Consider the following 68,095-nt stretch of genomic DNA (forward strand, 5'->3'; position numbering starts at 1 on the left):
CTCCAATATCCTTGGACCAACACAGCTACAACAACACTGCAAACAAGCAAGAAAAGTTTTTTTTAACAACCTAGAAAGACAAATATCTTTATTTAGGCTTCAGGAATATTGGGGGCGGGGGGGAGGGGGGAGGGAGTCTCCAAAAGTATAAGATCTGCTTAGCTTTGGTTCCTGTCTACAGTAAGTGGATGTGATGTTCATGAGCCTAATTTTCTTCTGACATACTCTGGTGTAAATCAGTAAAACCTGGAAGTCTAGGGAGTTACACCAGTTTAAAAGGGATGGTTTAAAAAAAAAAAAAACACACAATAACCAAGCATCCTGAGTGCAATTGCAGCCCCTTTAAAGTTAATGGGAGTTTTGCCCCTGATTTCAACTGGACCAGCATTTCCCGCTAACAGTTCAAGGTGAACTCAGTTATTATATACATAACTATCAGTTGTCCTGTTTTCTAGCTTGTAGGGGTAGAAGAATAAATGGAAAAAAAATTTAATTAAAGCATTTTTTAAGTGATTCCAGATTCCCAAATGTGATATTGTTGAAGAATGACTCACCTGCAGCACATCCCCTTGTGGCTGGGCTCTGCATCACATGCTCTCCTCATCTGGCACCCACTACCAACAGCCACTCCAGCTCTGTGGCCTGCCTCTGTAAGTGACTCAGCCCTCTGGCTAGATCACATTCAGTCCCACCCCCTAACACTGAGTGCGACAAGTCTAAAAGCCTCATGCTGAATTCTTGATCCAAGTCCAGACTCAATAGTCCGTCCATGCCCGGTCTCAGGGCCTTCACATAACTTTCCCAGTGGTTGGAGAAGAATCTAGGCTTCCTCGCCTCTGGATTCCAGCACAGGGACCCTGTAATAAGCAGGCAAGAGAAGCCTATTCAAACCCTCACCATAGGGTGACCAGATAGCAAGCATGAAAAATCAGGACAGGCGATGGGGGTAATAGGCAGCTACGCAAGACAAAGCCCCAAATACTAGGACTGTCCCTATAAAATCAGGGCATCTGGTCACGCTATCTCACCACCTCCCCACAGTTTATCCCCTAGTCTTCTTCCTAGATCACCCTATCTGCAAGACTTTCACACACCCCCAACCAGGGTCCATTGTGCACCTGTATTCTCACACTCCACAGCCTCAAGTTGCACTTTTCCTTCAGGCCAGAGATTCCCACCTGAAGCCCCCCAACAAATCCCAAATGAAAATATAGACTTAAACCACTTCTTCCCTCCTCAGGCAAGAACTTCAGTCCCTCTTAAGTTTCCCTTGTGCTCTGTGCCTCAACAGAACATCTCCCAAAAGCTTCAGATGCTGCTCTTTTATCAAGGTTTATCACACTCCAGCAGCTTCTCCATAGCTCTTCTGACCTTTTACCAGAGTTCCTCATGCAAGAGAAGACACCCCCTCACCCACGCCTCCTTCTTCCCTGAAGCCCTTCCTTTGTAATAGCCACCTAGCTCCTCGCCACCTGGGCCTCATCCTTAATTGGTACCGTCAGTTCCAGCAGTTCCCAGAAGGTGCCCTTTCCAGCTCCCTTCACCTTTCCAGTGTCACTGTGGAGCATTCACTTCTTCCTTTGACCATCATAACATGTTATTGACAAAAATGTGTGCAAAGATAGAGAGAGGTGGCTTCCCCTGGAATAGAACAGCTCTCCAACTCTGGAAAGAAATCCATAGTATAAAAGCTCAGTTTTATCCCATGAGCTAGGCTGATTATCAGCCTTTTCTGAGAAAAAAAACCTGTGAAAGGGGATGAATTTTGGTGGAAAATCTGCTAGGCCTGCCTTGCAAAGTTTCTTCTGAAACACCCCACTGGCGAGTAGAGTTTGCACCGCCTTAGGAGCAGGTAGGGGTTTTGGCCTACAGAGCCCTGAGATTTACATGGATCTTAGGCCACCCACAGTGCCAGGCTCCTCATTCAGGTGCTGCAACTGCCTTTTAGAGTTATTTCAAGGGGCTCACAGAGCGAGGGATCACTATGAAACATGATGATGATGGGATCAGTATTATTTTGTGCTGGGATATCCTTCTTGAGTATAATGCTGTAGAGCAGTGTTTTTCAACTACTTGTCCGTGGACCGGTGCCAGTCCCTAAGATCCTCCTGACACAGTTTCGGAAGGCATAGAAAGGCAGAAAGCTAGTCCTTGGTATCAAAAAGACTGAGAAACTCTGCTGTAGAGAACAGCCATTCCCATGAGTCAAACCCTTCATGTTTAGGGGCTGGTCAAAAAAATTGTATTTTCCGTTTAAAAGCAAGGAAACTTTGAACAGCATGAATTAATTTTTTTTAGTTGTTGACAAAACAAATAGACTCATTTCTCCCTCCCTCTTTGCCCCTCCCAGGTTTGATTGCCCTCCACTCTCTTTATTATGACATTGATCTGTTTGATACAAACACAACACCAATGCAAAAGTCACTTAGGGCCCCTCATGCTCGGGCAAAGCAGGAGTAGCTCCACTTAAATCAATGGAGTTACACTAGCAATTATCTGGAATGAGAAGAGAATCTTGTTCTTCATATTTACCAGAAATGTAAAATATCTCACATTGAGCAATCATAGAAAGAATTAAGTTCCCTGGTGTGAGTTTTAATAATGTGATTATTTTTTGCTCTCTGAAACTACTTCTTAGTAAAGTTATGTATAATTATAAAGTTAAAATGCAAACAAATTATCATTCTGAGTTGCCCTTCTTTCAGTTCCTTTGCACCTGATTTGGAAATGTTGAATGATAATTAATGCAGGAGTTACCTTCTGATCTTGTACAAGCATCAGCGGAATGATTTGTTGTTAATAAGTTGAACCTCTTGCTTTGCTAGCACTAATAATTCACGATCACAGCTCTCCCCTCCAGATGTCCCTTGACTCATCTGATGTTTTATTCCTCACATTTTTTAGATGTGTGATTTTATTACTGTTTGACTTTCACAGTTTATCCCTTAATTAGTGGTTTTTGCTAAATTGGTTATTAAATTCTAAAAGACAGATCACCCTTTGGATGTTAATTTGTAAAAATGGACTTAAAACTTTCTCACAGTTACAGAGTCATGGATTCCAAGGCAAGAAGGGATGACAGAGATCATCTAATCTGACCTCCCACATTAAACAGAATTTCCTCATAATAATTCCTAGAGCATATCTTTTAGAAAAACATCCAATCTCGATTTTAAAATGATCAATAATGGAGAATCAACCATGAACCTTGGTAAATTTTTCCAATGGTTAATTACCCTCAATGTTTAAAATGTACACCTTATTTCCAATCTGAATTTGTCTGGTTTCAACTTCCAGTCATTGGATTGTGGTTGGATTGGATTGTGTTATGCCTTTCTTTTTCTCATATTATATCTTTCAGTCATGGGATTGGTACAGTGTTCAGCCATTTCTAAATCATATTTGTTGTTCCAACTACACTCTTGTTCCAATTAAAGGATAAGAGATCATGTGGGCATAGTTTACACTAAGTCAGGTTGGGAAGAGGTTAATTCCCTTCAAAAGGTTACTGGAAAACAGGAATTATTTTTAGGTGAAATCCTGGCCTCTCTGAAGCCAATGGGAGTTTTGCTATTGGTGTCAATGGGGCCAAGATTTCACCCTCTGTTTTCATCCAGTCTAGAGAGGTAATACTGCCAAGAGGAAACTAGAGCAGCCCATGATACGGTCGCATGAAACCTGAGGGAAACTGATTGATTAGTCACTCCAAAGGGGTGTTCTTCTTCTCCAATTCCAGGAATGTAAAGAAAACCAAGCGACTCCCAGACCATGCGTTGGCCATAGGGCATGGAGAATCTGGCGTGCTGACTATATCGTTCCCACCAAAGCCTGTGCATCTTGGCAGAGACACTGAGGGTCCACACTGCAATAAAAAACCCACAGTTGGCCCCTGGCAGCTGGTGCAGGCTGCAAGGCTATAAAACTGCAGTGTAGATGTCCAGAATTGGGCTGGAACCTGGGATGTAGAAGCCTCCTCCCCTGTAAGGTCCCAGAGCCTGGGCTCCAGCCCAAGCCCAGACATCTACACTAAAATTGTATAGCCCTGCAGCCCAAAGCCAAGTCAGCTGACTGGGGCCAGCTGCAGGTGTTTCACTGCAGTGTAGATGTACTCTGAGATAAAGTTGTTTATTTTTGCCCTCTGTTTTGATTGAAGCAGGCCTGCCTCAGTCCAGCAATGGATTCTTCCAACTGAATCACACCAAGGGAAGCCTTGGTCCCACCACTCTGTAAACTGACCACAGCAAAGAGATTCCAAATCAGAAGGTATATTTTCTTTCCCTTTTGTTGTGTTTTCCTTTCTTTGATGGCTCCCTTTCGGTGATGCTCCTGGGGTCAGATTTTCAAAACCAGGGTGCAGCTTGCTAGCATACATTGTATGTGCCTAACTTCTGAGTACAAACACTGAGTGTGTGGGTACAAATCAGGTATTTGTGCATGTACATGGACAAATAAATAGCAACTGGCAAAGTGAGTGTGCTTTTCACTTGTATTGGGTAACTGCATGCATAAATTAGGAATGTGCAAATGTATGCGGGAAACTGAACATATCTTACTTTGAAACTCTGGACGCTAGAGTTAACATAGACACTAGAGGGCACTGTGATCCAGAAGGTACCATCTTTCAGATGAGAAGTAAAATCAAGGCAGAGAATAATTATAGTCATTAAAATTCCCCAGGGAATTTTTCATAAACATAATAAGTGGGTCAATTACAACAAAAACACAATAAAACTCCAAGTTATTTTGTGCTTGGGGCTTCCCAGAACATCAAGTCTTCTCAGTGTCTGACGTGTTGGATTCTAAGAATTCGAAGTATGTAATTACTGTATCTTATATTTTGCACAGTTCTGAAGACATTGTTAGCACTTAACAAATAGTACAGAAAGTAATAAAGTAATAATAATGGTGTTGACCTTGTCATACTGGCCAAAATCCAATTTGGGTATTGATATTCTACTTACGTATAATTTCCCCTCTGGTTTAAATTAGATAAATTATTCTTCACTTCACTTCCCAAAACAAATGTGTTGTGTAGTTTTTCCTGTGCAGAATGTGCTTTAGAATCCCTCAGGATGGAGATGGCATAGAAATGGGAAGTTATTATTATTTAAATTCACTGCTTTCCTCACTGCCATTTAGAACACCTTGTATGCTTGCAACTTATGTCTGGGGCCTCAGTGACATATTTTCCAAAAGACAAATCAACTCTGAAGCATTTGTAGGAACAAACCCATACATATAAAAATTACATGGACTCTATAAGCAAAAGGCAGCCTTTCCATTGACTCCAGTGGGAAAAAGACAGCCCACATATAAGAAGATAAAAGAAACGAGGCACCGTTAGAATAAAAATAGGTATGCAACAGAGTTCTATTAAATACTGTATTTCTGGGACTGTAGTTCTGCCCTGTTATTGTGCAGGCTATGCCTCTCCCCTCTCTGCAGCAGCAGAAAGGCCCAGCAGAATTTCACCTCATATAAATACATAGTATTAATTATTATTAGTGATGATGATTGATGATGCAACCATCGAGTGCTATGCTTACTCAGAAAAGACCACATCAAGTAACTGTTTTACAGTTGCATTTAGTGCCTGGAAGCTGCCATGTTTAGCAAATTGTCTTAAATACACTGTTGGCTTCATACATGAAAAAGCATGTTTGCCCATGATGAGTGTAAGGACAAATCTTATATTCGAGAATAAATCACTGTATTGCATTCAGCCACAGAAAAGCCAGTTAAAAATCTGCTGCAATGAATGATTACACTATGAAGATTTTGCCCTACTTGCCTTCCCTCAGAACAGTTATTAGATGATTGACTCACTGAAGTGAGTTGGAGTTTTATTATTCATTTTAATGGAAGTAGGATAAGACCCTTAGAAAGGAATGCACATAGGCCACATGCCTTGACTATAATGATTGATGCTTATGGTATTGAATAACAGGCTGCAAATCCAAATAGCAGAGTTAGAGGATAACTTGGGCCAGAAGATTTTGGCATTGATACTATTTTAATCGTAGCATTGTTGCATTGTCTGGGATAACTCCCACCTGATGCCTGCTGATTTTAAATATAATATTTATTGTGCAATGACTTGGCATAATGTGAATCATTGCCTGGGCCACTGGACCTAACATGCTAGGGGAATCTCTTCACTTGATGACTGATCCCATAGCCACAAGCTCATTCTGAGATTGAGCAAGCATTTTTGAGTCTATGGGATAATCATCTGTAAAAACTAAAAACAGTGCCCCTGCCATATAACAGCAGGCCAGGTTAGTTCATATGTTTATCAATTAATAGACTTTAAGTCCAGAAGGGACCATTATGACTTCTTGCATAACACAGGCCAAAGAACCTCACACAGTAATTAGAACCTTAGGCAATAGTTGTGAATATATATTTTTTAAATCTATCACCATCATCAAAAACATGGAAGAATGTTTGTCGCTCCCTTGGATGACTTTGCAGTAATTATTAACCCACAAACTCCATTTCCAGAGCTGTGGTGACATTATTAACTATGCTGTTGTATGAACAGAGACAATATAACATGGAAAAAAATCACATGAAAACCAAAGTTTGATTTAAATAAAGCAGTTTAATAGAAACACAGGGGAAAACATAGTTGTGACCGGTCCATGCCTATGGTAGCCCACCTGAAAATAACAAGGTCAGGGCAGGCTGCAAAAGGAGGACAGATTCTCCCAAAATGATGGCTAACACTGATGTTAGATTCACCAATCAATCACAAACAGTGCTTCTGATCTCCCACACTCCCACATCAAAAAGCTACAACAAGAAATTCACAGACCTTTTTATTGCATTTCAGTCTCTGACTCCCAATCAGCAACTGGGTCCACTAAAGAGATAAGTTATCAAAACTCAATTCCCTTTACCAAGAATGTTCTCCTGGTCCCCAAAGGGCCAGCCACAGTACCAAATCAATATGAGTTTGGATCTTATCCAAAATACCATGCTGCCATCCAGTCCTTAAGTAACTAAAACTAAAGGTTTATTATAAAAGGAAAGAAACAAATGAGAAGAGAAATGTTAAATGGTCAAAGCAATCAGATACATACAAATGACTGTAAAGTCAATCTGTATCAGATTCTCAGTAGAATTGTGGAGTTTGCAGGCTTCTATAGTTCCACTGGTGTGCATCTGCTACCTGGATGATTCTCAGACTTTTGTTTCACAGCTTCAGTTGCAGATGAGTTGATCCAGAGGTACGAAGCAGGAATAAAGATAAGATGGGGATGATGCGGCTGCCTTTTATGTCCCTTTGTCATATGGCTTGTCCCAAGCACAGCCATACAGCACAATGCATGGAAAAGTCAGAGTTCCCATTCCCTAACCATGTTCTTACATGTCCTGGTGACTCACAAAGTGTTGGCCTTGGGTTCTTTCACTGGGATTCCTTGTACTTTTGAGTTCCCTTGATGGGCCATTTTATCGCATCCTGTCTGGGGTGGCAGAAACACAGCACAAGTTGAAATACAAATATACCATTCATATTTAGAATATATAATACAAAATTGATACCTACATATAAACATGCTTATCAACCTTAGCAAATTATAACCTTTCCACTGTACCTGACATGATATATCTCATACAAATTATTGTAATTTTGCAATACTGATATCAATAATATTATAAATGGTCACCCCAATCCAGACAGCTTCACAATAGTATTTTCCAAGGAAAAGGTGTGATGAGGAGAAAGTATTTCCAGCGAATAGTAATAATAAAATGAAAATGTAAAAAATGTCTCAATGGTCTCCTCTGACATAAATTTTACATATATTGTACACAAAAATGGAGACAATTCTCTGTGAAAAAAAGAAAATCTCTCTTAGTAATAGTGTCTTATAATAACATAGTATTCAGAAACTATTTTCCCTGCAGAAATGCAGTCACCATTACAAAGCATTCTTGGATATAAACTTGTTCTAGTTCAGGCCTCTCTAATTAGGAAAAGGCATCGTGAATGGTGTTTTGGAGATTTGATATGAAATAGGAAACTAAACAGATTGCATTATGAAATACATATAGCAGTATCCATTTTAAATCCAAAAAACAATGTTAATATAATTTTAAGATTGAACTGCAAAATTTTTATTGTCAATAAATGCAAATTCCTACAGTGATGATGTTTTGACTATGTTGTATATAAATAGTGTTTCACTACTATCTTTTGTGTGTGTGTGTGTGTACTTCAATATATATTTGTGTTTGTTGTTTAATGTGAACCATAAAATACAGGGGATTGTGTAAAATGGATAAACTTGTATCCTTCCAGACATATTGTTTTTCCATTTTGTTAAAGTTTAACTGTGGAACTTAATAAATGCAAAAACTATGTTCACAAAAGGATAATCTTATTTTAAAGAAAATGTTTTTGCTTACTAATGTGTAACCCTTCTACCAGACAGAGTCGGCAGCAGAAAGGGCCAGGTTCTATATCTAGGGGTTTCTGACAATGATACAACACTAAACTGTCTTGAGCCCCCACCCAGTCACCTTGGGAAAATCACACACTATCCTCTGCGTGTCCCCAAAGGCAATACTTCCCCTCTCACAAACACAGAGTCTGGGTGTAGAAAGTAAACCTTTTAATAAAAGGAAGGAAGTAACACAGCACTGGTTTGGAAATTCAGTGCAAACAAAATTTATGAACACAATGAGCAGAACCCACACCACTCCAGAGTACGTGGAACGTATCCTTCGCCTTTCCCTTCTTGCTTTTCCCCTGCCCTCCTGACTGTCGAAGTTGCACTGTCTACCTCTCGGTTGTGGGGCTCAGCCAGTCTCCTCTGCTGGCTCCCTTCACCTGCAGACCCCCTCTGCTGTCTCCTGCCACCTGTGGGTCCCTTCTGCTGTCAGTCCCTTGATATTTCCCAGTTCACTAGTGACTTCAGTTCAAGTGAGTTTCAGATGTCAGTGATTTCAGCTCTCAGTCCATGGGAACCCCCCACCTGTCCCTGCTAAGACTCCTAGGGGTCCTGTCAGACAGATGGATCCAGCTGCCAGCAGAGCAGAGTCCCTGCAAAACAAAAAGACTTCAAGAGGAATCATTAGTTCTTCCTTTTAACACTGGGAGGAGATGATCAATCCATGCCTAAGGGCAGTTCTTAATTAGTGGTGGGTGCAGCCTTAGCAGAAATACCCCCCAGCCTCTCCCTGCTGCCTTTCCAGCGCTCTGGCATCTGAACGCCTCCTTTGTTCAGTTCTGTTCAGATGTGAGTGAATCTTTCATCAGAACAGGCTAAGCACAGTTCTGCTGCCTTTTGTTCATACAACAGGGGGACAACATTTCATTGTCCCTGCAAGTAACACTAAAGTGTTTTGTAACCCAATACCAGCCGGACTGACCATTTCCCGTCATGCTCAGCACATAGGTGTGCTTATGCAGATACCCTGCAATCATGCTGAGCACCTAGTTGTACTCATGGGAATACAGAACACTTGCATATAAAGTGCCCTGTCCCTTTCAGCTGGGTGAGCAGGGGAGGGCCACTCAGAACTTGCTGACAAATGTTAGCATTTAAATTATCTCAATTAGACTTATTATTTCACAAATCATTAAGGTTAAGGATGGGGGAAGTGCACTGTTGCTGTTTAGCTTGTGACAACAAAGATTGGTTAGCTAAACAGCAGAATAACTATAATGGCTATAACTTCACAATGGAAAAAGACAGACTTTACTATTAAGTGACAATTTTAGAATTTGCAGAATATTACAGGATGAAGCAAAAACTGCAAATGTAAACTAAAATGATAGGACCTGCATTCCCTCCAGCCCCATCTATGATTTTCCCTTGCTTTAGATACCAAGGAAGCCAGGGTTTAGTTTTTATTCCTGCTAATTCGTGTGTGTGTGTGTGATTCAAGAGAACATTTCCATTCTCCCTCTCACAAATTGCCCCAGGAACAGCCCGAAAGTAGCAGCCCCTGTGTGATGGCACAGAGAGCCGAGCTTAATCAGATTCTGCTAAAAGAAATTTTAGCAGATGTCATCTGCACATACTCAGAACTGATGTTTCAGCTACTTATCAGTTTTTGTTATTAAAATTCCATCCACCCACCTTCCCCCATCAAATCTCAAAGACTAGATTGTGGATAGTCCTATCAAGGTACACAAGGATCTGTCCCTCCAATATGCACTTTTTAACATTACTATAAAGTACTAGAAATATGAAGAATGGTGGATAATTTGAGAATTTTTCTTCAAGGATAGCAGTTGAAATAAAAAATTAATACTTGTAATACTTTGGCTTGCAAATAGAATACCCGAAGCTATGTAAATCCATACTTTCAGTGAAAAATATATTTTTAAGACCACTATATAAACAAATGAGTTTGGACAGCATATGCATCCCCATGATCTATTTATGAATCTGCTTTTCCTTCACATTCTTGTAATAAATGTTCTACTGACCTGCCAGCTAATTATAGAATATTGCTATGCAAGCTAGATAGCAAAGACTTCAACCATGGTCTGTTGGCTGGCTCATGTGATATTACATGGCTCTTTCATTTCTTGGAAATAGGAGGTTATGTGTGATTAACTCTTCCTCCTAAACTGAAAGAACTGTATCTAAGAAAACCAAAATAAGCAATGTTCTCTACAGGCCACTCCTCCACAAAAGAGGGAAATGGAAATGAGGCTGAGTGGTGGCTGGGGTTTGGATGGAAAAGTAAAGCAATCCAAAGTTAGGAAATGCCTGTGCAACAGTAGTTTCCAAAAATAAATTCAGCACAAGACAGACAATGGACATGGAAAATTTCAGCCCAAACTGTTATTGCATGATAAAGTTACAAGGAACTGAAAACAAGGTCTTATAATGGAAAGTGTGGGGCAACCTTAATTATAGCTACCAGCTCTGCCTATAAAAAGAATAGGAGAATCAGGCCTCACAGGGTTTGTCTACCCTGCAGCTGGAAGTGAGTCTCCCAGCCAAGTGGAAAAACTCACACTACTGGAGTCTGAGCTAAAAACAACAGTGTAGACACCCAAGCTTCAGGCTCCCCAAATTGCTCTGTGGACCCTCAAGTGGACTTCATTTCCTAAGAGGCACTGCACCCATGGGTCTGTGGGGGGCTGATGCATTCAAAACAGAAAGTGCAGCCTATCAAGGAGAACAAGAACATGAGGTACCCAAATTAAAACTTCCATTAAGTGCTGCAGTTGCATATCCAAATTGAAATATTTCAGTTTTCAATTTTTCTCTGAAAAGTCAAAATTTTCCTTGGGGGGCAAAAAACCAACATCTTCCATCCAGCTCTACCCACTATTCTGTGCAGATGATAGATCTTTTTAATCTGATTGCCACCCATGACAATTGTCTAAATACAAATGTTACCTAGGATATGCTCAGTGAAGTCTCTCTGTGGTTCTAAATGTAGGCTTGGAATCTTCTTTGGGAAACTGGCAGGTCTGTTTCTAACACAAGTCAGGAAAAAATATCTGTCCTGAAGAAGTACTTATCCTATTCCATAGCTCTGAGGAATACTTCCTGCCTCTGAGCCTTTCCATGGATGCAGAAGGGCCAGAAAGTAAAGGAATCTGTGTAATTCTGCTGTGTGGAGGAGGACAAGACATGGCAAGGTAGGAGAGTAGTTCTGTGTCACCTATATATAGAGGAGCTAAAGAGATTCCAGTTAATATTCTGTGGGCAACCAGAATGTGACTAGGTACAGGGAAGAGGGAGTTCATTGATACAATCTCTCTGCCTCCCAACTGAATCCACATCTTAAGGTGCTTGGAAGCCCTATCCAAAATAAATTAGCTGTCTAAGCGTAGAGGATATTGTGACAAATATTGCAACCTCAGGCAGTACTTCTGAGGACCCTATTGTCTGTCTAAAACCCTGGTCTGGAGAGAGAAGGGACACTGGTCTTTGTCCACAGAAAAGCCTGAGATCTTTACAAGCCTTCCTGGAGCAGACCACAGGAGGGCTCAAATGTGCAGTTATGCTGCCCATTTAGCTTCTGTGACTTTCTTCTGTTGAAGCCACTATTTTTTATGGAGTCAAGACCCTAGGTAATAGGGAGTGGGGACAACAACTGAGCCTTTGTTTCATTTTTCTGTACTGAAACCACCATAATAAATTGATCAGAATTCTTTATGAACAGCAGTCTTTACTCCAGCGGAGCTCAAGATGTGGCAATGGAATTGCCATTCAGTCTTACACCCATTAAATTAACTTTCAGTTTTTGGACTAAGTTAAACGGTAGAAATCAGTGCTAATGGTAAACACACAGGTTATAAAATACAACATACCATATAGAGTTAAAGCCATCTTACAGTTGCCCGCAAATTTTGGTCAAGGACACTAAAGCAACCCCCCTACTCTTACTAAAAGTGCCAGGGTGTCTTTAATACCTATGCAGAGGGGAGATGGCTACCACTTTAAATGAGAGAGATCGACACACAGTAATATAATGCATGACAACATTATTATTTGCGTACGGTAGCACTCAGGATTCCCACTGTTGGTAGGTGCTGTAAGAACACAAAATTAGTGACAGTCCTTGCGCCAGAGAGTTACACTCTAATTAAATTTATCTCAGAAGGCTGATCTGACCATCCTAGGAGTTGAAGCTATAGTCCCAAGATGTCTAGGTATTTAAAACCGGATTTTAAACCACAAAACCGTCTCCTTCCAATACCACTGATGCTAAATGCACTATATAGCAATAGATAAACAGAGAACAAATAGCTCCTCTACCAAATACATTAATAAGGATGACAGAAAATGAATGGAGAATAATAGTTATGACAACTGAGACAAATAAGTAGAGAAAGTAATAATCTACTGTGTAAACTCAAAAGCTTGCCTCACTCACCAACAGAAGTTGGTCCAATAAAAAATATCCACATTTCACCTGGGTCTTTTTTAGATAAATTCCATGTGAAATATGAAGCAACTATAAAAAATGTTTATAAAAAGAACATAATGAGAAAAGACTTTATTTTTGTGGGCAGGCATTTTATTTTGATGGAGTACAAAGGGGTTGCCAAATATAATTTATATTTAGTCTGACTTGTATGTTCAAAATTTCAGTTGAACTGCTATGATTGTAGCAAGATTGCATAGCTAACTATTAGACCTCCAGAAACAGAGCCAGTTAGTTGTAATTCAAATAGTAATTTGAGATTTCACATACACTTAAATGTATTACAGATATGAACTGAAGTCAAGCTAGCATTAAATTAACCTGATTCAAATATAATGGAACAATACCTCTTTACAGGTACCTACTTCACTGGATATTCTGCCATTAAAATTACTCTTTCATTTCTCTGCGTTTATAAAACACTGAATCATTTGCAATTACAGTAATGTAATTCAAAAGTTTTAAACAAGATAGATTACATCTGCCAGCCAGCCCAATGGCCTAACGGAGACACCTGTGGTAGCAGTGAGCTACACAGCAAAAAAAAAAGTGTGTTCTTAACTCAGGTTAGCTCTCTCAAGTTAGCTAAATTTGGTTAAAAAGTAGCAGTGAAGACACAACTCAGTGTTTAATTTGGGTTAGGAACTCAAGTTAAAGCCTAAAGGGGAGCTTGGGTTCACTAACCTGAATTAAATATGCACCTTCTTCTCACACCAAGTGTAGGTGTACCTTGTGAGTAGAGTGAAGATTGTCTTGGAAGAAGCTCTTACAGTTTTGGGAGCAGCATTGAAGGTCTCTGGAAGGAGCTGCATAGAATCCTTTGTGTTGTGAGGTCCAATGTGATGAAGAGAGTTCAATAGTGTAAAATTAAATGTATTTATTTAGATGCCTCTTGGATGCCTCTTTTTTTATGGTCATGATAAAAACATATCCATAGCATTATTTCATTATACAGCTGGAGGTGCAAGATTTTTAAATCCTACCATTGAGCGAAGAGTGCTGCTGACAAGAATTTATCATTTTAGAGTCCAAGATTAAGCCTTTCCTCCATTTTTGTGATTCAAGTTGCAACATTACAACCTGCAGTTATTTTTGCCTGCAGCTTAGGTCACTTGGCTATTTACATATCTGATTTGTCACTCAGCTGTCCAAGTGATCTAAACTGCAGGTGTAAATATAGAGATCAGATGCTGAAAAACAAGTTTTTAGTTTTAGCCCATAGTAGCAAAAAGGGTTAGTAAAGCACTGATTTGTATAGTGCGCCTACATGCTTTAAAAATGTGTGCACTAACAATAAATGCCATACCCGAGCAGAGCATTCTTACTGTCATCTTTAAGCTCAACAATTAACTATACTGCTGTTGCTGTTAGAAAATCATCCATGGGATAACACAACTCCCATTGAAATCAACATAAAGACTCCCATTGGATCAGGCTCTAAAATCTCTTATTTGCATTGCAGGACTCAACAGGTTCTTGATTAACCTCTTGACCACTGTTCGAAGATTACCATCCACACATAACATGCTGCAAAAGGGATCAGATACATTCTAACTTTCTATTGGTTTCAGTTGCAGCAAAGGACACGCAGAGGAAGTTTTAGTAACTATTCAAATTATTTCTAGCTCCTGCACATCTCTCCCAAATGCCATGACCCACTCTTTTTGCCACCACACAGACTATAAATCTTCAGGCCATCTTTGTGTAGTCTGCAGCTCATACTGTACACTAGCAGACAAAGATTATTCCTTTACAACTGACATTACCAGCAGGCAGAGCCATAGGGGGACATTCTGGTCTCAGTTATACACGTATAGAAAAGGAGTCGTTCTGCCCAAGCCCATTGAGTTACTCTGGATTTATACTTGTGTGCAGTAGTTGGCATCAAAATCTTACCCAGATGCTTAGAGGAGGGAAAGAGCAAATGTATTTTCCCCAGTATCTGTCAGAGACAAAGCGTTTATAAAAACATTTGTTCCACCACCTTTCCCAATATTCTGACCTGATTCCCACCCTTGTTGCTAATAGCTTCCTCCTATTGCACTGGCATATCTTCCTGTGATTTTTAAGCAGTATATTTCAGATCTGCTACTGCGGGAGCAGTCTAAAACAGTGGTATGACAAAGCATATGAAATTGGATATCTGACAGAGTGCTCCTATCACTCAAGGGTAAGCCAGGACACTGGACATTAACTTGGTCAGACTTTTCAGTGGACAGCTGCCAAACTCAATGTGAGAAACATTTTCCAAGCAATGTTAATCCCGGTGCAAATAACTGAAGAGCAATGAACCAGATTTTCATTTTCAGAGCCGTGAGAATACTAGACACATCTTGCTTCCCCAGAGAGAAGATACTCAATTAGCTATGTCCTTAATGCCCTTTTATAAAGGTTATATAAGGAAGCAGAAGGGATTGTGTAAATTAAGACAGGAGCTATTCTATCTTGTAACATCACAATTCTGTACTGTCATCACAAACAGAAAAATAAGTTACTAATTAAATATATTGTTCTAATAAAATCAAGTAGGGTTTTCCATGTTGTTGTTCTGAAGAAGGTATGAAAGACCAATAAAACAAACATCAATAGTGAGAGAGTGAAATTCTTTCTGCAGATGGTAGAAAATACATACTTGTTCTCCCATGTTAAACTTCTTTTTGTTGTGCAAATTTGTTATTCAGAAAGATTTTGTCAAAGCTTTGCATCAAGTGTATGAGGGAGACATAAGCAATATGTTCATATAACTTGTGCAAAAATAATCCATACATGGAAACAATAGTGTAATAACTATTGATTCTCAAAAAAAACAACACCTGTATAAAACTGCCAGTGCTAGTGAAGACCAAAGTAAGACTCCACATAAGTGTCTGTTGTGTATATTACAGCATCCTAAAGCTAATCTATCCAAGGCTTAGGATTTGTTGAAGCTTTACTTAGTTTAGAGTTCAAGGGAGCTACTAAAATGGCTAGCTTTTATAGTTCTTTTTCTTTTGGGGTTTGTGCATTCTCAACTATTTACTGACTAACTCATTAAACAATGCAGAATACATACTGATGAATACTGTCGCTCTATACCGTAATCAGAATACAGAGGTGGCACAGTCCTTCTAGGAAAGCTACAAATAAGTCCTGATGTCAAATGTTATTTGTTTCAGAGTTCTTATGACTGCACATGTGCAGAAAAGGATACGCTTATTTCAAATACCTTACACTAGCTCCCTTTGCAGTTTGCTACTGCATTTTCTTTTCTTTTTTTTTTAATTTTATTTAACATTCTCTCTTCTGTAGAGAATTGTACTTTGGAAACTCCCAAAATTATCTCATGGTAGTGGATTTCCCCCTCTAAACTCTTTTTCTTTTACATATAATATTCAATAACATTACTACAAATACTTTTCGAAATTCTGTTTAACAGGCATTTAGATCTTGGAGGGGGGGAAATGCTGTTAGTAACACATTTCTTCCAAATTCTAGCTGCCTATATATTCTGTTAAATAGAACTTGTTTACAGCTATCTGCTGACTCTCAATAGGATTACAAAATGTTTCACAAAACTTATAAAATGTTTGTAGCACTGGAGTTCACACTTCTAAATGCATTAAAACAGTGTATTCCCTACTTAACCAAGAACAACGTAAAATTGCTAAACACTCTGCCATTATAATTAACACAGTAATATATTTCACCCCAAAAAAACCTTATTAACATCTCTGCAGATTTCCAGGTCTAACAGGCACAGACCAGAATCTCACCCCTTGTTTGAAGAGGGGGAAAAAATATCAAATGTAGGCAAGCAGTGAGACTATTATGTCATGTAGGAGTCAGTCAAGTAACCAGATATTAATCTGAAGAACATGGAGAATCGCATGGCCTTGATACATGATCTGGGAAACATTATCAGGGTTATGAATTTAGCTGCTCAAAACTAGCATAGCTCAAATGCACTAATAGGGCCTGATCCTTCTCCTGTTGAAGCAAATGGTACTTTTTCCTCTGACTTCTGTGGTAGCAGGACCTGTTTATAAGTATAAGTGCCAAAAGGGGACATTACACGGCTCTACTAACTATGCTTTGGCTATTGCTTTTGGGAGGAATTCTTATATACCATTGGTACTGGAATGCTGGAACAAAATCAAGTCCTTCAGTTGCCAACCTGCTTGTCCACTGAATAAGATTTAACTTAATAGCAACATGCTAACATAAGTTGCATTGCCTAGAGAATTTCTCTGCTCTTTGTTAACTGTTTCTATGTGAGTGGCCATAAATGTGTTTCATATATTTGATCAAGTTAGGTGTGCTGTTCTATCAATACTTGGGGAAAGTACATGAATTACTTCAAATCATCAATAGATACCCTGGGCTGTGCTGCATTGTATCATAAAGTGGATATAAACTGGAATAGCCTAAAACTGGAATAGCCAGCCCACAGAGGATCACCTTAGTATAGGAGGCTTTACTAATGCCATAAAGCATCTTTAGACTCACAGACTTTAAGAACAGAAGACACCAGCATGATCATGTAGTATAGACATTACAAGCCACAGAACCTCACCTTCCCCCCACTCCTGGTATAGACCTGTAATCTCTGGCAGAGTTACTGAAGTCTTCAAATCTTGATTTAAAGACTTCAAGTTTACAGAAAATCCACCATTTACTCTGGTTTAAATGTGGAATATTGTAATGGACTTATAGAAAGTCTTTGACAAGTTTCTTCCCCAAAAGCTCTAAAGCAAAGTAGTAGTCCTCTCACGCATCAGTAACTTGTTTCCTGTCTTTTAACCAATGTAGGAATAAATTGCCAGTTTTCAGAATGGAAAGAGGTACATAGTGATGGCTTCCTGGGACCTGTGCTGTTCAACAGATTCATAAATGACTGGGATAAAGGGGTAAACAGTGAGGTGGCAAAATTTGCAGATGCAGTATTACTCAAAGTAGGTCCAAAGCAGATAGTGAAGAGTTACAAAGGGATCTCACAAAACTGAGTGTCTGGGCAACAAAGTGGCAAATGAAATTCAGTGTTGATAAATGCAAAGCAATGCACCTTAGAAAACAATCCCTGCTATACATACAAAATGATGGGGTCTAAATTAGCTGTTACCACTCAAGAGATCTTAGAGTCACTGTGGATAGTTCTCTAAAAGCATCTACTCCATATGTGGCAGCAGTCAGAAAAACTAATAATGTTAGGAGCTATTAGGAAAGGGATAAATAAGACAGAAAATATCATAGTGCCACTATATAAATCCATGGTAGATCCCACAGCTGGAACACCACATGCAGTTCTGGTCTCCCCTTCTAAAATATTAGAAAAGGAAAAGGTACAGAATGCCAGCATAAATGATTAAGGGTACAGAACAGCTTCCATGGGACTTTTCAGCTGGGGAGAGATTACTAACAGGGGATGTGATAGAAGTCTACAAAATCATGAATGGTGTGGAGAAAGAGTGTTATGTGAAGGGATACATAGCATAAGCACCCGGGATCACCCAATGAAATCAATAGGCTGCACTTTAAAAGAAACAAAAAAGGAAGTACTTCCTCACACAGCACACAGTCAGTCAATTTGTGGAACTCATTGCCAGGGGGATGTGGTGAAGACCAAAACTATAGGTGGCTTTTAATAAAAATAATAATAATAATAAAAAAAAAAAAAAAAAAAAAGAGAGGAAATTCAGAGGATAGATCCATCAATAGCGACTGGCCAACACAGTCAGGGATGCAACCCCATGCTTTGGTTGCCCCTAGCCTCTGATTACCAGAAGCTAAGGCTGAACAGAGGATGGATCATTCAATAATTGCCGTTCTATTCTTTCCCTCTGAAGCACCTGGCATTGTTGGAAGACAGGATACTGGGTTAGAATGATGGTTCATCCAATCCAGTATGGGGCTGTTTTTATGTTGAGCAAGTGACCTGTGCCCCATTCTGCAGAGGAAGGTGAAATTCCCCTCCCAGGGTCTCTGCTAATCTCACCTCAGAGAATATTCCTTCCTGACCCCACGTATGATGATCAGTTGAATCTTGCTGACATGCTCAGAGTCTACCAACCAGATACCTGGGAAAGAATTCACTGAAGTAACTCAGAGCCCTCCCCATCTAGTGTCCCATCTCCAGCTATTAGGGATATTTGCTACTAGCAGTCGCAGATGAGCCACATGCCATTGAAGGCAATCTCATCATACCATCCTCTCAAACTTCCTCTTCCTACTCCTGCACACATTTTGAGAAGAGATTAGAGTCCTCAAAACTTCTAGTTACAAGACAATATTTTTACTATGTTTTCACTGACATATTAAACCAATTTCCCCCCCAGTTTCTCTTTGCTAATTTAAATGCCTCCTTTCCTTTCACATTCTTGTTATGATTTTTTTTTTTTTTGGGGGGGGGGGGGAGAAGGGGGGGAAAAACACTTACTTTGAAAGATGACCTCTAACTTCTGTTCATGGTCATTTTGTAGACTTGCCACAAATTCACATGCAGTGACTTTCATTTTGTATCAAAGAAGAAACATCTCAGACCACATAATAATTAAACTTTATTAATATAAAAATTTTAGTATAAAAATATAGTAGTTTAGAACATATATTTAAAGATAATTCTAAGATCAAAAAGGTACAATTATTTTAAACAGGTAAAGAGATAATTGCTTTTTTATATTTCATTTAAAAAGTTCCAGCACACTATTTCTTGTAACAGTTGTCTTCATCCTTGTTCTCTCATATCCTGTGTATACTGTCTCAACCTAGATCATAAACTTTCTGGAGCTGGAACTACTTCTCTTCATTATTTTCTGAAGTGCCATACTACTATTTGTATGTCATGATAACATTTACATTAAAAGGATACATTGTTACTTAATACTTGAAGTGCTTAAAAATGTACCAGATGAATTCAGTAAGTGACTTGAACAGCTCTCATACATCATAAAGTTGCATAGACAAATAGTGCTGAAATTTATGGAAATGAAGTGCTCAAGTCAAATGTATACAATATCCTCCATCTAAGCAATTTTACTCATCCCACCTCCCAAAATATAATTGCTGTGCTGTGGAACTGTATACTTTTAAGCTATCACACTTCACATCAGAGGGGATTGCATTTCATCAATCATCGAGTTAAGTGATTATATTAATAATTAGTTTAAGCAGCTTGGGATATGTTAAGAAAGGAAACCATAAATCATGTAAAAATATATTTAATGGACAGGGGTACTTGTTAATACAAGGACTGTGGTTATTTAAGGAGTTAGAATTGTCAAAGAGTTCACAATAAGGCTAAGTTTACAGACAGCAGTTAATAGAAAACAAGAGACTCTTTAATTGACAGCAGAAAGGTAAGAGTAGTCTAAAAAAAGAGTAAAGTATGGCTGCAAATCAAAGTAAAAAAAAAAAAAAAAATCCATGAAAGTTAGACTATTTACCATCTTCATATTCTGCCCTCAGATACCTAGGTCATGCATGTGAATGAGAATTACACCCATGTATTTAAGGTCAGAATCCATATTCAACCATAACAAGGAATCGGTGCTAATCATGGTTGTTTAATAGAACTTTCCACAAATAAAGCTGTTAACTTCCTTCTTTATACTATGTAACTGCTATACTTGGCACTTGGGAAAGATATTGCAGATCTATTATATAAACGGAATCTGTTTATGTCAATTTGATGTCGGCATAGCTAATATAGTAAAGCTTAAACCTATGGAAGAATAATACTTACTGAATAGACATTTCAAAAACCACAAACTTTTCTGTTTTAAGTCACAGCACCCTTGAAAAATTTTGCCATGCCACAGAAGCTTTTCAACTTAAAGAATAAAACCTAGATGATTAGTGGCCACTTTATGCTGACCTTATTTTTTTACTGTTATTTCTTCCTGTGAGCTGAGCTAGTCATTAGGATAGTCAATCCATTTAATGTCCATTTAAAAACGACATTTCTCAAACAGTAACTCAGTAGCGGACAGGGTAGGTAGAAACTATGCCTTCTTTAAGCAAAGCCATTTAAGCTATGACAAATCTTCGTGAAATTCTAAGTTTCATTCAAGCAATAGGTTTTCTTCACACAGCTGAATGCAACCGTCTGGAAGACCCTGAGCTTTAGAGAAATGAGTCTATATATGTAACATCACTGCAGGTAAAGTCAACTTGCAACACTGTAAACAGATAAAGACAAGTTATGAACAGGATTATAATGATATCCAGTGTAAACAAAGAGTTATGGAATATGTATTTAAGTCAACTGATTAAGTTAGAGTGAAGAGGAAATGTATATTTAGGTAGCCAAGCTTATACTGTTTTAGGGACTGATTTTAAAAGTGTAACTGATACAGGGGAATGGCCAACCTTAAGTTCTCATCTTTTGTATTTTTAAAATTTGTATTAAAATCTGTGCAGCTCAATAAAATTAACATTTGTGTTTATTGTATTATGCTCTATGGCATCTAGCTAAGACACTATATCAGTACATTTACTAAGCCTTTCTAGGCAGCCAAACAAGCCAATAAACAAAATATTGCTTTATAACTTCAAGGAATCAGAAAAGTTAAGGTCACTATTCTCTGCTTGTATGACTTGACTAACTTCACTAACAAGAAACAACTGGAAATTTCCAGAGGCATTCAGCTGTGACCTTGCACTTCCACTACATTTCACTTAAATCAGCATCAAGATATTGTATCCCTACAGTCGGTGTGGAGGGAGGGGGGAAGAGAGAGGGAAATTCCAATTAGTAAGTATGTATCCTCACTAAGAAGAAAAATAAACCAAGTAAATTATCTCCATCATTCAAGAAGGAAGACTTACTTGCTGGCTGATAAGGTCTTTCCACTCACGTTTGAAGAAGTGGATGGTTCACAGTGGAAAAAGTTTTTTATCCACCAACATTTATCAAATAATTCAGGTAACCCTACAAAAAGAAACATAATGACAGTGACTGATTAAATGACAAAGTGCCAAAAACCAGAAGAATGTATGTTTGAAACAAAAAAGCAATACCATGCTGAGCTTTTTCCTGCTCTGAGAAGTTCACAGGATCAGGACAGAAGGATGAACCGCCTGATGAAATACTGGATTCAGAATTCAATCGAGCTGTGCATAGAAAACAAAGCAATGGTCTCTAGTTACAGAATATACATTAATTCCATAATAAATTTTTTTTCAAGACTTTATAGACCCCCTAATATCTCATAGAAGACACTGTATAGATACAGATAAGCTTATTTTAAAAAAAGACTAAATTTGCAGTATTTTTATACCCCTCTTTTGCTAAGGATATTTGCATGAAAACAGGATAATTGTTTTATGAGTTCACCTACTGCTACTGCTTATTCTTCACTAGAAGCAGCATGCTGGAATGTAATCTGCTTGCGGAACTTTCACTGAAGCTAAATGAAAGTTAAGTGCACGAGATATTTTAGGATCAGGCATATATATTGCTATTAAAACAAGAGATTCAGTTCTAGAATAGTGGCATGTGATAGAATAAATAGGAGAGATAGGTGGATGAGGTAGTACCTTTTATTGGACCAAATTCTGTTGGTGAGAGAGAAGCTTCCAAAGACCTGAAGCAGAGTTCTGTGTAAACATAAAAGCTTCTCACCAACAGAAGTTGGTCCATAAACAATATTACCTCATCCACATTAGTTCTAATATCCTGGGACTAACAGAGCTACAACAACTCTGCATATAAGAAATAGGATACATTATACTAGAATTCTTTTTCTCCCTATGCTTTTATCATAAGATTTATATTAACAATGCTTTACATCATAGTTCCTCAACCTGTGGTATGCGAGACACAGGCAGGGGGCATCTGGGGAAAAACAGAGTGAAGGGGAGGCAGGCAACAGGGGCCAACTTATGGGGAAGGCGGGCGGCGGCCCCCTGCTTCCCACCCAGTCACAGCTCCCAGCTGGAAGCAGGCAGCAGTTGCTACAGTCCCAGGAAGCCTGGTTGCAGCTGCCCACTTCCCACCCGGTCCCAGCTGGGAGGCAGGCGGCAGTCGCTCGCTTTTGGGGAAGGTGCATGACAGCTGCCCACTTCCCACCCAGTCGCAGCTCCCAGCTAGGAGGCAGGTGGCAGCCGCTAGCTTCTGGGGGAGGCAGGCGGCAGCTGCCCGCATCCCTCCAGGTCCCAGCTGGGAGCCCAGTGGCAGCCTCCTGCGTCTCACAAGCTGGGTTCACAGCTAGGTGGCAGCCACCTGCGCCCCAGCTCCGAGCCAAGGGACAGCCTCCCATGCCCCAGCCTGAAGACCGGCAGCAGCCGCCTGCCCACATCCCTGGATCCCAGCCGGCATGGAAGCCTCCTCTGCCCCAGCTTGGACTGGGTGGCAGTCACCTACCTCCCAGGCTGGCAGCCAGGCAGTAGCTCCCCTCCCTGGCTCAAAGCCCAGTGCCCAGAAAACTGTCAATGTCACTGCTCAGTTAGAGCAGTGAAATTGACAACTACGACAGCCCCAGATTTTACCAGTTACCCTCCTTCCCTGTCTCTCTCTCACCCCTTCCTCTTCTCAAATCTATGGCAAAAAAATTTGGCACAGCGCTTTATATTCCCCAGCATTGGCATGCCACTCAAAGCTCCTAGCTTTGGACAACATCACCTCTAGCCCAGGTATATACTTGGAGTTGTGCACCCCTGGTGTAAAGGTGGTAACCCTACCCACACTAGATCAGACATCTATCATCTCACAGCCTTATATACTCAACCCTTCTTCCAACATATGGCTCACATTAGTCTGTAAATATAAAATCCTGTGGAAAATTTGGTGTTGGGGCACTTCTGAAAATTTTCAGAAGTTAGGGGGTACTTGCTACTCAAAAGGTTGAGAAACATTGCTTTACATTATAGTATGTCATCCAAGGATCTGAAAGCATCACAACATTTAGTCTCACAACTATCAGTCAGAGGCAGGCAAGTAGCATCTCCCCATTTTACAGATTAGAAAGAAAGGCACAAACAGCCTTTATGTAAACGGGGGAATGGTCCCACTATTGTGGAGACCTTTCCTGGCTCATATACTACCCAGATGGTATGGGTTAGCAAAAGGATCTGAGTCTTTGCCTCCAATCCAGCCTGCCTGATCTCAAGGGCTCCCCTTCCACTCTCCTGTGTGGTGGGGTCCCCGTAATCCCGACAAGGCTGGGCCCAGAATTCCTGGGAGGCTTGACCCCCAATCTTGTTGTGGTCACTTAGGGCAGGGGCTTGGGTGTCCCCACTCTGGGGGGCTCTCTCCGCACTGGATGCTTCCCTGACCCACTAATGGATGCATACAGTTCAAAGCAGATACAATTTACTAAAACAACAAACAAACAAAAAATAAAGAAAAGAGGAGAAATGTGAAAGGAAAACACCTAAGGCCAGCCCCTTGCCTGGGGGCACAACACAGCATCTCTGGGATGTGAGGGACATTCACAGTCTGTGTCTCACACATCACAGGCCTCCTGCCTGGCTGCGCCGCAAGGACGCAGAGAGTCAGACAACATGCTCTGGCAGTGGCCACATGCCCCCAGGTGCTAGGTCCCTTCTCCCCAGCATCTGCCACCACAGTGTCTGGGTCATGATTCCCTCCAAGGCTTTGTGACTGGTAGCGTCTCCCTGCAGCGAGGCCCCCCCCACTCACTCTCTCTCTCCAGCTGCTCACCGCACCCAGCTCCAGCCCCGGCCCCACTCTGCTTCAGTGCAGCTCGGCTCTGCTCAGCTCCCTGGGACGCTCCTCAGGCCCCTCTGGTTCTGGTGCTGTGGGTCAGCTTAGCTCGGCTGTCTGAGCTTCTCTGGCCCCTGCACCCAGCTCCAGATGGCTCCAGCCCTGGCCCCAGCTCCATTCAGCTCTCCGGCTGCTCCTCTGGTTCTGCTGATGTGGTCCTGTTCAGCTCAGCTCCCTGGCCTGGGCTTCTTCTCATCTCCCAGCTGCTGGTTGCTCTGTCCTTAGCTCAGCCCCACTCTCTGCCCAGGCAGGCAGCTGCAGCTCACACAGGACCCCCATCGCCCTCCTAGCTCCCTCATTGACCTGCCCACCCTGTCAATCAGGCTGACCTGTGGCCCTGGGCACTGTGTCTGTTTTAGGGTCCTGCTTCTTCAAGAGATGGCCAATCAAAAAGACCCATTAAGTTTCAGTAAGGGGCTAATAGACCCCTTACATTTAAATGACCTGCCCAAGCCCACATGGAAGCTCTGGACCAGAGACAAAAGCCAAGTCACTCAACTCGATTCCTAGTCCTGTACTTTAGCCATAGGACTTTATGTAATGGCTGTCATCTTGGCAGACACACCAGTGACCGCCAGAGTTTAAGGCATGAGTTGCTTCTCTAGCTCAAGCAGTCACAAAGCTCTACAGTTGGCTGAAGTAAAAATTCATATCCACTATGGCAAAGAGGAGAGGACCTGCAAGATATTCAGCTGTGGGCTACACAGCCTACCTTTCAATGTTTATTAATGTCAAATACAAGTTACACACATGAGAGAAAAAAGTCCCTTTTCGGATGAAGGCATAGTAGGGAAATAAATCACAGAAATAGAGGAGCCCCCTTAAAAATTATGACCCCCCCCCCCAACATACATTATAAAGATGAAAATGATTAGAACCGTTTGTAGGCAGAATACTTTTCCCAACCATTTGCACAAGAGGCAAACACCCTCAAACCTCCAACTCCCTCAGTAGCTGGAAACACTAACAACCTGGTGTTGAAACCTTTTCACAATCAGCAAGTTTTGAGACAATTCCTATCCAAAGAGATGGAGAGTCTTCAGCCGTACAACTCTCTCCTTCATAAACAATTCCCATGAAATCTGAAATACAACAGGTTTTTTTGTTTAAAGGTTGTTTTTAAAACCCTTACCTCTGTAGTACTGATTCTTGGCCAGTAGGCAGCCAGCTGAAGGCACAGATGCCATAGCAAAGGCACTAACCAGGGGCAGGCAGATTAGCTGCGAGTAATCTGCAGGAGACCAACAGAAAATAGAAAGACTTTAGCGACAGTGGTAAAGCATCTTTCAAACCACGGTGCAACACAAACATCTTTATTGGGGCCCTTTTGATCTTTGGGCTAAGGTCTGGCCTTGATTGAACGCAGCTGATTTTAATTAAATAACTTCCGCTTTACACCAGTGTAAGGGGAGAGCAAACTACAAGCCCAAAGGAACCTTAAATGCACAAGTCAGAAAACACATGCAATTTGCAACACGACATACTTTTAATGAGCAAGAGCAGCGGCAGCATCCACTGGGCAACCCCCACTGAACGCCCCTGCATGCAATTTTGGCGGCTTTTGCAAAGCACCCTGGAGCCCCCAGCAGCACTCCCCGCTGTCCTCAGAAGAAACCCGGCTCCCCTTACCCGAACAGGCGCTCCGAATAGCACCGGCCTCTCCCGGGACTGGGCTCTGCCTGCAAGCACGCGCTAGCCAGCGCGCCGCAGCAGCAGCAGCAAGGGACAGGCAGTAGGCGCTGAGAGCGATTGAAAGCGCTGCACGGGGGAGGCGAGCGGGGGGCGGCTGTATATAGAGGACAGAGCGCTCTGGCGCGCGGGGCGCGGTCGCCCCTCCCCGCCCCCTCGTGGTGACCACTGGTCCCGGGCCAGGAGGGCTGGGCGGGCAGACAGAGTGAAATCCCGGCGGGCGGGCACGTGCTGCAGCTGGGCTGACGATGGGCCAGGACGGAGCGCGCGCTGCTGCAGCACTGCGCTGTCCTGCCTGGGACTGCCCCGAGAAGGGCACCCTGGGGACATTCACTTCCCCGCCCTGTGGGAGCGCAGGGTGCAGCGGGCACACCCCTAGCAGGGGAAAAGGCTGGTGAGGTACAGCCTCCTCCTCCCGGTCCCTGCAGCTGTGGAAGTGCTGTAAGAAGTGGGGTTGCACAGCAGGAGGTTCCCTGCGCACAGGGAGGGAGAAGGCAGTGGAGCCGCCCCTTCTTTCCTTCCTTTCCCCCTCTCTGGTTGGGAGAGCAGAGCTCTGCTGCAGAATCACTCCACTGCTGATGATCCCACACCCTGGAGACAGGCTTTCAGCTCACCTCCACCGTTTCCCTAACAGTAGTCCTTTTATTGTGGTTGGGAGGGGAGGAGGAGGAGAGTTTTGGCCTAAAAGTGCTATTCAAAGATCTTTGTTATAAGCAGTTGATTGGAAGAGGCTTTGGAGAAGGTAATTTCCACCAGACCAGCTCTCACAATTTTGTTGTGAGTCTTCGGTTATGCGGTGTGTTTCTCAAAGCCCCAACTTCAGAAATCCTGGGATTAGCTGAAACTCTCAGCTTTCATTTACAAAATTAGTTTCCAGCCCTCCTGGCTGCTGAGAAAATGTGCCTTGAGTGCACCCTAAAGCAGTGGTTCTCAACCAGGGGTACATTAACTCATCTAGATATTTGCCTGGTTTTACAAAAGGGTACATAAAAAGCATTAGCGAAGTTAGTACAAAATACAGACAATATCTTATTTATTCTGCTCTATATATTATTATATGGTAAGTATCACACTGAAATGTATGTACAATATTTATATTACAATTGATTTATTGCATCATTTTCTGGTAAAAATGAGAACGTAAGGAATTTTTCAGTAATAATGTGCTGGCACACTTGTATTTTTATGTCTGATTTTGTAAGCAAGTAGTTTTTAAGTGAGGTGAAACTTGGGGTACTCAAGACATATCACACTCCTGAAAGGGGTACAGTAGTTTGGAAAGTTGAGAACTACTGCCCTAATGGTTCAGAAACTGTATGGAAAATAAAAACCACCCAATTTTTTTTAAAAAAACATCATTTTAAGTTATTTATTTTGGGGCCTGGCCTCATGGTGGCTTTTTTTATTTTTAAACGTGAGGTTGGCAATGCTGCATGTCTGTCTCTGTACTTATACTGTGTTCAATCATCACCATGGCATCTGAACGTTTTAAATAAGAACCATCATAAATCTTGAGTGGTTTGGTGTTTGCCATCAAAGCTGTGCAGACTTAGAAAAGTTAGAAGCTATTTGGTCAAGTTTTTCTCATGGATATTTATACATTACTCCCTTCACACTCTAAAATGTATCTGAGGGCAGAATGTCACATCACTTTTCAGAATTGCCAACAGCAATAGAGCTAGTCAAAGTTTTAATGAAAACAGTTTTCATTTGGAAAACGCCATTTTAGAAACAGTTATTTTGCAAATTTGTATCAATTTCAACAAAATGTCAAAGTTTTTCTAAACAATTTTTCATATCAAAATTTGTTATATTAAAAAATAAGCCTCAAAATCTAAACAAAGCATTTTGATTTAAAAAAAAATCATTTCATGTCATTTTGTTTCACAATATTTTTTTAAAAGGGCTTTTTAATCTTGATTTGGGACAAAAATTCAAAATCTAAAAAAAAATTGTGGAGTGGAAATTCTGTTTTCCAATATGGTCTAAACAGAAATGTCAGAAGCTTTCATTATTGAATTGCACATATTCCATGAAGGAGGAACACTTTTAGCCATGCGTTTTCTTCATCTCATAGGAGGATTGGCAGAAATGAAAACACACAACTCATGTTGCAGTTGTCACATGACTCTATATCACTTAACCACCTTGTGTGGCACATCCTGTCCCAAAAGAGTGGGACCAGAATTGTTGATGTCTCCTTCTAGTGTCTTTAGTAAAAGTGCAATGATACTAATAAGAAACATATATTTGTGTACAAAAGTGTTCAACAGCAGAACTTCTGTCCCACAATCATCCTCTAATGACACTGTATAGTATATTTTACTGGGCCATTGCACTGACCTTTTGTCAGAGATTTAAATGGCAGCTTTGACTAACTATTCTGAGTGAAACTTGGAGGCTTGCCTTAGTTAAAACAGTAAGACTAACTAGGAAAAGTAATTGGCAATTGGTTTGGTACTGACTGTACTTAAATCAATTACTTCTTGTTTTTCCCTTGTAGTGTTAGTAAATAGATCTACCGAGTAATAACTCATTACATTAGTTTTGAAAAAATTAATAATACACTATTGTGTTTTAAAAGCATATGTCCTACATGATGTTGTTTGCAGAACTTTGTTTCTAAGTAGCTAAACAGAACTCTGAACTAATTTTATCTCTATTATTGGCTCAGCATATCTACCACCTGTTAGATCATATTTACTGACTCAGTGGAGAATTTTCCCTCTTGGGGCCTTTGCATTGGCAGACATTAGAGAGCACTGTTTTCTCTCATTTAGTTCATGCCATCAATGCCACAAAGGCTCTTTAATGATTAACACCACTAAATTTTCAATGTAACTCCTGACAGAAAACGCTGTATCTGGATCATAGATGCAGAAAGGCATTTATCATGTTCACCACAGTCTTATAGGAGGAGCTGGTAGCACCACTTCTGATTAAAGGTGCTTCACAATATAAGAACCTGTTTTCAGTTGCTTATTTACCAAACCTTAACTGTTTGTGATTAAATTTTCCATTCTGGGTGCTTGCCTCAAGATGATTTTTTTCCTATTAAATATTAGCCAATTCAGCCATTTCCAATAATGAGATTAGTGAAAATTATTTTGTTTTCCCCTGTAAAAAAAAATAAATAAATAAATCCTGGTGATCCGTTCTTTGAAAAGTTTTCATACCGTCCTGCTTTGAAATGGGGACTTGAACTTTGTCAGGGGCATGGTCTTTGTATCAGGAATATTCCTTTTGTCAGTCCCTGTGAAAATCCACCCCAGTTTGGCACTCAGAAGTTTGAAAATGCCCAAAATAAGGTTGCCTGTGTAATCTTATGTCAGCTCCATTGTGCTTCTGCACTATGATATAATCTTTCATTGCATAATCACCTACTATTTTTCCCCCACAGGACTCCTGCTTCATTCTGTGATGAATGAATGGATGATGCTCACTTGCTGAGAAGCTTTTCACTATTTTGTTTTCTCCTCATACTTCAGTGTGTGGCCCCAGCCCTTATGCACATTATTCAAACCCGGCTTGAAGACAGAACTACTAATTTCCTCATGGGGTTTTCTGTGGTGCTAATCACTATAGTATCTGAGTCCTTCACCAATATTAATCAATTTATTTTCACAATACCTCTGTACAATTAGGAGTATTATTATTCCATTTTGCAGGAATTGGGGAGCTGAAGCACAGAAAGTTTAAAGTCAAAAGTATCCATTAATTTGGGGTGCCCTATTGAGGTGCCCAGTGTCATGCGGGCTGGCTAGAGAGGGGGGCAGCTAATATATTGTGTGACATCAGCATGGCAGAATCATAATAATCCATGTGGGATAGGCCATGTCAGGTGCGGCTAGGAAGATTATGATATGCTAAGTAAGAGAATATTACTTATGTTCTTGTGTAATATGTGACATGGAAGTTATAGATGTATTTGATATGTCTGTGTTTCAATTGGGCTGCCCGGGCAACACCCCAGATAGGAAGGCTGCAGAACAATGGCCTGCTTAATGGCCCATTAAGGCCTCCCCAGGTGCAAGGGGCCTAGAGAGAAAGGCCAGCATCACCAATGAGTCACCAGAACCTGCTTACGTGACTGGACCCCAGGCACACCTGAAGAGTCACCAGGATTGGCCCATGTGACTATGGACTCCATTTTGGGTCTTGTGACTGTCCGCAGGCCGCATGGCCGGGGGAGGGGTTTATAAGATCAAACCACAGGATCCATCTTGGTCTTTGCTCCTGTCCAGTCTGCAGACATACACCTATCTTTGGAACAATTCATCTTGCAACTGAACCGAAGGACTCAGACCCATCCAGGTACTGGATGTGAACCGGAGAGAACTACACAAGCCTGCAAATCCACGTTTCTTCTAGAAACCTGATGTAAATGGACTTTTAATCATTTGTATATCTGTGATTTACTTTAACCCTTTAACATTTCTCTCAGGGTTTATTTCTTTCTTTTTACAATAAATCTTTAGTTTAGACACTAAAGGATTGGCTGCCAGCGTGGTATTTTAGGTAAGATCCAAACTTATATTGAACTGGTGCTGTGGCTGACCCTTTGGGGTCAGAGGGAACCTTTTTAGCAAAGAGCAGAGAGTTTGAGTAACTGGTCTCTTTGCTGGACCTGGTGCTGATTTGGGAGCCTGGAGCTGAAATGCAGTGAAGGGGGCTGTGGGCATTCGTGGACTGGCTTCCTGATACCCAGTGAGGGGTAATCAGAAGCAGTTCGTGGCTGGTTGGGAAGCCGGGCTTCAGTGTCACCCACCAGCGTGAGGAGAATCTGCTCTCCTTTTGCAGCCTGCCCTGACCTTGGCATTATCAGTTGGCCACCCTGGGCACGGGTCGTATCACACCCAGGACCTGATTTTTCAGAGTATTCAGCATTTTATAGCACTTTGAACATATACAGTTCTAACTTCAGTTTACAGCTGTGAGGGTTCAGCACTTCAGAAAATCAGACTCTAAGGTTTCCAGTCAAGCATCCAGAAAATGATGAACACACAAATATCAGTCAGCTGTGGCTTAAGTGATTTTCCTAACATAACATAGGAACTCTGTGGCAGAGACAGGAATAGAATCCAATTCTCCAGGGCCCCATTCAACTCCCTCAACCATGAGACCATCCTTCCTATTCCTGCAATCTCCTGCTTCATTGACTTCCAACTTCTGCAACCAATGAAGCAGGGGTTCTGCAGGCAAGAGTTTCCTTCACTGCACAACCCTGCTCCCCCACCAGTTCTGTGTGCTGAATAAGGTCAGGTTGGAAAAAGTAGTCTGGAATCATGTAATTAAAGGCTGTATCATAATGCATATGCACAAGGGACCAAATTAAGATTCTACAGGCTATCTTAATTATGCCATATCCTAATGTTTGAGTACTTGATTTTGCAACCTTAGTAATCTGCTTTTAACATAGTTTTATGTGTGTGTGTGTGCGTGTGCATAATTAAAGTTACAAGAGTGAATTATATGACACTCCAGACCTTCATAGCACCTATCACAACTATAAAATAAAACAAATTAAAAAAAACATAGGCAACATTGCCTAAATAAATATATTTCTTATCTAGTACAGAGTTTAAACAATCTACAGGAGTCAAATATTACTTGGCATGACCCATCTTTAAAATGTATAAATAAAATGACATCTCAACAAAAATAGAACAACTCCATGTGGAAGTTGAGCTAAATTAATCATTTGCAACAAATAGTTTATCTAATAAAATTAACTACTTTCTTTGCTCCTGGAATAGCTGAGAGCAGACTGTGACCTTGATTTTATTTGCTGTGTGAAATTATTCATCAAATCTTTTTGTATTTCCCCCTCCCAGACTGCTGTATTTATCACAAATAGAACTCTGGGACTAGTTAACATTTGCTATTTGAGCAGTGATGGTTCTTATTGGTCAGATAAGTCACATAACTGTTCTTTGAATGACTGTGCAAGTACTTCCAGCATAACTGTTTAGTGTGAACTTAAAAGATGCCATGAGAATGGTCTAAGCAAGTTCATTTAAACATTCAACCAGAATACTTTCTGCAGTACCCACCCATCTGTAGCTGGAAGGATTCCACAGGTGGACTCTGGCATAGGATGAAGAGTAAAAGCGTTCCATTGCCTCAAGACTTTGAGAAAGCAGGTCCTACCCTGCTTCCTATGTCCAAAAGATTATCAAAGAAGCACATAAATAAGGGATGGAAAGGATATCATGCAAAGTACTCCACTTTGGAAGGTACAATTATTTGCAAACATACAAAATGGGAAATAACTGCCTAGGAAGGAGAACTGCGGAGAGGGATCTCAGGATCACAGTCAAGCTAAATATGTGTCAACTGTGTAACACTGTTGCGAAAAAAGCAAACCTCATTCTGGGATGTATTAGCAGTGTTGTAAGCAAGACATGAGAAGTAATTCTTCTGCCCTACTCTGTGCTGTTCTGAGCACCACATTCAGGAAAGATATGGATAATTTGGAAAATGTTCAGAGAACAGCAACAAAAATGATTAAAGATCTAGAAAACATGACCTATGAGGGAAGATTGAAAAAATTGGGTTTGTTTGGTCTGGAGAAGAGAAGACTGACAGGGAACATAACAGTTTTCAAGTACATAAAAGGTTGTTACAAGGAGGAGGGAGAAAAATTGTTCTCTTTAACTTCTGAGGATAGGACAAGAAGCAATGGGCTTAAATTACATCAAGGTCAGTTTTTAGGTTGGACATTAGGAAAAACTTCCTAACTATCAGGGTAGTTAAGCACTGGAATAAATTGCCTAGGAAAGTTGTGGAATCTCCATCACTGATGATTTTTAAAAGCAGATTAGACATATCTGTCAGGGGCGGTCTAGATAACATTTAGTCCTGCCATAAGTGCAGGGGACTGAACTGGATGACCTCTCAAGGTCCCTTCCAGTCCTACGATTCTATGGTCATCTAATCATCTCACAATGTGTATATGAGAGCCACTTGTGTAAACTCATGAGAATCAGATGGCAAAACTGATAAGCAATAAAGCCATGGAAATGTTAGTAGTGACTCCATAGTTGAGACTGCACTGATTTCCACATAAACCAGAGTCGAAATCACTCTGTTTCACATTTTAAAGAGGAAGTTTTAATCTCTGGATTTGGCACAATAACTATTCATAGGAAGATTTAATTTATTTGTAATTTTTTTAGTGAAAACTTTGCCAACTTTTGCTGAGGAAACATATAAAGGTGCTTGCTTTTTGAAATATCACCCTATTTTCCTCACATTTATTTGGGTTCCTATAGCTCTGCAACAGGTGCTGCAAATTTCAAGCCTTACACACTCATTCTGATAACTCTTCATGTCTAATGATAACATTTGAAAGTGATCTATGTGCAAGAAGCTATTTCTATTATTCAGAATAATGATTCTGAGCTATGCAAAGATTAGCTATCAGAACCTCTCAGGTTTGTTACCTGTTTCCATTGAACACTCCTGTCAGCCTGCCTCTGACTCACTGATTGTGTTCTGCACACACTCCTAATGAACCAGAGAGTCAGACCAGACAGCAGGAAGTATGGCTTTGGGCTGAGGGAAATATGGGTTGTGTGGAAAATGATGGACTGGCTATGCCCTTCTCTGCCCCCTGCCAAGATTAGGTAGCATATTTTGCCAGAGCTGTGTACACCATCTCTATACTAAATGAGAGCTCCCATGCACTGTGGAATTCTCAGCTGGCAGTTTTGTCTGCCTCTTGGATCTTTTACACCGTCAGTGCATAGGAGCCCAGAATGTACTAAACAATCTGACCCATTAGGTGAAAAATTAAAATCAAAAGACAAATGTTTGTGATGTTCCTTGCATTTTTTTCCAGTTCCTCCATCATTCATTCAATTTAGCTCCTTTCTTTGTGTTGTCTTTCTGCAAAAGTAAACACTACTAATCATCTTGACAACTTGCAGATTCAAACCAGGCAACATCAAAAGCAGAGTATTTCTTGGACTTCAGCCTCACTGAAGCACACCTCAGTGAGGTGCTGAGGGAATTGGCTGATATGATTTCAGAGCCATTGGCTATTATCTTTGAAAGCTCGTGGCAATTGGGGGAGGTCCCTGATGACTGGAAAAAGGCAAATATAGTGCCCATCTTCAAGAAAGGGAAAAAAGAGGATCCAGGGAACTACAGACCAGTCAGCCTCACCTCAATCTCTGGAAAAATCATGGAGCAGGTCCTCAAGGAATCCATTTTAAGGCACTTGGAAGAGAGAAAGGTGATCAGGAACAGTCAGCATGGATTCACCAAGGGCAAGTCATGCCTGACAACCTGATTGCCTTCTATGAAGAGATGACTAGCTCTGTGGATGTGGGGAAGCGGTGGACGTGATATATCTTAACTTTAACAAAGTTTTTGGTACAGTCTCCCACAGTATTCTTATCAGCAAGTTAAAGAAGTATATGTTGGATGAATGGACTATAAAATGGATAGGAGAGCTGGCTAGATCATCGGGCTCAACAGGTAGTGATCAATGACTCGATGTCTAGCTGGCAGCCGGTAACAAGCAGAGTGCCCCAGGGGTCAGTCCTGGGGCCGGTTTTGTTCAACATCTTCATTAATGATCTGGAGGATGGGGTAGATTACACCCGCAGCAAGTTTGCAGAAAACACTAAGCTAGGGGAAGTTGTAGATACCCTGGAAGATAGGGATAGGATACAGAGTGACCTAGACAAATTGGAGAATTGGGACAAAAGAAATCTGATGAGGTTCAACAAGGACAAGTGCAGAGTCCTTCATTTAAGACAGAAGAATCCCTTGCACAACTACAGACTGGGGACCGACGATCTAGGCAGCAGTTCTGCAAGAAAGGACCTGAGGGTTTCAGTGAATAAGAAGCTGGATATGAGTCAGCAGTGTGTCCTCATTGCCAAGAAGATTAATAGCATATTGGGCTGCATTAGTAGGAGCACTGCCAGCAGATCGAGGGAAGTGATTATTCCCCTGTATTTGGCATTGGTGAGGCCGAGGACCAGAGTATTGTGTCCAGTTTTTGACCCCCCACTACAAAAAGGATGTGGACAGCTGGAGAGAGTCCAGTGGAGGGCAACAAAAATAATTAGGGGGCTGGAGCACAAGACTTAAGAGGAGAGGCTGAGGGAACTAGGCTTGTTTAATCTGCAGAAGAGAAGAATGAGCGGGGATTTGATAGCAGCCTGTAGCTACCTGAAAGGAGTTTCCAGGGAGGATGGAGCTAGGCTGTTCTCAATGGTAGTAGATGACAGAACAAGGAGCAATGATATCAAGTTGTGGTGGGAAAGGTCTAGGTTGGATATTAAGAAAAAGTTCTTCACTAGGAGGGTGGTGAAGCACTGGAATGGATTACCTAGGGAGGTGGTGAAATCTCCATCTTTAGAGGTTTTTAAGCTTTAAGCCCTGGCTGGGATGATTTAGCTGAGGTTAGTCCTGCTTTGAGCAGGGGGGGTTGGACTAGATGACCTCCTAAGGTCCCTTCCAACTCTAATATTCTCTGATTCTATGTTCAAGTTAAGTCCCCAGATGTCAGCAAGAGTGGTGGAAAAAACCTTTTCAACAGGAAGTTGTTGCCAAAAAATCCTGGAAAAATTGTTTGCACAACTCTACTAATATTAATTTTTAGCTAGGAAAAAAAAAGAGATTAAAGGTCTTTCACACATAAATACATGCATCAAGCTGTCATAGGTACTAGTAACGTTTCTCTTTTTCATTATGTATATATTATGTTCAGCTATATAGCATGCTGTTCATAATGATCGTGTCACAAGAAAACCAAGATACTTCAATATTTGTCATATTAGCATTCATCCTGCATTTTAGCATTTAATTAAAATGCATTTTCTTTGAATGCACATATTATATGCTCAACAAGATTGATTAAATACCTCCAGCAAGCTGAATCTTTTGCTTCCTTTCTAAAATAGCATATCCATAGTTTCCAAATCTCACTTGGAATTCTTTCATTGTCTTCATCTCTTAAGTATTCCAAATAAGAAGCCTTAAGCAATAGACAAAGTGTCCGAATAAGGAATAGAGATCATAAATCATAGTCTTACCAAGTGAAATATATACTCCATAAGATAGGATTTAATTACAAACATGTTAATATAGCTCCCTAGGTATATAAATACAGACTCATTTGCAACATTAAAAGAGATGATTAGATAACTCAAATCCATGTCCATTTTACAGTTACAAGCTAAAATATGTGAGCATTTAAATACTAATATCTCTTGGTTCAAATAAATACTAATATCTCTTGGTTCATTTTTAACTAGTCTCTGCTTTTTCTAACTGCTCAGCAGTTCTAACTAACCTAAGTAAAATCTCCTCAGTTACTACTGTTCATATTTTCTTTGTGATACATACAGTAGCATAACATGAAATGTATTTGAGCACACACAAAAAACAAAGAAAGAAAGAAAACCTGGCATTAAAATAATATTAAGAAATACATTTTCTGTGTAGTGCTTGTGGATTTTAAAATTACACCTTTGTGAGAATCAAAGACTAATGGGAGGTAAAGAGGGGGACTTGTCAGGCTTTTAGTTCGTCCAGTTGATATCCATCAAGTTCCTCAAAGAGTCTGGACCCAGGTTGATTGTTGAAAGAAGTGTGACTCAATATCTTTTTTATAAATTTTATTAAACAAACAACATAACATCAAGAAAACATCACCAAAGACAAGCTATTATTAATAATATTAAACTAAACTAGAAATGAAGCAATACAACTATCAAATTAATATCAAGTCTATTAATATCAACTATCAAATCAATATAGCAAACAAGTTAGTCTCAACTTTGGATTGGAGTAAAATCACCACATTTGTTGTATCAAAGTAATAACAAAAGTAATAAATTCTTATAAATTCTAAAAAGGAATCTAAGGAAGAAATTGTCCAATTGGTTACAAATCCCAACTAAAGAATTTTCCCAAAATCAAATATTGGAATTGGCTAAATATCTTAATACTGAAACCAAGTTATTATCTATGTCTGAACCACAACCTCAGAGCCAATTATAAAGCTTCCTTGTTTGTTTTAAATTCCTATGGTGGCTAACCTTTTCTTCCCCTTCTCCTGCCCCTCCCCCCTCCCCCAGGGATATCATAATACCCACTTAAACAGAATATTCTTAATAAACAAAAGTTTCACACGTTCTATTTACCAGAAATTTCAGATGACCATCTCAAATCTCTCAGAACTTCTAAATATAGAACACGGAACATGCCCTAATGATTAATCTTATAAGAGACTATTTAGGGTTGTTTGAACCTGGCACATTTTTCGTTGTGGTGCCTTACCCATATGAAATTTTTGGGCATTCATACACACATGCATGCACACAGCCACACTGTCACACCCTAGGATTAAAAATATAAAAAGATTCAGATATCTCCCAGTTAATAAAAATAGATTACATAATTGCAAATTCTTTAGCTCTTGCAGTCTTCTCAACTCTATAGAGTATGAGCTGGTACTGCAGTCAAAGAGACAGATGTTATGTTCTATTGGCACACTTCTACTCACTAGTGCACCTTCAGCTTTAAAGATCAAGAAAATATAGATTCAAGCTCGATATTGAGCTGAATACAGTGAATGGAGCCAAGGGGGACCTCGTGAGATACAAAATTAGTATTATATATGCTGTAGGGTTTTTTAGTTCTGAATTATGCAGGACATATTGTATGTTTGTTACCATACACTAAAGGTATTTAATTTCTTGACCAAATCGCTACCTGCGAAAAGAAATAATCATATTTTTCTAGCTTTTTAATATAGTTTGACAGATATGGCTATGAAAGCTGTAGTTCATTTTATATTTTTTAGTTTATATTAGTGAACAAGGTTGAAATCCCATAATATCCTGTCCTAATGTGATCTATTGTGGTACTCTTATTTCCTGCTTCTGTTATCTGGCTGCTGCTGAAAAGTTCACCCACTGGCATTGATGTTGTTGCCTTTGAATACAGTTATGTATTGTTGACTGTTCTCTGTTTGATTTGTTTTTTGATGATAAATGGATGTCTTGGAGGCAGTCACCAAACTTTAATTTGACTGAACAGATCATATCTGAAAAATCACAATTTTGCTAGAGCATAGTTGAAGAGTAAGCAATAATTTCGTACCTATCCATACATACAAGCTGTGTATTAGTTTTCTGAAATATACGCTTCAATATTTTAACTTGTGTTTATTGCATTATTTGCATATATTATCATCAGTACTACTAACAATGACTAGGTAAATGGAAAAAATACTATGTTTACCCAAAGATTATTTGATATAAGGGAAAACATAGATGTTCATCCAGGGGATACCATATCCCCATAACAATTCACATAATGCACTAAATAGTTATTTTGCCTGTATTAAGAGATCAAAAAAGAAACAGTTTTATGAATGCATATTCTCAGGTTTCCCTTTCCAAAAGTCCTTTGTGTCAGAAACTTTATTCCTTTGTTTGGAAGCCTTGTCAACAACACATATGATAGGCCTGATTCTCATGTTTCACTGGTGTAACTATTGATGTCAGTGAAATCACTTGATTTATAGTTGTGTTAAGTGGCTTACCTCTTCTCTCCACTTGTCTTGCACTGGCCTCCCTTGTATCCCCTGCACATCATCTGGCTGCTGATAGTGCAGGAACCTTTGCCTCTGTTTTTCACAGATTCATAGAAGGATGATTAGATTATCTAATCTGAACTCCTTTATATCACAAGTCATTACATTTCATCAATCTTACCCCAGTATTAGGCTCAATAACGTGTTTTGGGCTAAAGCACATATTTCAGAAAGGCATCTACTCTTGATTTGAAGACATCAAGAAATGTAGAAAAACCACTTCTGTTGGTGGTTTGTTTCAATGGTTAACCACCTTTACTATTTAAAATTTGTGTCTTTTCCTGCCTTCTGGAAAAGCCTGCCTGTATCTTCCTCCATTCTCAGCTTTCTATCTCATTTCAAATATCACTCAAACCATATGTTTTCTCATTTCTAGCTTTTTGTGTCTGTGACACAATACACCCCATGTTCACAACCTACACACTATTGTAATACTCTTCGCACAAAGTATGTCTTGTGAGGTATCATTTCAAAACTCATAATTTGCTAGTCGTTATTATCCTGGTAAAATATGTGTGTCAATGATATCTCTGTTTGGTGTTATTAACACATGTTCCAAATCCCACAGCCCTGCCCAAACAGAAGTTGACTTACATGTCTGTCCTAAACAAAGGAATGCTTAATTTGCATCTAAACAGTAAGTAGAGTCATCAAGCAGGAAGGGAAACAAAGAAAGATTAAACAGGTGAGAAAAAACCAACAGGGAACATCCTTCCACATGGACTTTTTGTCTCCTAGTGCTCAGCTGCAAATGTTTTTCAAGAGAGGGATTAAAACTATAAAAGGGAGTGACAAAAACCCAAAAGCAACCCCCCTTCACCCCCCTGTAGCCCATCTTATTCACAGCACCTGAAGAACAATGGAAGCATTTGTTGGATTCTGGGAGAGGTGTCCTGACCTACAGGGTTTGGTCAGTAAGACTGCTGAAAGCATGTGGTGAGAAACTTCACTTAAATCTTGTATGGTGTGTTAAGTTAGCCATTAATAAGCATTTTATCATTGTTTTTCTTGTAACCATTTCTGATTTTTATATATCATTACTTGTAGTCACTTCAAATGTATCTCTTTGTAGTTAATCAGCTACAGTTTATTGTTTCATCTAATCCAGTGTGTTTAAATTGAAGTGTCTGGTAACTCCCTTTGGGGTGACAAATTGTGTGCATATTATCCTCTTAAAGAAATAACGGACTTAATATAACTTGTACTGTCCTGGAGAGGGTTGGGTAGTACAGGACGTACAGGTCTGGGCAAAAGTCTAAGACTGGGGGTGTGTTGGGGTAATCTTGTAGTATAACTGAGGCTGGTGAGAGCCAGAGTGTAACCTATGTGGGGCTGGCAGGCTGCAGCTACACACAGACATTCAGGGTGTGGCTTGCATGCTGGAAGACTGTTTGTGAGCAGCCCAGGTGGGAGCTACTTCAGCAAGGCATCTTAAGGCACCCAAAGTTGCAGGGCAGGGGTGACACAGCTGCTCATTAGTCTGAACTGTACCCTGGTATGTCACAGTCTACCTCTACAGTTAGTTATTATTTAATCTTGCAAAGGATTTGGAGGATGTGTTGTACAAAATAAGGGCCAGATCCTGAAAATCTTTCCCATTGACTTCAGCCGCATTCAACATTTGACTTTAATGGGACTTGAGGGAATACTCGGGGGAGTAAAGGTTGCGGTCTCGGGCTCTAATGTGATATGGTATGCAGTACTTTAAAGGGAAACTGTCAGAGGGCCAGATTCAGACTGGTTCTTGTGCAGTTGCACATTCAAGGGGAAGTCTGAAGGAGCATTCTTCCCTCCTTTTCACAGCCTATGTAGGGGCCAGGTGACACAGTAGGCTCTGCACTCAGGGAAGTGTAGAATTGCCCTGTCCCTACCCGCCATTCTCCATGCGCACAGTATCCCAAATGGAATAGGGAGGTGCCTCCTTTGGTCACCATTCAGCAGAGCTAAGGGGAGCCAGCCATCCTTTGTGCTAACTACTGATCCCCACAAATGAGTGTAGTACTAGACTCAAAACCTGAGCTTCCTTGAAATCTATCCTATGTTTCAGTTTCTAGCACTGTGTTTTTATAAATACCGCTAGTCATAGATACATACTGTAGGTGACCAGATAGTAAAATCTGGAAAATCTTGCCCCTCTCCTGTCAGACTGTTCATGCACTGATTTGTTCACTATCGTATTTAATTATGTAGTGAGCTTGGAAGTAATTTTTAACACTTTTGGGTGATAGGAAGATATTTTCTAAAGGAAAATATATTGTTGTGTGCAAGTATGCATTGTTTTTGTTCATGTTACACCTGTTTGGGGAGAAATAAAGAACTTTGTGTTCCAAGGCTATTAATCCACCTAATTTCATAAGCAATAAATCCACCTAAAATGATAAAAAGAGTGCAAAGGGGGCTATATGGCCTCATGGCCACAGGAAGAGATTTCAGAGACAGAAGCATTATTGATTGTAATCTGGTTTGAGACACTTATATGATGGCATTGGACAAGTGTCTTCTATCATCTTGTGTGTATTAGTCAGGCAAGTTAGAGAGCAGGGTAAAAGCAGGTGTTGTATCTGAGCAGAGCCCTCCTGAGTACATACATTTCCAAAAATATGGGATGAACCATTTTATAGCCATGAATGGAAGTCCTTGTAATATCACACGTGAAATGTGGTACCTATCCAGTCTAGAAGCATGGATTATCTGTCCTTTTTACTAACTTGCCAAGACAGGTTCCCTACAGATTCCCAAAGTGATCTTTCATATATCAGGCATAATCATACATTTTAAACCACTCAGAGATAAAAAGGAGCTCCTCCTGAACAATGCCTATTTCTTGTCCGTGGCACAGGTCTCAGACACTGCATTTATTGCATGAAAAGTTCATGCCATCATCAGTAATCAGCATTTGTTCAGTCAGAGGTTATACATGTAAAAATGTTTGGAAATATTATTCCATCTTCCAAAAACATTTGCCCGTGCAACATCATGCATTTTTCAGTCACCTGACAACAGAGCCAGGCAAATGTAGAGGGTTGCGATAGGAATTTGTGTCAATGTACAGTCTGTCGCTTGGCAGAAGCATGGGCCAAATTGTACAATGCTCAGGCAAAAGTACATTAACACTCTGAGAAGTGGAGGAACAGCATTAATTTACACTGGAAAGCTACATTGATATCAGGTGGGTAGAGTGTCCATCCACATGGACGTCACCAACTAGTCAGCCCTCTCCTTACCAGCCTTTAGGAAATGCTGGGCCCCTGTGAAGAAGGTCAAGTCAGGAGTAAGTACACCCTGCACAAATTGTACTGTCTGTCACACATCCTTTCACTGAATGGTCCCTGAGAATTGAAAGCCCCTTATGGTCTCAGGTTCTCAGGGTCAGACCTGCATAAAGAATGGACTTCACTGGGCGGGTAAGGCAAAAGCAGTTTCTATAATGTGATGATGTTTGCTAAAAGAAGGTTATCCTTTGCCTGCTGTTATGGATGCTGTTTTATGCATATACATTTAGGGCAAGGCATTTTATGGTGTTTAAAATTAATATGTTTTTAAAAGCTTTTGATAGTGCAGTGCTCAGCATTTTGGGTTTCCTTTTCCCTTTTCTACATGCACTGTCAATCTGTTTGTTAAGCAGCTGCAACCTTTAGCCGAGTTCTTAGTGGGTATTTAAAATAGCTTGTTATGCGATAGACATGTTTCTCTGCTTATAATCTCCTGTTTACACATACTATAGTATCTAGTAACCAACAGACTTTTTCTGGAGCAAAGGTAACCTGTGGGCTAAGTAAAAACAGCCTGAAGAAATAGTTGAAGGTTTAATCCTACAGATAAACAACATCCGCCTGACATTTAAGCAAGCTTAGGTTCAGATTTCTAAACACAGTACCTGTGATTATGAATCGTCAATAGAGTAATTTTTACCCAATCTAAATCTTTTTTCTTGTAAATCCTAAATAACCTCTACACTCCGATCTGATGTATAGACAAGGAATTTCCTGCAGCATATCTCACTATGCACAGGTTCCCAACACATGCATGAGAAATTGAATTATTCCAGTTATGCATTGCTTAGTGATGCCTGGGCCAGTTTAAAGTAAATAAAGTAAATAAAGCAGGACATAGGGGATATTGTATTATTGGGTATTAATAATAAATAAAGGGCCAAATTATGAAGTCTTTACTCCTTACTCAGACAAAGCAAAGACTAAGAAAGAACTTCAGGACTTGGTCATATAATAAGCAGCACCTTCCATCCAAGGAATTATGGTAGAAAAGTAGAGCTGGATGGAACCCCTAGAGTACATCTCATCCAACACCCTGCACTTAAACCATCCCTGACAGATGTTTGTCTAGCCTGTGTGACCCGTCCCGTGCCCAAGGCAGCCACCTGATAATGCCAAGGTCAGGGCAGGCTGTAAAAAGAGAGCAGATTTTCCCAACACTGGTGGGTGACACTGAAGTCAGACTTCCCAACCAGCCACAAACTGCACTTCTGAATCCCCACACAAGCCAGTATACAAATACACACAGCCCCCTTTACTGCATTTCAGCTTCTAGCTCCCAAATCAGCACTAGGCCCAGTAAAGAGACCAGTTGTTTAAACTCTATGCTCTTTACTACAAAGGTTCCCTCTGACCCCAAGGGGTCAGCCACAGTACCAGTTCAATATAAGTTTGGATCTTATCTAAACTACCACACTGCCAGCCAATCCTTTAGTAACTAAACTAAAGGTTTATTGCGAAAAGAAAGAAATAAACCATAAGAGAATGCTAAAGGATTAGAGCAATCAGATACATACAAATGATTGAAAGTCCATATATATCAAGTTTCTGGGAGAATTGTGGAGTTTGCAGGCTTGTACAGTTCCTCTGGTATACATCCAACACCTGGATGGGTCTAAGTCCTTCGGTTCAGTTGCAAAATGAATTGATCCAGAGGTAGGTGTGTGTCTGCAGCTGGACAGGAACAAAGACAAAATGGTTTCTGTGGCTTGGCCTTATATACCCTCTGGCCTTGGCCATGCGGTCTTGTGGAATATTACAAGAACTAAAATGGAGTCCAGAATCACATGGACCAATCCTGGTAACTCTTCAGGTATGCCTTTAGTTTCTTCCTGGGCCCCTTGCATCCCTGAGTATCTTAATGGGCCATTAAGCAGGCTATTGTCCTGCCGCCATCCTATCTGATGTGTTGCTCAGGCAGCACAATTTGAAATACAGATATCTCAAATATATCTATAACTTCCATTTCACATATTACACATGAACATAAGTATCATCATCTGACTTAGCATATTATAACCTTTCTAACAGTACCTGACATGGCATATCTCACATGAATTATTATGATTTTGACATACTGATGTCAAACAATATAACAAATGCTCTTCCGACCCCCCATCTACCCAACATGACACCCTCAACGCGAGACTGGTGTAGAAAGGAGTAATCAGAGCTCCTGAATACACCCCAAGGGCCCCCCTCGTTCAGGCAGTGGGACAGCCTGTTCTTTAAAAACTCCAGTGACAGGGATTCAACAATCTCCCTAGGTAATCTATTCCAGTGCTATCCCTATTGTTAGAATGTTTTTCCTAAAATCTTTCATTGCTGCAGATTAAGCCCACTGCTTCTTGTCCTACCTGCAGAGGATGTAGAGAACAATTGATCTCTGTCTTCTTTTTGTAACAGCCCTTATCATATTTTGAGACTCTTATCATGTCTCCCCTCAATTTTCTCTTCTGTATACTAAACATGCCCATATCTTTCAACCTTTCCTCGTAGATCCTGTTTTCTAAACTTCTTTTCATTTTTGTTGGCCTCCTCTGGACTGTCTCCAATTTCTCCACAACTTGCTTAAGGTATGGTGCCCAAACTTGGACAAAGTACTTCAGCTGAGGCCTTACCTGTGCCAATTAGAGCAGAACAATTACCTCCCGTGTCTTACATATGACACTCCTGTTAATACATCCCAGAATGACATTTGCCCATTTTGCAATAGCATCATCTTTTTTATTTATATTGATCCACTACACCCGTTGAGCCCTATGCTCTAGCCAGTTCACTATCCATTTTATAGAACACCATTCATCAAACTCCTTTAGTCAAGGTATATCACATCTTTAACCAGAAAGATAAGAACTTTCCCTTGGTGAACTGTGAGTTCCTGATCACCTTCCTCTTCCAAGTGCCTAAAAAAACCCCCAGATCCTTTTCAGGCATACTAGTGCTTAGCTAGTTATTCCCCATTTTGCATTTGAGTTTTCCCTCCCAAGGGTAGTATAGTGCACTTGTCTTTATAGAATCATGTCTTATTGATTTCAGACCAATTCTCCAAGTTATCAGGATAATTTTGAATTCTAATCTGTCCTGTTTGCAACCTCTCCCCAGTTCTGGTGTCATCTGCAAGTTTTATAAACATACACTTCATTCTGTCATCCAAGTTGTTCATTAAAATATTGAATACTACCAGTCCCAGGACAGATCTCATGCCCCCTCTTGATATGTCCTCCCAGTTTGACAGAGAACCATTGATAACTGCTCTTTGATATGTTTTTTAAACCAGCTGTGCATCCACCTTACAGTTATTTCATCCAGACCAGAGATTCATGAATATTTTTTGCTTCTCCTCCCCTTCAGAGATTCATGTCCCATATGTGTCCCTTTCTTTCTAAGAAGCAGTATTTCCATGAATGCCTGCGGTCCAGGAGCCCATCCCACCCAGAGCACCACCTGCTCTGTGGCCTGCAAGCATCCCCTGCCTGGGACATGCTCCAGGCAGGTTGCACCAGCCGGACACAGACAGCTGAACTGTGCCTCTTTCCTCATGCCCGTCCCTGCTCACAGACTGCAGGCTCCTCTGGCCCTGGTGCAATCACCAGCACACATGTGCAAGAGCCTGTGTTGGCAGGGAGGAACTACCTCCCAAGGGGGTGCATGTGCATCATCGTCTGGAGAGGTGAAGGAGAGGGAATGCCCCCCCTCCTCCTGTGCTGGGAAAGGCCACACCCCATCCCTCCTTCTCCATCTCTCCCTCCCTCCTTGTTCTTCCAGTCTGGCAGCAGCGGCAGGAACTAGAGTAGGTCCTTGCTCCCCCCCAATACCTCATCATCCCACTCAGGTGGGTGTGCCCCACAGTTTGAAAACCAATGGTCTAGACCATTTTTTCTAGTTTGACCATTTTTTCTAGTTTGTTTATGTGAACGTCATGAAGGACTATATCAAATGCCATGAAGGATTCTATCAAAAGCCTTACCAAAGTCAAGATATATATCACACCTACAGCTTCCCCGCTTATCCACTAGGTCAATTATCCCATTAAAGAAAGAAATGGGATGGTGCACAATGCTCACTAGCTTAGTCTGTGTCATTAAAACCACAATTTGCCCTATATAATCACATAGAAAAAAGATGTGAAATGGCTTGAAATGTAGTTCTGAGTGAAGAATGTGTAAATTGTGTCAATTCTAGCTACAAAAAATCAGACCCCCTACGGATTAAATGGTTTAACTAATTCCATCATTATTGGATTTTAATGTGTTGACAGAAACTCTGTCTTCATTTATTTTCTAATGCATGCAAAAATGCAGCAATTATAATTATCTCTGTGTGCATGTACACATCTTTAAAAACAACAATGCTTGTTAACCTGTGTTAACTATATATAGGAGAGGGATTCCACTCCAAAAATAAATTTATGAAGAAAAGTCACAGAAAAAAAACTACTTTAGGAAGTTTATAAACAATACAGAACATTTTCAAAGATGCAGAATAAAGAGAGAGTCCTGAAAGGTGCCAGGAAGAAGTGAGATATTTTGTATAAAGGGAATAAAATCTTCTTCTCCAGCATTAAGATCAGGTTACAATAGACGGAGGTGATGGCTTTCAAGCAATCTTTCATTAGAAAATATTTTTCCAGCACTATTATATTCCAATCAGCCATAAGTATACAGTATATATCTTCTAGGAAAAAGACTGCCCTTGGATTATTACAGAAATTTTAAGATAATTTTTAAGGGCTCAGATTCGAAGGTTTCAGAAGGATGAGGTAGACTGTTTCCAGACCTGGGACCATATTCTTAACTCTGTTCTACCACTGTAAACCTAGATAACTCTAGTAACCTAGAGTACTTCCATCAGACTTGGGGTTACTCTGGATTTACATCAGTATAACAGATCAGAGTCTAGCCCTGGGTGCATATACTATGTGTATTAGAAAGTAAGCTCTTTTTTTTTTAATTACTCTGTTTTATTATCTAATCCTTGGAACACCAGAAGACACATTAGTGCTATTTTCTTTATTATCCATTATGTGTTCATAATAATAATGTAAGCTATATGATTTATGGAAGTACTGTTTCTTGCGGTCTTCTGACTGCAGTAGTATGCATACACAAAGATAGAGTCCCTATAATGTTTACCCAATGTGTTATGAATTTTAATTCAGTTTAGCTAGGGGGAGTTGTCTGTTTGTATTCTGTGTTGTGAACTGGACACAAACAAAAGCCAGGAAATTCACTAATAAGATCTTGTGATTAAAATGGTCTTAAATCATTTCAGAATGTTATTCACCATATGTGCTACAATATGCACATATGCTATAAAAGACTGAATTAAGGATAGAGAAGATCTTAAATCTTAATTCTGTGTTTTTGTCAGCTTGCATTCCAACTTTATTATTAGGGATGGGTGAACTGATTTTGTTTAATTTCAAACCATTCAAAAATTATAGTTTTGAAAGTTCTTCTAATATATGAATGCTGTTGGATTCACATTCTGGTTTGGAGAAACTGTGGGGGCAGAGAGAAAAATCTAATTAACAAGCAGGGTGAAAATGGAGCAGAGAAAAGAGAAAGGGGGAAGTGTGGTTAAAAAATAAATAGTGTGTTAAATTCTACTCTGTTACACTGGTGTAAATCTTGAGTATCTCCACTGACTTCAACGGAAATAATCAGGATTTACACCATAGCAATGGGGAGATAAATACATCCCCCATAATATAGGCCACCACTTTGGCCAACCTCGCTGTTAGGGAGGCTGTTCTTCTAGCTGTAATGCATGGAAGTGGTTCTTCTTTAGACAGAGAAACATGCTTTTTAATTATTGAATTTTTCTTGGGGAAAAAATCGGTATAGGCCACAGCCCTAACCCCTAGTTTATTTCATTCCTGAAGCCCATTCTGTTTCATTAAGTGCAATGGCAGTCTAATGCATGTTTCTTTCCCATCCACACAGTATTCTCTTCTTATGCAGGTGTAATTCTGCCTCACCAGGACACAGAGGCACTATTAGCTTTCTGTGTTATCTGTAGTTCAGAATTCTGCCACAATGCTCAAAGTCCAGAGCCACGACTCATTTGGAATCTGTCAACATAGTAAAGGTGAAGGGTAGAGCTGCCCATGACTGCAGCTGACTCTAAAAGATAGCATAGCTAAAACATAAGAACATAGGACTGGAAGGGAACCAATCCTGAGTCATTGAGTCACGCCCCTGATATTACAGGCAACCCTGTCCTATAATCCCTTTCATAATCTTATCAAGCTGCATCTTAAAACCAATTAGGTTTCATGCCCCCACTACTCATATGGGGGGGGGGGGCAGTTCAGAACCTCACATCTCTTATGGTTAGAAACCGCCTTCTAATTTCCAGCCTGAATTTATTCATGGCTAGTTTATACCCATTTGTTCTCATGCAAGCATTGTCCTTTCACTTAAATAACCCTTCTCCCTCCCTGCGGTTTATCCCCCTCATGTATTTATAGAGGGCAATCATTGCCCTTCTCCACCTTTGGTTTGCTAGGCTAAATAATCCAAGTTCTTTAGTCTCCTCTTGTCTGATTGCTTCTCCATTCACCTGGTCATCCTAGCAGCCCTTCTCTACACCTGCTGCAGTTTGAGTTAATCTTTCTTGAGAATGGCCAGAAAGCATAGCATACAGGAGTGGGCAAACTTACTGACTCCCTCCCCAGGTCTCCCTGCCCCCTGGGCAGAATCTTCTAACCCCACCACCCTGCTACAAGGCAGAAGCTCCGAGCTCCCTACCCCAGTATGATAGGCAGAGAATGGGCGGGGAGCGGGACATACGGGGCTCCGAGCCACAGTTTGGCCACCCCTGGCATAGACACTTGGGATAAAAGCAAGAATAGCACAACAAGGTGCGTTCTATAGCTATTGAAAACTAGAGCATGGGGTATAAAAGATGGAAATATAAAGGGCCATTCATCTCCATGTACTGGTGGATGGGAGGACACATAAGGCTCCATTGCAAACATATGCCTAAATAAACAAATCAAAGCCCTGTTACACTGACAGCACTATGATGTTTCTAACACCGCAGCCAGGCCCATGTCAATTCAACAGCCCAAGAATTCAAGCATTCCCCCTACTTGGAGCATCACCACACTCATATTCTACAGTTTCATGTTTCAGAAGGAAGGAGGAAGAGAGTGGAAAAAGTTTCAGAACCATTATCAATCACAATCTGGCTCAACGAACATCAACCTGGATCTGCTTTGACTTGCAAAGACAGTCCTGCAGGCCTGATGTCCTGTCTCTTCCAGCTTCCTCACCTAGAAATCCAGGCCCCAGTGTGACCATGGACTTAAGAGTCTGATACAAATTCCTAGGGCTCTACCCCTTCTGCCTCAGGAACCCTCCTTCTCTCATCCCTGATCTGGCCTTCTGTTCTTCTGCAGTGAGTTTCCCCAGTGTCAGGTAAAGAGCAACATAGGCATGTGGAAACATGTTACTCATACAAATCTTTTCTGGTTAGATATAGACAAAGTAATGAGAATCACTGATCTCCAGTATCCGTTATTCTATTATACCCATGTGGGAGGATGATTTGTTGGACCTTTTGTTTTCATGGGGGGTCACTTCAAACAGTCACTTACTTTGGATAGGATATTCAGGCTCCAGCCAAGGACTGCAGCTTTGATTTTACGCTTCAAAACTTTGTCAACATGCAGAAGGTCAAAGAGAGTTGCAAATGCCAAGATGATCCAGGACTCAATTTGTACAGACTGGGACTGCTCCTCTTCCTCATTGCTCAGCTATATTCAGATTAAAACTACACAGCCTCTTCATTTTCATGGCCCCAGTCACAAATATCTTATAGAATGTCTAGACGTTGCAGTCTCTCAACATGTTGTTAGTTTCTCATGAGAGTATGTCTTCACTGACAGCGGCAAATTCACTGCTGTTAGATCAATTTATCTGGATCGATTGAACGGAAGTGAAGACCCACTCAGTTGATCTGGAAGTCGATTAAATAAAACCACTTCCGAAAAAAGAGTAACGCTGCGTCAACAGGTATGCATTTCCCGTCAGTGCAGCGTAGTGGAGACAGCACACAAAGCAGACTTTAGGAAGTTGATGTAAGTTATGCAAGCTGCTCTACGTAGCTTGTGTAATTCCTGTTGACTGCTGCCGAATTTGCCGGTAAGTACAAAGCAGGCCATATACTTTTAGAATACGGAAGCCTTCTATAAAAAACAAAAACAAAGAAGGGAAAGGTTATCAATCAGGCTAGGATACTGCTTCTGGGCCACAGAAATTAAATGAACTAGGTGTTTGACAGCACTTCTGTAAGAATTGTGCATAGAATATTTGCACCCTTTCTTTCCTGCCAGCCCTAGTAAAAATATATATATATCTTTTACTTAACAGACATTTGAGAGTTGGAAACCAGCCAAAGACTAGTAGCTTTAGAGAAACAGTAGTTGCCTCTAATCTCGTGACTAGCTAGTCAAAAGAGGTTGCTCTACTGCCACACTCAGTGACATCGTAAGGGGATTAGATTACAATATTGTGCCTGCGAATAGAGCTGGGAGAATATTAAAAAAGCATTCTATTCAACTCATTTTGCCTCCATCTGTTCATGAACAGTTCACAAGCTGATTGCTCTTGTCCTCAAATATATTTGTCATTCAGAATTAGTCACTGAATAGTTTCTGCAAATAATTCTTGGTCTGTAGATCACTTGCCATAAATTACAAAGATGTTGGGCCAGATCCTCAGGTGCTTTAAAATAATGTAGCTCTGTTGAAAACCCCTTCATTGAAGAAGGAACACTGAATTACACTAGCTTAGGATATGGCCCATTGTCAGGCATTTAGAATTAGTAACATCTTAGTGACCTAGATCTTTGCAGATAGTCCATATTAAAAATTTGAGTTGTGTTGGTTACTTTTGATTGGGTGTATATTGTACAACACATGGTATGTTTCTATAACCTGAGTGTATAAGAATAACTCCTAGTCAAGTTTGCAGTGCAAATACTCGTATTTACACTTTCAAAATTCACTTTCTGTGAATATTCTCCAGCACTTGCTTATAATTTCCTGTTTTGCTGAACATTCGTGCTCATTAACTCATTCAATGTCCTCCAAAAGTGAACACAAGGTGAACATGATCTTAGTCAGTGCAAATTTATTTTAAAATCTTAACAAATATTCATGGGATTTTGTTCACATTATTCACTCAATTTTACTTGCAAAAATGTGGTATGATCTTTTTGTCTTGATGTGGTTGCTAAAACTACATGGTAAATCTACAGTTAGCACGTTGACATCAACGGTTATTGAGGGCACTCTCCTATGGAGTCAAGCTTATCAGCCTGATACAGTGATCACTGATGTCAGTAGGAATCTTTCTGTTGTTTTGAATGGACAATGAAGGAGGCCTGTTTGAGAATAGTTATTAAAAAACCTGTCGCTTCTAAACAAAGATATATCATAGTTCAGCATGGTGTACACATCTGTGTAAAAACATTACTATTGATTTCTTTATGTGCAATCCACCACAAATTCTAAATGCCTGACATGAGCAAGAACCTCTTGAGACAACAATATTTTTCCCAAACCAATTGTGTATCTGTTCCTGGATCTTCATTTTTCAACCTCTGTCATAAGTGTATTATCCATGACTTCTGGTTTTTACCAATGGTTCTCTTTATTCCTAATAACCTTTACATATGGTAAAATCACCCAGGTACAGATGTGTTAAGGGCTTATGTAATGCAGAGAACACACTGTGCAGAACCTCTATACTTGGGTGAATTTCATCATGACAGCACACAGGAGAAAGCAAGTGTGGAAAATGCCTCTGGTATTAGAGTACTACTTCATTCCTATTGTATAGTGTACCAGAAGAGTAACAGTATTTCAAGGCTCTGTGGAAACATTTGCAATTAGAACTCCTGACAGTAAAAATATTTTTCTATATTAACATATTACAATTCACTATCACTCATTAGAGATTTCAAATTAATACAGTACTTACCAACTATCAGATGTTTGCTTGGTAGTATATTGATTTATCTGTTTGAATGTTAAACGATTCTTTCTTAGCTTTCCCATGTTACTTGCTACTTAACTTGTCTAAAATTTTAACACATTTTGTAACAAGTTAAGCTGTCCACATACCGCAACATTTCATGCCAACCAAAACAATAATAATTAGATTTTGCAAGTATTCAGTAGCTGTTCTGTAAACATGAATCTTCTGACAGATTCATATATTTCATTAAAATAATTCTAGCAAGCTGATAAGCTAATCGGTGCCACCATAATAAAGTGATTTCCTTTCCCTTCAGATTCTGTTGTCTCTGCCATATACAAATGTGGTTTGTATTCTTTGTTAGAGATATAACCAGGTAAATGCCCCTTCAATATAAGCCAGTGACGCTGATCTCCTTTAAAAGTATACAACTGATTGGTAGGCAATTTAAAAGTGAAACAGAAATATTTTGTTAAAAATTACAACCCATGACCCTACTCTTTTTAAAGACCTCTGGTAAAGTGTCTCTCTACATTATTATTAATTTTGAGATGGAAACCACTTTTTTGTTTTCTGTAGAACTCAGCAAAGTACTTTGTAGCAGTATTGGAAGGTCAGTTCTCTGCAATTATTTCTGGAAAATACAGAAAAGGGGCAGAGTTACACTGATTTGTGTCTGATGAGTCACAAAACTATCTGATTTACAAACCTCAGTGCACACTAGACCAGAATCTCTATACGATATGTTTAGTCTCTCTTATCTCATCTGTTTTGCAATGAGAACTTTTAATTATGGGCCTGATGCTTCCTGGTTCTTCCATGGGTTCTCCTCGCTTTATGTGCAGGGGCCGTAAAGAACCTTCTGTGACCTGTCCATGCCTAGGGTAGCCACCTGAAAATGCCAAGGTCAAGGCAGGCTGCAAAAGGAGAGCAGATTCTCCCAGCACTGGTGGGTGACACTGAAGTTAGACTTCCCAACCAGCCACATACAGCGCTTCTGATTCCCCACACAGGTTATCAAGAAGCTAAAACAAAAATATACATAGTTCCCTTTACTGCATTTCAGTCTCTGGCTCCCAATCAGCCACTAGGTCCAGTAAAGAGATAAGTTATTTAAAACTCTGCTCTTTACCAAATGGTTCTCCTGACCCCAAAGGGTCAGCCACATTACCAGATCAATATAAGTTTGGATCATACCCAAAATACCATGCTGCCAGCTAATCCTCTAGTAACTAAAACTAAGGTTTATTATAAAAGGAAAGAAACAAATGAAAAGAGAAATGTTAAATGATTAAAGCAATCACATACATACAAATGCTTGGAAAGTTCATATATATCAGGTTTCCAGTAGAATTGTGGCATTTGCAGGCTTGTATAGTCCTTCTGGTATACATCCAGTACCTGGATGGGTCTCAGTCCTTTGATTCACAACTTCAGTTGTAGATGAGTTGATCCAGAGATAGCTGAAGACTGATGACAACTGAGGACTGAAGACAACATTGATGTGGCGCTGCTGCCTTTTATGTCCCTTGGCCTTTTGCATGCTGCTTGTGGAAATTTACAGAAATAAGATGGAGTCCAGGGTCACATGAGTAAGTCCTGGTGACTCATCAGGTGTATCCCATTCCCTGGCATCTCCCCCGGTCCCATTGTACCTGTGAGTTTCCTTAATGGGCCATTATGCAGGCTAGTGCTGCAGCCATCCTGTCTGGGGTGTCACCCAGAAACACAGTACAAGTTGAAATACAGATATATCAAACATATCCATAACTTCCAATACACATAACACATGAACATAAACAATATCATCATAATTAGCAAACTACAACCTTTCTAATAGTACCTGACATGGCATATCTCATATGAATTATCGTTATTTTGACATATTGATGTTAGATAATATCATAAATGGCCCCCCTAATCCAGCCAGCGTCACACCTTCCTCTACTACCTTCTTTCCCCCTTCTCAAAGGAATGCAGCAGCACTTAATTTGTAATGAAAGAGATGCTGGGACTCAAGCAATTTTTTTACTTTCATAACTGATGTGGCAAGCCCAGAAGTGCCAGGGCTATGAACTGCCAAGCCTAGAGGTGCCAGGGCTGAGCCCTGGCACACATTAAGCACTGGAGTACAGGGGCTTCTCTCTTCCTAGTCCTCAAAGGCACACAGCACCCTAAAGGTGGCAGGGCTATACACTCCAACTCCCCATGCAACAACCAGTAAAGCTGGCCATCTGTGCATGGTAAATAAGCTGCACATCACAAATGGGTTAAGTAGCAGGCTCACAGCCTCTGCATATTAGGGAACCTTGGAAGACAGTCTAACTTCCAGAGGAAGAATGTTCTGCTTGCTCAACACCCCCACTAATTAAAGGCTGTGCTTACATGACAAAGTCGAGTCTACTATGGTTAATAGGAACTTACCTACTAATTTTTCGAATAGATGGTATAACATTTTCTTTGGATAATATTTTTTCTTCTCTGGTAACTATTATTGATTGATAGCTATTCGTGTACCCACTGTTGTTTAAACATAAAGGAAGACATACTCCTGCTCCAAGGAGCTAACAATCCAAGGTCAGATGGTTTAACCAAAAGCTGAACTGAATGAAGTTCTGATTTCGGAGCTGGTTCAGTGATATGGTAAATTGTCCAGAGTGTAATACATCTGCATTCTCAGCATATATAGTTTGTGCTTTGTTTTATTGTATGATAATATGCATGAGTTTATTTAATGATATAACAGTGCTGGCCAAGTGCAGTCCATGGCAATATACAGTGCAAGCTTCTCTGTTCAAGAAAGATAGCTATAGGCAAGGGCCTACATGAGCGCTATATGCAGAAAGATGAGAGCAGCTGCAATGTATTACAATTTAAGCAAACTAGATAGAGGTTTGCCTCCTGGTTTCCTGGTTACAACGTAGTCATCATTTGGAAAAAACATGAGCTCCCCTGTGATACAGTCTCTACTAGTTTTGCATAACAGGTGTACGTTCCTGATTCTCCACTGCATCTCAGCTGTGCTCAGACATAGTAGATAGAGGCAGCTGCAGTGAGCCATTTGCAAAGCCATCAGATTCAGAGCCATCCAGTACTGGCACAAGGTAGGGCTGCACAGAGGCTGTCCTAAGTTACACCATTGGTGTAAGTTCCCTTCCCTATCCCTTTCACATCCCACTCTCAGAATGCCTTGATTTGCCCCATTCCTTTTCTTAAGCAGAGATGGGGTGACAGCTAGCGTAAGAAGTGACAGAATCTCCTCCACCAGATTTATGCCAGTGGAGAGTCTTTCTGCACAGGGAGGATTCTTTGGTCATCTCTGGCTACTTTAAGGTCATTTTGCACCACTTAAGAGTTTGGATCATAGTATTTGGTCAAAAAAGGTGAAGTGAGAATGAAACAGAAGAAAGCACTTTAAAATAATCTATTTGTTTTGTGCATTACAACTGGCCCTGGTCTTCCACAGTCGTCATGGTAAAGCTGCCTCTGGAATCTGCTGAACGCTGGTATTTATTTACATAATTCTATCCATGTGCTAGGGCTTTAATAGTGATAAGAAGTGTCTGGACTCCAAAAACCTTGTAGAAAGAAATCATTAAAATAAATGTTCCCCCTCTAACTCACACTGGCTTTCCAATGTATTCTTTTTTCCTTTCATTTTCTCTGTCTAACTTTTTTTCTAACAAAAATAACTCTTGAACAGTGCAATAATTTTGTTATGTTAAATCTGACAATTGTACTGTACTCTTAAATTAGGGTTATTAGCCTGTAAGGCATACATATTAATCACAGCATATGGGGATTCAGTCACACAGCTCTCATTATCGTTAATGAGAATCCCTGATCTTCACACTGAATACTTAACATTTTTTTGCATATTTTTATTTCATTCTCTTTGCCTTTATGGTGTGCAGGTCATAAGAACCAGGCATGCATTGGAAACGTCATTGCTGGCCTCTGTGCTGCCACACCATAGTACTCTTTCTTCCCTCAATCTCTCACTTAACTTCCCTTGGTAGGGATGTCCACAGTTCCAGTTTAAAATCTCCTTGATTGCCTGCAATCTTGTAAGCCTACTTGCTTCTCAAGGAGAGTATGGAAAGAGGGCCACAGCAGTGGGGGAGGGAGAACAAGCTCCTTCCAGGAGCGGGGCACAGAAGGGCACAGAACGTGCCCTTCCAAAAGGGATCAAACCTGAATTTCTAAACATGCCTCTGCTCCCAGTTATCCAATTCCATTGCTGTCCATCTGATACCTCGTCCTGGTGAATGAGAATAGGCTCAAAAGTGATGGGAGGCTGCTGTCTTATTGATCTCCACCAGCTTCCGCTCTGTGGAAAGTTCTGGCAGCTGCTGCTCTATTCAGCGGTTAAGGCTAAGGCTTCTTAACCAACAAACACAGACCCAAGGTGGCAAACAGTAGCTGAACTATTCTCTGCATAAGGAATTTTTAAGTGATGAAGACATTCTTGGGAGCAAAATGTCACTAAGGTTCTGTCACTAGCCTTGAAGTCTGATACCATGACATCCATCCTAGATGTTTTTATTTGTATTTTATTAATTGGCTGTGTTAGTTGTGTGATTGTTAGAGTATTTTAATGTGATATCATTGTTACAGTTCAGGATAACTATGCCCATGTTCTCCTTCTGAGGTCCAGCGAGGGGGCCCACTCTAGGCTCCAGGATTTTCAGCCTTCACTTCTCTTGAGGGGAGACATGCATCTGTTTCCCTCCTGAGCAGGGTATTTCCAGGTTGCACTGTCCCCTGACTATACTGTGATATCCCACAGCGAGAGGCAGCCTCCCTGCCTAAGCCTCCCTGCTTTGATTCTCTCCTCTCCTCAGAGATGGCAGACAGTGTAACTGCCACCTGTTCTAAGTTACCATACAGTTCTTTCTAAGCAAGCACATTCATTCTTGAGATGAAAGCATTACAGAGAAAACATACTGAAAACAATACAAGAACCGACATGTATGCTAATAAGCTTACCAGAGATCACCCCCAACTTCTACAAGAGCTCTGGTTGGTGATTAGTTCTACAAACCCTACACAGGAGTTTTTCCTGTGGTCACAAGTTCATCACAGCTTCAGTTCAGAAGCAGTACCCAAGTATTATGGGTCCTGAGTGGGCCAAAGACCTTCCAACCCTTCCCTAAGGATTAGGGCCACACCTGGATCAGAGTCCTGTCCATTTGCCCCTAGTCAGTTTTAACTCAGTCTATTTAACCAAAAATCCTGTCTTTGTCTGTTGGTTCCCAGAGAATCCAGTTTGAACCAGAATGTGTCAGCCTCTCTCTAGGTGGTGGTTGCTCTCTGGAGGCATTGCAATCTGAATGAATTTGTCTAACCAACCCCACCACTGTTCTTAATCATTCTCCTTCTCCTAGGATACAATCCCTCAAAGGACGTAAACATTTGCATGTTTAATACACTGAACTCCTAAAATACATCTCTACTCTGAGAGTAGAGTGAAGAAAAAAGAGAGCTGGTCAAATTTTTTTTAGCAGGACAATTGGAAAATGTTTTATCAAAATTGAAGTGTTTTGTAGGAGTGTGTTTCTGTCAATGAAATTTTCTATGGAAAAATTTCAAAATAAATTGAAATGGAGTATTATTTCAACATTCAACTTACATATTCATTTAGATGAATTTAGTAATACATAATATTTATTTCTTGGAATTTCTGTTCCACAAAAGAATGACATTTCCATTTTTGTCCTGATTTAAGGTGAAAGCAAAGTTATAAATGTCAGAATTTCCCATGGGATGGAAATTCCATTTTCTGGCCAGTTCCATAAAGAGTCTGCTACCTGCACTCCAGTTTTATTTGCCCTTAGGTTTCATCTCTGTGAGCATAACCTTTCAGAGATAATGGGACAGCACTCTAATTAGCCAATACTGCAGTAATTCTTTTTTATTTAAATATATTTTAATAGAAGGAAACTTTACGATGGAGAAAAAAACAAAAAGTATGTGAAACGTTTTTAATAATTGTCCATTTTATTTTGGAAAGTATTCAGACTGGCAAACTTTTAAAATTATGATGAGAGTTTAAAGGTAGAATAATCAGTTAAGAAACAATTTTGTGCTTCTCGCCATACAGAGCAGCTAAACTGCTTATTTTTAGAGACACACCCTATGTAGTGTGTCTGAGCTTTCAAGCTTTTCAAACTTTCAAATCCCTCCATGGGCTGCATGAAAGTCTTTACAGCCAGGTTTTTTTTTAAAATGATTTGAAAACATAAGATCTTTTTTTCTTAATTCAATTCAATAGATCACACTGATGTAATATTATAGAAAATTCATTCTTTTACCTAATTCCATAACTGCAAACAAGTTAAAATTACTCCATAACAGAAAATATCCCCTCAAGTTTAATGGTAAGGAAACGATTGATTTAAAAGCAAATGCTGACCTACTGATCTTTTGTTTCAAATGTAGGCACCTTTCTTGATTATTTTAGCCTTTGGTTTTCTTTTTCATTCTCATGTGAACGAAATGAAACATTGTTTGGTGCCATTCACTTAGTTATTGTCTGGACCTCCATGCAAGGATATGGATTTTCATGCCTTTCTGGTTACCTAAGACATGCTGACAACCTTATAGACTGAGTTCCATTTACATGCAAATATGGTGCATTTAGCAAAAGTTAACTGTTGTCTCCTGGTGAGAGTAACTTAGATGAAATGGCATTTCCAGGTCTCAGCTACCGGAACATGATATAATTATAAATGTAAGGAGCTTTTAAAACGTTTCCAAATACCTCACATCTCACAAAAATTATCTTTGATTTGGATTGTGACAAATCCCTGGAGGATTAGTACACTCCTGCATTTATGGATGCAGTTCAGGGCAATTTGCACCTTTGACCCTGCTGTAGTCTCTCCTGCACCTCTCAGGTGACAGGCCTGGCACCTTCACCTCTCTCAAGGTGGAATCCCATGATTCTCCCTCTCTCAGATTGGGTCCTGGGGTACAGTACTCTGTGTTTGTAACACTCATGTACCAACCATGATTCCTCAGAAGGCCCAACTGCATTTGAGTCTTCCCTTTGGGAGCTGTAACCTATGGCGAATATAGTGAGCCATAAGTCTTTTCAAAACAAAACATTGTTTAATCTCATGAATAGGGGAAAAAAAACATAATATTAGTAAAGGACATAACACAACAAACAGTCTGCATAGATATCTGTTACCTAAAGCTTAGTTAGGGTTAATTTATCCCAGTCACCCCTACTTTTGGGGACTGGGAGGGATAAGTCTACATCCCACTAGCCCCTTTATCTCCCTGTCCCTTGTTCTTCAAGCATTGCCCTTTTTTCCACCCCCCAAAGTTCTTTGTCTTGCCCTGTGTCTCTTGAACCTAATTAAACTGTTTATAAGGCTGACAAATGGGTTCAAGGGTAGACTTCTAAGCAGTTGTTTCTCTGCATTGTCTTTTAATTACTAATAAATAGGTGCTGTCAGAAGTGTTTGTCCACTTTTGTGACTATGGGCATTCTAACCCATGCCTGATTTAATCCCGGTAATCATTGAGCAAACACCACAATAACAATCAAACCAACAGATGTACATATAATATTCAACAAAACGTAACAGGCATCTGCCAAGTCCTTCACAAGGGGACTCAAAATCCAGATCAGAATTTTTAGTTTGAGCTCTGCCTCTAAAAATAAATCAGTGTGATCACAAAACAAAGCACCGATTTCACTTTCAATAACATTCAGTGTATCAACATCCCCGGCAACTGGGTCTCATCTGCCTGACTCATGTCATGAAGTGTAAATCCTAAATCAGATGCTACAGCCACAAATGAACTTGTATGACGTAAAACTTGTACACTGTGGTTAAGAAATGACAGCCTAGGCTGATGACAGATTTTTCTCTTCCCTTATCATACTTTTATTAGAAAGACACTGGTGGATTTTTTGCCTCTGAGTACAATTGATGATATCATGGGACATACCAAGGTACAACCCAGACCAATAAGTAGCTGTATCATTCCCTGTCCTGAAACCTGGGGTGCCCTTTACAGTGTCTTGCTACTGTAGCCTCCAGCCTAGACTGCTCACAAACAGCCTCCAGCATGTAAATCACTCCCAACTATGTCTATGTGTGCTGCAGTCTGCCAGCCATGGCTCCTACTATCCAGAAAGACTACCAGGGAGTGACCCCAACACACTCAGTCCCAGATTTTCTCCAGAAACCTATGTCCTGTACTGCCAACCCTTCTCCTGGCCAGTGCAAATATACTGAGTCCATTATTCTTTTAAGGAAATAATATGCACATAACTTGTTATCCCAAATGGAGTTATCCAGACACTTCAATTTAAACACACTGGATTAGATAAAGCAGTAAAACAAGTTTATTATTAACTACAAAGATAGATTTTTAAGACAGTATAAGTAATGATGCATAAAAGCCAGAAATTATTCAAAGCAAAGTTTTCTCACTACATGCTTTCAGCATTCTTACTGAGCAAAGTCTTTAAGGCTACTTTCTTTGTCTCCTCAGCCAGGAACTGAGGAGTGCAGTGAACTGGATGGTCAGGGAGAGAGAGTGCAGTGCAAGGCAAAAGACAATCAGTGTGGAAGGAAATTTCATGCTATTTCTTTCCTAAAATGTAGATTTTTTGCCCCAGCCTAAGAATGGTCCCTTGTTTACACCTGGCTGAGGCATCACCTTGTCCTTTGTCTCCGAGGAACTGGTTTGGCCACTCCCCAAATTTATCTGGAAAATATACTTTTAGTCATGATCTCAACTTATGTTTATACCTTCACATATAATGCTATGTGCATTTTGCTATGATAATATTGATCAACTTATGAGTTTTTAAATGATACCTCACAAGGCATACCTTGTACAAACATTATTACAATACTGTGTAGGGTCTGAACACAGGGATATATTCTGCTAGAGGTGCATCATTATTTATTGTTACGAATTATTTATATTAATCAATGCTCCCGTAAGAGCAAGTAACAAAGAAGACAATTGCTTCATACAATAGTTTATAATCCAGGTGTCAGACAGGATGTAACAGGTAGGTGTGCTAGATAATGCTATGTAAATTGGGAGGATGTATAATACAATTCTAATAATTGATTATAGAATCACAGATATTTATTGGAACATAGCAGGTACAAGCTTCAGCACGCAGACGCAGGACTCTTTGCTAACCCTCCAATTGGATCAACGTAATAACAATCAGCAATTTAACATTAAGATAAAGATTTGACACCAGCTATTGGTGGAGGTTCTACCTAAACTAATCATTACATCTTTTCCCCTTAGCTGAATAAAAATTTAAAGAGTAATTCCTAGGAATCCAGGTAGTCTGCCATCCATGCAGATTTTCATGTTGGTCTGCCCATGTGAGTTCTACATTCAGACACAGAGCTATCACTCACAGCTGGATCTCGATTATCACCAAGTACTGGGTTCATGAACTCTGTATCAGGTCTCTCTGTTGTGGACAGATTCTGTTGAAGGTGGCAGTGCGCTGAGGTCCCGAGAACATCCCAGCAATTCTTCCTCTGCAACTAGTGTCCCATCACAAGCCACAAGAACCTGCTGGGGTACCCCTAAATCATCCTCTGTATCCCTTTGGAATAGTTGTTGAGCATCGTCAGTGTTTGCCCTTCCTCTTCTTTCAGTGAATCTGAATGCACTGCAAGGGACAAGCGCTTGTTTCTTGTATCACTGAGAATAAGTTGTTCAGTCTGTTAATCATTGTCCCCTCCAAAAAAAGGAGTAAGTTTGGGATTTTTTCCAGGCTGATTTTTCCAGTTGCATAGTCACACCATTTTTCCTGCCTGGATGGTCCTGGCATCTTGTGCCTGGCATGCTCGCTTTCAACTCACCTCTTCCCCCATCTTCTGGAATGATGTTTCTAGGGCACAGATATAAGATACTACCATGTCACCCACCTTTGTTGGTGCAGGGGACCTTGCTGGTTCTTGCTGACTGAACATCAAGGCACAGGGAAACATGGCTTTGCAGAGTCAAAAAATAGTCTCATAGGGAGAATAATAGATAATTGAGTGCCATTTTATGTTAGGTGCAAAGATAAGAGAAAAACTGAAACCCTTTTAGACTCCTGAATTTCAGGTAATAGGACTGCCAGCATGAGTGAGTAGAAATAAGGCTGCATCTCAATATAGGGTCTTAACACTTGGCATCAGGATCTTACTGCAGATAAGCTCTGTGCAACATCCTGGAAGCTGATGTGTGTTCTGTTAAAATGTCTGTTATGCTCTGTGTATAATCCAGACCAGTGAAGAGTTGTCACCTCTTATCCTATAACACTTAAGTACCTTAAAAGCTTTCCTACTGTAACTCTCTGCCTGGGATCCTCACAGTCAGCAATAAGCATGCACTCTATGCCTATGTATTGAGAAGCCCTAGTCCAATGCTTTGGATCCAGGAACCTGCCAGACTTCCACTGGCTTCCACTAGCCTTTCTTAACAACTGTTAAGCTGATGTCAAACTCTCCCAGCCGTGAATTTCCCCAAAAAACATGAGTTCTGACATGTGCAGCTCTGTCTTGGCATAACCAGAGGAATGTTAACACAAACCTTTAAAGAGTCAATATCCAACAGTTTGTTATTTTAACTCGAGTTACCAAACAGTTCAGTTCAAATACAGCACTGCATTGGTTTAGATTAAAAATAAAACAAGTTTATTTAATTTTAGGTGAGTACAAGTATGAGGATTAAAGTCAGAAATGGTTACAAGATAAACAATGTCATCTTAGGTGAAAGATAGATAACTTCAAATTCTGTATGCCTCCATTGAATCTTTGAAATGAATTCTTCTGAAGGAAACCTGCAGACAAGTCTATTTTAGCTGTTAGATAGGCAACATAGAGTCTCTGTTGAAGGAAGTGTTCTGCTGCTTCTTCCATTGGAGTTGTCTTCTAAAATGAAAATTTAGTTCCTGCCCCCTGCAATTGAATGAACATTAAATATATGATTGTCAATCTCCTCCCCTGATAATGTGCTGTTTGTCTCCATGCCTTGTTAGCTTGATGGGTCTGTTTATGGGATGTACATTCTCATTGTCTTTGAAAATACTTTGAAAGTAACTCCAAGCTGGGGAAACCACATTCCTTTCTGTAGGGTGAGGTAACTCTTGCTTGGCTGGAAAACACATTTTAAGAAATATAATTTCAATTTATATCCAGTTGCTTGCACCCTATAACATTATATGATATTAATAATCAGTGAGTTATGAGCTTTTAGTTGACATCTTGCATAACACTTATAAGTTACATTTCATTACATTAAAGAATTGGGGCACACTTGGACTGGTTAAGCCAGCTGAAATTGATTCCAGATATCAGGGTGCCCCTTGCCATCTACCCTTTGGCTGTTCTTAATGTCACAATGGCTTACTCTTTTTGTGCATCATATCTGCAGATCACAGAATAGCTTGACAGTTTAACTATGTGGGCTTTGTTTGGAGAGTTTGGATATTTTATTTGTTCATGGATTTGGGATCTGTCATTTGACTTATCACTGTTTCTTTTTTGTAATAAAAGATAAATATACCCCATAAAGAAAGAGATTAATCTTACTGAGGTGAAAGGAGAAAAGGAAATGACACACTGATCAACCAGAAAATAAGAGACCAGTTTTATAGAGGAAGCAGAGAAAAGTTCACTTACAGCTCTCGTTTTATTTCCCTAAAGGCTGAAATAGTTTATGTACATTTGTCTGTTTGTTTGTCAGCTGAACTTACACTGAATAAATGCAAGATATACTACTACTTAGCACTTTGGGCCAAAATTTGATTTAACAGTGGTACAATTCCACTAGCATTAGTGGACTCACTCCTGATTTTACACTTTGGAACAGAATTGATCTCTTCCATAAATTATAATAGTTTATATATTTTTAATGAGTAGATGGTTGTTTACAGTTTGAAAATTTTGGGTCAGATTTTGAGCCACTGAGGTCTGAGGTGTTACGTGGGGGATGAATTTGACCGTTATGTATTTTTCTAAGATGTCCTTGTCTTCTTCTTTTTCATATAGCAAAGCCCATAACATTCTATTTCATATTGTCAAATATTCACATTGTTGGTAAATAATAATCCTTTTAGACCTTTTTTCCATATTAAATTCATTTACATATTACTATTCTCCCAAAGTTATGATATTAGCAAAGCATGTGTTTGAATTCTAAGGCCAACAGCATTGATTCTTCCAGAATTTTATGTGATTGAGTATAGGGCTGTATTTAATTATCTGCAGTATCTTTAGTTGTGTGGGAATCCAGGTGTTCAGGGAGAAAAACCCTCTCAAAACTACTAAAAGATGTCTACAGAATGTTGTAAACAAAACTGGGTGATCAAAAGGAATAATTGTTATTATAGTTTTTCTAGATCATCCTCTTTTTCTGTTTCCAGATGGTGTTCATATTCTCACTTGATGTGGAAATTATGTTAGTGGAATCCTTAAAGCATGTCCTAAATATATCCATTGTCATCTTCTTACCATTTTTTATGCTTTTAGGTTGGTTTGCTCCCCTTAGAATTTTGCATGTTGCAAGAAACTTTTTCCAATGACCTCTGAACATCTTCTGCAGGCACGTTACGGCCTTCAATATATATTTTCCCCCACTTGGAGAGCAACTTTTAGAATATATGAAATACCTACTTAAAATAACCAATGTCTATCATTGCTTAATTAAATCAAGGACTCTGTTGCAGCTGTACCTTATTCTCTTGTAGGGCCAGAGCAGAATTGCCCAAAGTGACACCCACCTCATCTTTAAAGTGGACATGCAGTTCATGATAGACTATGGGCCCCATTCTCAATTATGCTGCCAGAGTGGTATAAATTAAAGTTAGGCCCTATAAGTCTCAGTGTGCACTGACTGAAGTGGCTTTTTCTACTGGATGATTGTGTGTGTAATACGTGGTTATTCTTTGGCAATGAAGAAGGCCACCTTGATTTATACTCAGATAATTCTTCGTCAACAGTGTGAATCTGCTTGCTACAATGCAAAGTTAGACCACTACTATGGCATTTGGGTTCCTGGCAAGTTGTCATTTTGTCATCTAGTTCAGCAAAGATTCCTTGCAAACTGAAAGCAATGCCTCAAGTCTTACTAAAAATTCATACATGTTTTCATATTTTACACAAATAATGACACTGCCTTCATATGTTAACACATCTAAATGAAAATAATGGGCCTGCTTCTGGTCTTTCCTACATGAAAGTAGCTCAGGTGTAGCTCCACTGAAGTCTTCAAACCTGATTCTCCTGTCACCTACAGTAGTTTTACACTGGTGTAAATTCTACTTATTGCAAGAGAGCTACTCCTGATTTACACCAGTGAGAATTAGTCCTACCAAACTCCATTGAAATCACAAGAAAATAAGAGTGGTATAAGTGAATGTGATTAATGCTTATTAAAAAAACAAAAAGCCACTGCATGTAAAATATTTTGATCAAAATATAAGAATGTCCATACGGAGTCAGACCAATGGTCCATCTAGCCAAGCCTCCTGTCTTCCAACTGTGGACAATGCCAGGTGCTTCAGACGGAATGAACAGATCAGGTAATACTGACATTTATCATGCATTTGAAGAAAGCTTAACATACATTTATCACCCTTGGGCAAGAACAACTCTAGGTGCGTGTTTTCTAGTATTCCAAAAGATAAGTTAAGAATATAACTGGACCCAAAGTGATTGGCTCATCCCGTCCATGCATAACGATATTAAACAGCAATGGGTGACAGCTGGCATATTCAGCAAATGGAGATGCTGCTATATGAGAGTGTAGTAAGGTGGAGTGGCCTCCCACTGACCTACCAGAGGAGGAGGGACCACTCTCTGAACCTGGGTGGGTTGAGCCAGGCCAGGTTCGCCCCTCCACTGGAAGTCAAGAGAAGGAATAGGAAGTATAAAGGCAGGGCCCTATAGCTCCGTTCGGCAGCAGCTGCTAGAGGAGACAGATGCCCTCTTCTCACTCCAGAGGCTGGAGCCTGAGGAGAACCCCTACCGTGTCAAAGACTGGCCCAAGCTGCTGGAGCCAACACCTGATCAAGGCATGGAGGAGCTGCCTGGACTAATGCTGCCTATTACCCCAGGGAGACGGGGGACAGCGACAGACTCAGGTACCCTGAGGGAAGGGTAGGAAATAGACCAGGGACAGTCTACCCTAGTCCAGTTGTGGTCTGGCCTAATACTAGATCATCATGTTTTGGCTGGGACCCCACTGACCAAGTGGCGGACCCCTCTGCCATTGATAGAGTCTGCACTGGGACCTGGTAGATAGGGTGAGCCTGGGTCCCACTACTGCCTCTCCTACTGCCAACTCAATCCTGAGGTGGCAGTTACCTCACCCTCTGTCTACTCACAATCAGGCTTTAGAACAGGCCATGATACAGATATGACTATGGTTGCACTTTTAGATGACATCCTCATTCATGGCAATGTATGAACAAATACAGATGATCAAACTGCATGATCCAGTTGCAGACACCAACATTATGGATCGTAAGATGTCCTGACATCCATACATATCTTAGCAGGAGTGGATAGGTTAACCTTCAGTCACAGGGCTGCCTTCAATCATTCTTTGTAAACATATCCAAAGAGTTGTGATGGGCAGAGACTTTCATCTTCAACAGCCATGACATGGCATCTATTTATGGTATCTATAGGGAATCAATCTTATCCTCTCTCCATGAAACTGCTGGAAATCATGAGGCAAGAGGGGTTCAGTGTCAGCATATTGTTGACGACGATCACAAGGATGTCATGCTGTCTGCAAAATATCAGCACTTTGAAGCCATTTAACACAGGTAAGGTGCAGGTAGTGTTGATAGGAACAGGCAAACACATCAAACAACTGGTCAAAATAATGGCAACACCACCTACTGAAGTCCCTTCACCAACACCCCATCCCCATCCCCCAATCACTGAGATAATGCCAAACCAAAACATCTTCCATTACCTCTGGCTTGCCAAACATCACTACCCATTTGTCTCAGACAAGGACTGATTTACTGGGATGTACAAGTTTGTTACCTCTGGACAACTAATATTTCTTTATCTAAACCTGACAATCAAGACCATCAAGAAATTCCAGGTGGTGCACAGGTGACCCACTTTGAATAGGACAGGCTGCTGAGAATACATCACCCCAGCACTCTTTGCTTTTCACTGGCTTCTTATTCACTACAGGGTCCAATTCAAAGTCCTAGTCCTGAATTTTAGAGCCACTGATGGATTGAAAGTTATCTAGTTCAGAGAGTGCCTCTCCATTTGCAACCATGAAACTGAAGAACAGTGAGTAAAACAGGGAAAAGGATAAAAACAATTCCATATCCTATTGACTAAAACCACAGTGAGAAGAGCAAGGGTCCATGAGGGACTTAGCTTTAAAGTAGCATTAATTTATGTACTCCAGTACCGAGATAATATGGTGATGAGTGCCCTGTGAAAAAAGGTTCCATGTATTTCTCAGCAATTTGACTTCAATCTTGTGATAAAACCCCTGAATTCTGCAGCACTGCAGTATAACAGCTACGACACGCTGTGGCAGCTTTTGATAAAATAAAGAATTGAGAGGTTTTTAAGGTAAATATAAGATGAATAATACCATCCCCACAGAATCTCCTTTATTACATAAACTTCAATTTATTTTACATTGCCTCTAATTTTTAAATTTTCAATGAGTTTCAGAATTTTGTATTGAAAATACTAACTATCACAAAAGCAGTTGGGGGAAGCTGAAGGTTTGGGCTGAATTGTGGACAGATGGGGCTTTTCAGATGATTGGAGCAAAAGAACAAGGTTTCAGGCTGTCTTTAGTCTCATGTGGACATCACAATATAGGTTTGGAAGCTTCTCTTTGCAACATAAATTTCAGTGGTGGGTTCTGTGGCAAA

At 40.2% G+C, this 68,095-nt stretch overlaps 1 protein-coding gene across 3 annotated transcripts; it reads right to left on the bottom strand.

Moving 5' to 3' along the window:
- Positions 1 to 19,429: 19,429 nt before the first annotated feature.
- On the bottom strand, positions 19,430 to 50,109 carry PPDPFL (pancreatic progenitor cell differentiation and proliferation factor like). 3 transcript variants are annotated; one of them, XM_067553793.1, is made up of 5 exons: positions 49,800 to 50,109; positions 25,743 to 25,841; positions 21,904 to 21,996; positions 21,712 to 21,814; positions 19,430 to 21,062 (listed from the first exon to the last, which is right to left on the bottom strand). In XM_067553793.1, exons 2-5 carry the CDS (start codon positions 25,795 to 25,797, stop codon positions 21,050 to 21,052), a joined length of 264 nt encoding a protein of 87 aa, XP_067409894.1. In that variant the 5' UTR covers positions 25,798 to 25,841; positions 49,800 to 50,109; the 3' UTR covers positions 19,430 to 21,049. The 3 variants fall into 3 exon arrangements, with proteins under 3 accessions (XP_067409894.1, XP_067409892.1, XP_067409893.1); XM_067553791.1 differs by lacking the exon at positions 49,800 to 50,109 and adding an exon at positions 26,240 to 26,500; XM_067553792.1 differs by lacking the exons at positions 25,743 to 25,841; positions 49,800 to 50,109 and adding an exon at positions 22,423 to 25,736.
- Between the last annotated feature and the right edge of the window lie 17,986 nt (positions 50,110 to 68,095).

Source organism: Emydura macquarii, unplaced genomic scaffold (assembly GCF_026122565.2).
Source record: "Emydura macquarii macquarii isolate MOO-44397 ecotype Brisbane River unplaced genomic scaffold, CSIRO-AGI_Emac_v2 contig_1477, whole genome shotgun sequence".
In the NCBI taxonomy this organism is placed as follows: domain Eukaryota; kingdom Metazoa; phylum Chordata; order Testudines; family Chelidae; genus Emydura; species Emydura macquarii.

Bases quoted from the DNA above. Each gene is read 5' to 3' on its own strand.
- PPDPFL (XM_067553792.1), bottom strand. From the start codon at position 22,525: ATGGACCAACTTCTGTTGGTGAGAAGCTTTTATGTTTACACAGAACTC. The intron at 21,997-22,422 runs GTACTACCTCAT...TTCTATGCACAG, and splicing joins AGAATTTGGTCCAATAAAAG to CTCGATTGAATTCTGAATCC. The intron at 21,815-21,903 runs GTATTGCTTTTT...TTCTTTTTGTAG, and splicing joins GCAGGAAAAAGCTCAGCATG to GGTTACCTGAATTATTTGAT.